The sequence below is a fragment of the Ixodes scapularis genome, unplaced genomic scaffold, assembly GCF_016920785.2.
Source record: "Ixodes scapularis isolate PalLabHiFi unplaced genomic scaffold, ASM1692078v2 PGA_scaffold0__279_contigs__length_252992795, whole genome shotgun sequence".
Classification (NCBI taxonomy): Eukaryota; Metazoa; Arthropoda; class Arachnida; order Ixodida; family Ixodidae; genus Ixodes; species Ixodes scapularis.
Genome location: NW_024609835.1, coordinates 108,308,186 through 108,380,274, shown reverse-complemented (window position 1 = coordinate 108,380,274; position 72,089 = coordinate 108,308,186). Strand labels below are relative to the sequence as shown.

Here is a 72,089-nt window from a genome sequence, read left to right as displayed (position 1 = left end):
CCAAACAGTGAAGTTTAAAGAGAATACCATTTTACCTCGAAGTGATAGTAAGCCGCACCCGCGGCGAAATGGGCTCTCTGACGACATATTGCTTCGTAAGCTTTGTTTCCAGGCGAGTGTAGAGTCTTTCAAAGGCGTTCCGCATTATCCGGTAATATCTTCGAAACTGCTTCGGGTCGCTGTGCAGCATAAAAAGGGTCTGCAGAGAAAAAGTATTCCAGAAACCTGCTCGCAGAAAAGCACAAGTCGACTTACCAATGAGTAAAACTCCGATTCTTTGGCTCTGTTTTGCCAGCACGGCCTGACCCGCCATCACCGCGGGCTGCCGTCTAGGAGCAGGAGTTTTTTTTCCGCAGAAGTAGGTATTCCTTTTTACAGAGCAGTCTGAACTCGTCGTCATCAGCGGCCATCATGCTCTATGAAAGTCAAGACGCGCTGCTACTTGCCATCTTTCAATATGGAACATCGTCCACGTGACGAAGCCACCGGGACAACTGTTCGCCTTGCGCGACATGCCAAGCAACGCAACAACTAGCTAGCTCAAGCAGTTATGAGCTGTGACTCTCCCGGTGTCCTTGTCGCGTTCGTCGTACTCGTTGTTTTCGTCGTTTTCGTTGATGCGAATGCAGTCGATGCAAACGTCTGAGTCGGCCCTAAATATAAGTATACAGCGTACTTTTTACCAGAAGCTAATAAATAAATCAGAAAATTTTATAATTTTGTTAAATAACGAAATTAGGATCGTCAAACGAATTCAAGGGTTCCAACCATGTGCTTCGCAAGTGCGAAAAATCGCATATGTTCTCAATCAATGTGAAAGGAAACGCGAAATTTCGCATGTGCGGTTCATCGCTTCACCGATTTCGCAGGAGAAAATCGCACCATGTGAATCAGGCTTAACGCGGCGTAGGGATGTAGGGACACCCGGGCGAGACGTCATCAGTGCAGCCGTTCAATCGGCTGGCACCACGGTGTTGCTCGCACGCGCTTCGATGGAGCCCGCTATGACTTTGTGTTTTACATTCTCGCTGGAATTTGAGCACCGAGAGAGCTTGAATGATTGACACCTCGCTCGGCTTGACGTCAGCGTCGCGAGAGTCCAATTAGCGCGTTCCGCAACTTTCGGACACAAAGTTGTGCTCGACGAGTTTAGCTACCCAGGCCAATCTTCTCGTCGGAACTCGCGAGAGTACATTCTGTGCTGTTCTCTGTAGTGATTGTTTGGAGCAGCGCCGTTTCCTGTGGTGCGAACACTTCCATCAAATGCTCTGTGAGACACTGGTCAAGCGCTTCCATTTCCAATCCTGTGCGCTCGTCTATGATGACTGCAGTTTGATCCCTGCCGTCCAGGGCTCCGAGGTATTTCCAAAACTTCCTGGGCGCATCTTTCCCACTTGACCGTATTTCCCTAATTTTATCTTGGTCTGCAGCAGCCAGCTTCTGTTGTACCAGTTGTTTGGTGGCGTTTTTTTGTTTTCCACTTTTCTGCGATCTCGTGGCTGGACCCCGTTTGGAGTGCAAAACGGTGCTGCCGATTCACCTCTTTTCGCAATTGGATTGCAGCTTCGACCTCTCCATCACACCATCGCTATCGTCGCCTCCGGCCACCATGACTCTTTGTTGAATGCTGTCTTATCAGTTGTTTTAGCGTATCTACGTATTCCACGTACCCTGTTACGTTCTTCCTCTGGTGCAGAAGTGCATAAGTGCGCGCTCTGTCGCACTATCTAAAAAAGATCAGTAATATCTAGACAAATTTTCTTAATCCTAGCGGGTAACTGAAAATTTGTTTCAATCAACTTTTTCTTCTTTTTTTGTTCTTCCTCTTTCTCCTTTTTGTTTTCTTTTTGGAGGGGTAAATTAAGTCGATCATCAGTGTAGATCGAAGTGTCTTTTTTTTATTTTTTCTGAGTTTCATCGCATTTGTCACTTTGTTTGCTTCTTTCACGACCATTAGTGTAGATTGACAGAGGCGATCGGACGCGTCTCATCGAGCTCTTTTCACTCTATCTTTTCGGTTTTTCTGGCGCTTCTTTTGGCGTCAAAAGTTTCTACGAAGGATTGGAAGCTTCAAGGATCTCGCTGATAATCGATTCGTCGAAATCGGGTGAGAGAACTGTCATTCATAGACCAATAATTACGACTACCAGTAATGGCGGCAGGCCATTCCAGCGGCCGCCAGTACTAGGCCTAACCGGAGGAGGCGAAGCATCGTCCACGGGGCCGGTACCTGACGACATCATGACCTCGAGTCAAGTCAACGGATCAATCGCGGCTTCCGTGAGCGGCGGCCCATCGCGCATTACAGCGGAAACTTCGAGAATGGAGATAGAAGCCGCGCATCCGCTAGGCAAAGCCAGCGGTGAAGAAACCCGAAGAATACGGGAATCGTCGGTGTCAAAGAAGCGTAAAGGGGAAGACTTGACAAAGGAAGACGCCATTATCGAGGCAAAAGAAGAGGACATGGAAAGAAGCGGCTGCAATGACGAATACGGCAGCAGCAACGAGGAGTGGCAAATTCCTAACTATCACAAGCAAAAGTTTCAGCGCGGAAGCCGGCCCAGCCGGCGCCAGCAACGACAGGACGGACCAAGGTACACTGTCATTATCAAGCCTACCGCGGCTGTGAATATCACCAATACGAACTCGTGGCTTCTGTGGAGCACTTTTCGAAAAATCCTATGTTCGCCGTGCGAAAACGATCAGATCGGATACGCTGTCAGCAACGGGAACAACTCCATCGCAGTTACCGTGCGAACGGAACAACACGCCCAGGACCTCATGGCGCTCAAGGAGCTACCCACTGAGGATCCCGACAAGAAGATCGAAGTGACGGTCTACAGATCCACAACCGGCAGCCAACCGAGAGGAGTGATACACGGCGTTTCACCCGGCGACGCGGCACGCGGCATTGTCGAGAACGCCATAGCGGACTACCACGACATCATCCACGCCATACTCATAGGCAAGAACGGAACGTACTTAATCACATTTGAAGGTCAAGGTATCCCAAGGAGCCTCAGACTTTTCGGAAGGTACCACAACGTGTTTCCCTACAAGCCTACAGCAGTCGTCTGCCTACAGTGCCATGGACTGGGACACAAGGCCACGGTCTGCACGCGCAAACAACGCTGCAAAACTTGCGGTGAAGTCCACCCCAACAACCAACCCTGCCAGGGCAAGTACTGCCCCAACTGCAAGAAAACTGGCCACACGGTTTTCGAAATGAAAGCGTGTCAAGCCAGGAACCGAGCGGACGACAAACTCCAGAAGAGAGCGGCGGACGGTAGACGCAACCATGGCGGCGGCCCGGTGTTTACTGCTGCAAAAAAAGGCGGGGCCTCCAACCGGGCTCCATATAACCCGGACGACTTCCCCTCCCTCACACCGCAGGAGCAGCAACAGGCCGAACAGCGAAAGCCGAAACCGACTTACAGACAAGCACTAAATTCGAAGGCAATGAACATGGACTCTGTCTCCCATTTAGGCACGCCCAGCGGCTGCAGCAGCAGACTGGCGACGGAACTAGCCCAACTTAGGGAGAGTAGCAGCAGAATACTGCAGAAGATTCAACAATTGGAGGTGGAGTACGAAAATCAACTCCGTCAGGAACAAGAGACCCGTCGAGCGCAAGCCAAGGCCACGGCCGAAGCTGACCGAAAACGTAAACGAGAAGCCGAGCAGCGACTCCGAATTGAGAAACAGAAGACCGACGAAGCACGTCGCCGGAGCCAACGCTGCCCCGTAACTTACGAACAAGTCCTGGAACAAAAGAAGAAAGAAGCCGAAGTAGCAACCACCAAGGCAAAATCAACAAACAGTGAAGCCGCTGTGGCCGCACCACAACAAGATCGACAACAATACCCGCCGCGGAACGTGCCGCCTACGCAACCTAACCCGCGAGACTCGGGCAGCCTTCCCGGCACGACCCCAAGCGGCGGTGATCTCCTACAACTCGTAGAGAACAGAATACAACAGTGGCAACAACAGCTCCAGCAGCAACTTCAGCAACAGCAACAAGTCATGATGCAGCAGATGCAGCAACAACTACAGATTATGTTTACCCAGCATGGGATAGGGATGGCGGCCCCGGCCCAATAAACCAATTATGAGCCAACACCAAAGACGTTACAAGAACGAGAAGACGTTTACCGCCCTTCAATGGAACTGCCGGGGGCTGCGCGGCAAAAAGTCCGAACTCAAGCTACGATTACACGAACGAAAGATTCCTGTAGACGCTATTATGCTTCAGGAAACCCACGAGGCAAACTGACGGGCTCCATCAAGTACGACCAACCGAGTGTGACGCTGACCGTTAAAGGCAAGACCAGAGTGCAACCGCAAGTCGCTATTTTGGTTCGCAAAGACCTACCCCAACAGCAAGTGGACACGCGGGAATGGTGCACTGACTCGCAAGAGGTAGTGGCCGTCCTGGTGGAGAGCGAGTGCGACGGCCCGATCCTGGTGGTGTCAGTGTACTACCGGCCTAGGACTTCGACGGCAAGGAAAACGAGAGCGGAGATCGACCACGGCTGGGTGGAGAAGCTGGTACGAGAGTACGGTAAGAAGAGAAAGCTCGCGATTCTCGTCGGAGGAGACTTTAATGCCGAACACGAAGAATGGGGCTACGCGAAATCGTCAGCATGAGGTGCCGAGCTGCTGCGCAGGGCCACCGATATGGGACTCGTCCTGATCAATGAACCGGGCACCAAGACGCGGACCGCGCCCAGTATCAACCAACAAGACACCACGCCTGATCTAACTTGGGCCGACCCTCATACTACAAGGAACATCGAATGGAGAGTCTTCGAGGACGCGTGGGGCAGCGACCACCACCCTATTGAGACGTGTATCGTCGGCAGGGCGAAGCGACACAAGAAGCATAGGACGGCAAAGACTACAGTGTGGGACGACTTTCGCACCATTCTAGAAGGATCCACGGGCACCAAGTTAGATGACCTGACAAAACTGATTAGGGACGCGGCCAAGGCCGCAACAGTCGAAACCCTAATCGAAAAAGAAGCGCCCATTCCGGATACCAGATTACTATCCCTATGGCGCAAAAGAACCAACCACCTGAGAAACTACCGTCGGACCCGCAAACGACGGGATATTCGCAAGGCCAACAGGTACGCGAAGGAGGCGCAGCGACACGCCAGCAGGCTGTGCAGGGACTACTGGATCAAATCTTGCGAAGAGTTCAACGAACGGACGTCACTCAGACGCATGTGGGCTGTCTGTAACGCGATGCTGGGCAAGAGCAAAGGCGGCAACACAGCACCAAACATGGCCCTCGCGCAAGGCAAGGAAATCACACAGATACTGGACGAGATCGGAGATGTCTTCTTCCCGCAGCCAGCCACGAGCCCGGACCCCAAAATTTATGAACCCGAAGAATCGAAAGCCGAAGAGTACGAAGCAGATTTTACTATGTGGGAAATGGAGGCAGCCATCGACAGGGGCAATGAGCGGAGTGCGGCGGGCCCTGACGGGATTACCAACTCCATGCTCAAAAACCTCCCGGAGGTGGTCAAACATAACTTGCTGAAATCGATCAACAACGCGTGGCACGAGGGAAACATACCGGAAAAGTGGAAACTGTCCTGGGTGTGCCCCATACCCAAACCAGGGAAGAAGCCGGACTGCGCGAGCAACGTGCGCCCAATTTCGCTTACATCTGTTCTCAGCAAACTGATGGAGCGTATGGTGCTCGCGCGCATCGATTGGATAATTGAGCATAAAAGAGAAGTGTTGCATCCCGCCCAGACGGGGTTCCGCAAGAACCTTGGCACACAGGACAGCTTAGTCCTCATTCGTGAATACTTAGTGAACCGGCCAACGCATTGCCACCCACAACTCCTGGTAGCAGTGGACATTAAAAAAGCTTTCGACACCCTACCTCACGCGACGGTTATTGACACGGCCCGAAAACTGGGCGTGCGGGGCAGACCCCTGAACTTCATCAATGCCTTCCTGAGCGGACGAAAGTACCTGGTCAAGACCGGCAAGCTCTGTAGCAGCGAACAGAAGACGAATGAAATAGGCGTGCCACAAGGAGCAGTGCTTTCACCGGTGCTCTTCAACCTGGCGAAGGCGCCGCTCCTATGGCGGCTCGCCGTCATTCCGGACTTGGAATTCACAGTCTACGCGGACGACATCACGGCGTGGACTATGGGAAGTGACAACGCGCCCCCTCCCTAGACAACAATCCAAAGGGCCCTTGACATGGTGAGCGACTTCCTGAAGGAGGTCGGTCTACACCCGTCACCTGAAAAGACAAGATACTTAGCCTTTGGCAAAGGCTGGGAAAAGATCGATGCGGACCTGCGCTTTGACGGTTAGAAGATCGACAAAGTGGCCGAGCACTCCATTCTAGGGGTGAACGTCCACTCGGGCGGCAACCCAAGCGCCTGGATCGAACGTATGCGAAGCACGTGGAAGAAAGGACTTTCGATCGTCCGACGCTTAGCTACACGGGCCGGGGGCCTGGGAGAAAGATTAGCGAAGACCGTGGTTTAAGCCGCCCTTATATCCAAGATCTCGTACGGCCTCCGTTTCTACAAATTCAACACCGCTCAGCGGGCCAAATTGGAAACATTGATTAACGACGCACGACGCTGCATCTCGGGCTTGCCGAAGTGCACACGCCTGGACCTCCTGCACGAGGCAGTCCCGATGCTCTCCCTTGAAGAGATCGAGCGGAATCAGGAGCGAACCTACGGTGCCAAACTGGCGCACACCCGACAGGGCAGGGCCCTATTAGAACTCATGCCTCCGTGGAGCTCTCTGTGCGCGCAAAGCGCTGAATCACTAATACCGGACCCCATCCCACCATGGCAGAAGACGATGGTCACCCCGGCCTGTCCAATCCCGAGAAGGATGAATTCAACGACTAACGCCGGTAGAAGATGCAAGTTTGCCCGGCGGCACGAAGAGAAGGGAGGCGACGGCGACGACGAACTTCGAGTATACGTCGATGCCGCGTTCAAGGATGGAGTGGCGACCACAGTGGCATGGCATTATAAACACGTGACGAAATGCAAGGAACTGCAGCACTGTGGATCCGCGCAGGAAGCCGAAGTAAATGCCGTACTCGAAGCCATCAAGGACACGGCAGTGTCATCAAGCGATGTATTTCACAAATTGCGCGTTTTCACGGACTCCCAGGCAACCGTGAGGGCACTTAGAACGCAGGTCAAGGCACACGCCGCAGTCGGAGAGATCTTCCGGCTAGCGCATGAACTGGAGCGACGCGACCCGAACCCACTCTCCATAAGCGTAGAGTGGATTCCTGGTCACGCGGGCATAGACGGTAACGAGAAGGCACACCGGGCGGCGATCGAAGAGCTTAATCGTATCGACCTTCGACGCCAAAACCCGGTTGCGGCCCCCTCTGTGCTACCGCCATCGTCCGCTTTCAACTTATACGACCCCGAGGGCACCATCCTCAACATTAAACTGGCGATGAAAAAAGAAGTAAAGATGAAGCTAAATGCCAAAGGCGAGCTCCCTGAAGCGAGCATTCCTTTGGGTTTCTTTCGACGGCATCAGACGGTCAAGCTGCGAAGACTCAGGGCCCACGCCGCCATCACGCCGGCCCGCACCCAGCGATGGGAGCGGGCGGCCCGCGAGATGAAGAAGAGAGTTGACGGCGCTTCGATTGCAATAGACCACGACTACAGCTTGTTATCAAGAACGCTGCGGCGAGAAGAGGAAGCCTGCTCAAAGGGCTGCATCTACTTCACAAATCGCGACGTAGAGTGCGACGAGCATCACCTCGTATGGGAGTGCCCAAACTTCCACGAGGAGAGAACGAAAGCCCTGGACGCGTTAGACCAACAACTCCGCCCCACCTCCTTCGAAGCCTGGTGTCGACCTGAGGGAGAAAGGGACAAGCGCGTCGCGGTCCTGTCCGGCCTGCTCAGTTACCTGAGCGAGACCGGGCTGGACATGCACATATAAGGGGGTCGTTCCCCCACGGCGGGACCACAGCTGTACCGGAGTTATGTAAATCGCCAATGTCCCGCCTAACCAACCATCCTTAAACTTGTCAATAAGTTGACTCCTCTATTCACCAGTGTCAATAAACGTCTTTTCACTCACTCATTAGTGTAGATTTTCATTGCATTTGTCACTTAATTTACCTCGTTCACGATACATACAGTAAATACCTAGTTGTGAGTAGCGTTCTTTCCTATGTCTATCTCCTTCCTGTGTTGTCTTTGCGCTACATTGTAATTATAAAGAGAATGACGACGGGACTACGACGGGGCACTCGGAGCTTGGGCTTGGGCAAGTATTGGGGGGGCTATGTTGCACGTTTTGAACTCCCAGAAGACTAGGAAGAAGGAAGTGACGTCAACAACGCTCTTTGGATGTTAATTGGTGGAGTCGCTGATGACGCGTTGCGCGGTGCCGCTACGACACGTTCATTCACACCTACGTCACTTCCTTCTCCCTAGTCTCCTGAGAGACCAAAACGTGCAACATAGCCCCCCTGGTGTTCTGACGATCTCTAAACCTTCTATTGTTATCATAACAATGCGTGACTGAAATTTCGGGTTTTCTAAGATGCGACGGTTGCGTCCATTGAGTTCGCGGCACGAAATTACGATATCTAAATTCATCTTAGTGCCTCTTTAAGCTGTACCCCACGACGGACCAAATTGCTGTTTTGGTGCGCGGGCCGCGCATCACGTGATCTTAGGTCACCGGTCTTCGAGGTCCGCCGGCGGTCCTAGGCCCGCGCTTCCGAGAAAAGCCAAGCGACTTTCCTCGCCCGGACCTTGGCGGCGGACCGCGGCGTTTTTAGTATATTTGAAGCACTAAGTCTGGCAACAAGCTGACTTTTGTTGTTTGGATTAGAATACAAACCCAAAGTCGTGAAGGTGAACATTTCGGCAGACGTCTGCCTGGTTGGGTTAAATGTTATAAATGAATAAAGGGCAAACGCCAACCAATCCCTAAAAAATCGTAGGGTCCCAACGTTTCGGTGCCGGCTCGGCACCTTCTTCAGGGGGGCTATTTAAAGGAGAACCAGCTTCTTTCTTTTCTTCTACGGTGAATGTAGCGCAGTATCTTCGTTTTTTTACGGTGGTTAGTTTTCAAACCAGTTGCGGTACCTTCGTTTTCTTCGAAGTTGGTTATTTACAAACGAGGATCAGCATCTTCGTTTTCCTCTATGGTAGGGGCCTGTTTCTTTGGTGTTTTCTCTAAGTGTCGTAGTCCACTGACGTATGCTGAGGGCAAGGTGCCGGAGGATCGATTAATATTTCCTGGTGTGGTCTGTATGCGCCATGACTCAATAAAGAGTCGTTGCCGCCAGTTGGTTTCTACATCCAGGATTCGGGTATTTTCAAAGTCGATGCGGTGGTCATTGTCCTCGCAGTGTTCCGCAACAGCGCTACGCTCTCGATCAAATTTCCGTACGTCATTCTTACGTTGGCGGACTCTTTCCTTGAGGTTTTTTGTTTCGACGACGTATGAAGCGGAACACTCAGAACAGGGAATCTGGTACACAATGCCTTGTGCTTTTTCTCTCGCTGGACGGTCTTTCGGACGAGGCATTAGGCGCCCAAGTGTCGAAACAGGTTTGTGAGCCACCTGAATACCTTCTTTGGCCAGCGTACGAGCCAGAGTTTCGCTAGTTCCCTTTATATAAGGATGAAATATGCTGCCTCCTTTAATTCTGCCTTCACAGCACCTACTTCAGCTTCCAAGGAGAGTTCTTCAGCGAGACCAACGGAACCGCAATGGGAGCTTCTATTTCGGTTACTACGGCAAACCTGACGATGGAAGCAATCGAACAAAGGGCGCTGCACTCATTTCCGGCTAGCCCCAAAGTGTTCCTACGGTACGTCGATGATTGCATTTTGTATCCTAAAAACATCAGAGGTGGACAACTTTTTAGCTCACCTCAACTCCATCGAGCCGGCCATCCAGTTTACATTAGAGCTTGAAAAAAACGGCACCTTGCCGTTTCTGGACGTGCTTGTCAAGCGAGTAGGTGAAGACATGGAGTTCACTGTATACAGGAAGCCGACCCACACTGGACGTTACCTTCGGTTTGACTCATACCACCCTTCGAGTCACAAGGCGTCGGTGGTTGCGACCCTGTTGTCCAGAGCTCGGAACATCTGCTCCTCAAAGAAAGATAAAGAAAGCGAAGAACAGGCTGTCATCGCCGACCTCAAAAAGAATGGCTACACCAACAGCTTCATCAGCCGTGTTGCCCGTCGTCTTGGTCGCAGTCTTGAGCACCCACAGAATAGCACGCAGTCCCGCCCTAACATCCGCGTCTGTGTACCTTATATAAAGGGAACTAGCGAAACTCTGGCTTGTACGCTGGCCAAAGAAGGTATTCAGGTGGCTCACAAACCTGTTTCGACACTTGGGCGCCTAATGCCTCGTCCGAAAGACCGTCCAGCGAGAGAAAAAGCACAAGGCATTGTGTACCAGATTCCCTGTTCTGAGTGTTCCGCTTCATACGTCGGCGAAACAAAAAACCTCAAGGAAAGAGTCCGCCAACATAAGAATGACGTATGGAAATTTGATCGAGAGCGTAGCGCTGTTGCGGAACACTGCGAGGACAATGACCACCGCATCGACTTTGAAAATACCCGAATCCTGGATGTAGAAACCAACTGGCGGCAACGACTCTTTATTGAGTCATGGCGCATACAGACCACACCAGGAAATATTAATCGATCCTCCGGCACCTTGCCCTCAGCATACGTCAGTGGACTACGACACTTAGAGAAAACACCAAAGAAACAGGCCCCTACCATAGAGGAAAACGAAGATGCTGATCCTCGTTTGTAAATAACCAACTTCGAAGAAAACGAAGGTACCGCACCTGGTTTGAAAACTAACCATGCACCGTAAAAAAACGAAGATACTGCGCTACATTCACCGCAGAAGAAAAGAAAGAAGCTGCTTCTCCTTTAAAGGGGTACGGAAACCAAATTCTGGAGCTAATTTCTTTGTTTCAACACGACGCAGGTAGCAGCACAACCACAGAAACATAAATATTGCGCTAGAAAACGCAATAAAACATATTTAAAGTGAATTAAACGATAATCAAAAACCACCTGGTAGTTGGTTATGAAGCTTCAATGGAATGTCGTGACGACAACATGCCTCTGAAAGCAGCGCCGCAGCGGTATGTCCGCTCACTGGTATAGATTGCCTAGGCCTGAACGCAATACCGAGGCGTCTTGGTGGAAAGAGCCAAAACGAAGTGAGCCACCTGGGTTTCAGCTCTCGCGCGACGTGCAAACGCGTGCTTCGGTTGTTCTCAGGTTTGGTGCGCGTGCTGGCCCCGCTATATCTACAGCCCTTGGGTACTGCGACAAAGCGAGATTGTAACGCGTTGACGCCTCCAAGTGGCAAAACTCGTCACTACGGTACGCTTGGTCGTCCGAGGCATGATGACGTCAAGACGTCTGCCGGATCTCCCGAGATGCATCGCGCTCCTCCATGGCTGATTTTGAAGCGCTCGCCAAAATCGCGGTATTTAGAGCATAAAATATAGCCATCTGCTCAAAATACGACCGTGCGATTATTCATTACAGGCTTAGCTGATCATATTGAACTCATTTCTTGATGTTTTCTCTATATTTCAAGTTTCGATTCCGTATCCCTTTAAATAGCCCCCCTGAAGAAGGTGCCGAGCCGGCACCGAAACGTTGGGACCCTACGATTTTTTAGGGATTGGTTGGCGTTTGCCCTTTATTCATTTATAACCCAAAGTCGTTTTCTTTTGGCGCCAACTGATGAAGACGAAAAACACGAACCTTTTGTTGTACGACGATGGCGGCATGGTGCGACGATGCAACTTTTTACCTCATCGCGCTCGTGGAGAAATTCCCCGCTCTGTGGGACAATATATAGATGCATGCCCTTTTCGGTTCACTCAAGTCCTCCGCGTCCTCAATTGTCAACGCTAGGGGCACCGCGGCCAAACGTCTCTTTCGTTCAAACTCCATCTTGGCTCCTCACAAATAGCCTCAAAGCAGCTCGCTGCATGCGTTTGGTGGAGCTGTGAGGTCGAGGGTTAGACAGGCCCGTTCGCTCTGTCGTCTGCTCTTTTAATCCGCCGTGCGGATGCTCATTGCAGTCGTGTGGCCCGCGGGCCGCGAATCACGTGATCAATCAGTCCGCGGCCCGGTCCGTCGTGTGGATGCACCTTTAAGGCGAGAGCGTAATGTCATTCATCATCCGCGTGCAGAAAAAAAGAAATAAAAAAAAATTGAATTTTGAGTATCAGATTTACCATCTCAGAATAATTTAAGTCAGCCTTTTTCATACCTTTGCGTCGACCGAGAGGTACGACATGCCCGCTGAACGCTCCTCTCTCCCAGTGTCTGGGGCATGAACGTCCGCCGACCCCAGACGCGTGTTAGGAAATGCTACAGGAGTAAGACAGTAGCCCGTTATCGGCACTCTAACTCGCGTAACACGCGTTTCTATTAAGGTCGGATCACCTCATTTACAGAGAGAGAGGGGTGAGGGAGGGGGGGGGGCGATGCTTAGGTAAGTACGCCTAAGTAATTCACGCGCGAGCGTTCAGCCGAGTCTCAAATTTGCTTGCCCAGTAAGCGCATGTAAATATGAGAACCGGCTAAAGGATAGCCCGTAATTCACTCACTAGCCTTGGCCAATTTCCTGATTTGCTAGCCCAGAAAGCGGAAGAAAATTTGGGAGCCGGCGAAAGGATAGCCAGTGATTCACGCGTTAGCCTTTTAGCCGTGTCTCAGATTTGCTTGCCCGGTAAGCGCAAGCAAATCTGGGAGCCAGCGAAAGGATAGCCCGTGATTCACGCGCTTGTTCTTAGACGTTTTTCATATTGGGTTGCCTGGTAAGCACAAGAAAATATGGGAGCCGGCTAAAGGATACCCCGTGATTCACGCACTATAGCCTTTCGCCGACTCCCAAACTTGCTTACCCGGTAAGCGCAAGAAAATCTGGGAGCCTGCTAAAGGGTAGCCCGTGATTCACGCGCTTGTTCTTAGACATTTCCCATTATGGCTTGCCTGGTAAGCACAAAAAAATATGGGAACTGGCTAAAGGATACTCCGTGATTTACGCACTAGCCTTCAGCAGACTCCCAGATTTTCTAGCGCGGTAAGTGCGAGAAAATCTGGGAGCCTGCTAAATGGTAACGCGTGATTCACGCGCTTCTCTTAACAGTCTCCGAAATTTACTTGCCGAGCAAGCGTAAGAAAATATAGGAGCTGGCTTAAGGATGGCCCGTTATTCACGTGCTAGCATTTAGCGGCTCCCAGATTTGCATACTCGGCGAGCGCAAAAAAAAAAAAACTGGAAGCAGTCTAAGGGTGGCCCGTGCGTGATTCACGCGCAAGCCCTTAGCCGACTCCCAGATTTGCTTGCCCGGTAGGCGCAAGAAAATCTGGGAGCCAGCTAAAGGGTAGCCCACTGTTGACGCGCGCTAGCCTTTAGCTGACTCCCAGATTTGCTTACCCTGCAAGCACACGGAAATCTAGGATTCGGCTAAATAATAGCCCGTGAATAATTGAGTCGCGTTTATCAACACCTCCTAGATAAAAAGGCTGAAATGTTAGCCTTCTTATCTTTGTCACAAGTGTTGCAGGTGGAATTGGTCACAAGTGTTGCGAGAGCGAGACTCGCCTTCGATCAGCGAGAACGCGAGTCACAGACAAACGCAGACGCAGTACTCTTGTCCCAACTGTTCCCAAGATTCGCCCCTTTGAGCGACGTTGAAAATTAAGGCTTGTTATATATACACGTATTCACCTCAAATTATCAAAATAAAAATAAGTCCGACTTCTCTGGAAACTTAATTTCTTCCCTTTGTGTGTTAAATTAAGATTTATGTAAGTGCCTCTCAAATTATCCTCGTTTTTTCTTTTCTTTTTTGTTCTTTTTTTTTGTGATGACTTATTAGTTTCAAACGCTCAAAGGCACCGTTTCTTCATCCAACAACAAAATCTTCTAAGAAATACTTTCTGCGGCGCATGACTAATACACAAAACTTTCCTCTTTCCTGGTGCGTCAACTATACTTCGTTTCAGCTTCGGTCCAGACGCAGCCAAAGCTACAAGCGCGAGCTTCGGGCTTTCAGCATCCCTGCCTAGCACGCGCGCTCGTGCAGTGCAAGCACTGTTCTGGGCCACATGCTCGCGCTCGTAGCATCGGCTGCGTCTGGAACGAAGCTGAAACGAAGTATAGTTTACATAGCTTGCAAGTGTCGCCATTGCTGAGTACTGACAGTTATTTCTACTTACTGGTCGCTTCGAACTACAACTTCTGTGGTGTAAAACGGAAACGGCAAACCGAACGATCGCGGCGCACAAAGTTCTGGCATGGCCGTGAATGACCTCACATGCAAGCTACCGTATTTGCTCGAGTAACAGCCGCACCTATTTATGAACAAGGCCCTTACGTCTGCTTTCCCGCAAAACACATATAGACTCAATCATCGCGTTGAGCATAAATACATAGCGAATAACTAGATCGAGAACACGATTCTCCGTACAAATGCGATCTTCACAAATGTTACCTTCGCGCGAAGACGTTAACTTTGTCCTGTAAACCGCTGGAATCAAGCTGCTGATCGCGGTGATTGGTAACCCGCATGCTCGGCGGAAAAGCAAACCCTCAGGTTTTCTTGGTAAACAGTTCGGCTATTACTCTAGTAAATACGGTATGTATAGACGGTGTCTAAGCCTCGCACCCCTCCTCCCTCTCCACGCAAACCAGACGCTGTGACGTCCATGAAAACGGGCCAATCAGAGTGCCGAAATTGACCTGCCTACTTATACCCCGCGAGATTTTCCGAATGCGCTCACCGGGCACCCCGAGCAGCAGAAGTTCAGTGTAGAATTTGTGAAGACGTTTCTTTCTTTTATTCCGTATACGTAAACCCAATTAACCGCCGCACAGGAATCTTCCACATAAACTACGTCACGAAGTAATGTCCACGCTACCAACATTGCGAGTCATTTAGCCTCTTGGAAATCGTATGGTGTGATAACTGTGGCTTAGCTTAAATGGAAACTGAAGCAGTTATTTGCTTGAGAGAAACACTTAAACGTGTTTATTTGTCCTCCAAGATCACAAATATCGAGATTACTTTTTTTTATTTTTCAATTTGGTGCACGGAGGCTGCAGAAAATGATTTTCAAAAAACCGCTAAAGCCCCTCCTTTCCGGAGCGTTACGTCATATAAGGAGTTTTCGAAATGTCCGCTCTCGCCCATCTTCAGCGCCTATCGAAGATATATGCACGCGCACACTCGCTATTTTCAGAAAGGTCAGAAAAGAACGTCGCGACTGGTGTAAGTGAGGGGGAATATACCTGGCAAGCTTGTATTTACACGCGCTGCCTACACGAGGGACACGCGCTTGGCGGCCGAAATATATTTTTATGACGTAACGTCTGGTTTTTCTGTGTGTTTTCTAGCGTATAGCTACATCTGGGCGGAGAAAACGAACGTGATAATCAGATTCACGGGAAAAGACTTCTCTAAAATTCACCTCTAACTCTTTTTCTTTTTTTTCAAGAACCACTTGAGATTCTTTTTGACTGCACTATACTGTACACGATTTACTAGGTTATTAAAGCACGCGTGAAGCATGGGGATATGTTAAAGATTTTACTCGTACAGTAGGCCTTGTTCCTGATATGCGAGTAATATCTTTAGCACACTTCCTGCTTAAGGCGTGCTTCGTGTCTTCATCAAAGTGACTGAGTTAGGAAGATTTCATTACGCTCAGTAAGTTCCTACTAGAAAGCCTTTTTCACTAATTGAGAAGTTACTTAACATATTTTAATACGTTATCTTGCTAATTAATATGACTTTTGCAACCCCTGACGCGTGCCAAGACTGCCAATGTGTTTCCGCAAATATTTCTTTCTCGGTCGCCCATTCCAAATAATTATCGAAAGCCGTCGCTTAAAGGGCCTCTGACACGCAAAAAAACAATTTTTGTTTTTCATGCTAGGCGTTAAAATGGCACATCAGGATATGAGGACGCGGTAAGCACGAGGAGGGATACAACTCACGTGACTTCCGGCGATGCCTCCCTTCTGACCGCCCCGACACCTTGCGGTATACTGTTACGCCACAGTGCGCTGGCGGGAACATTGGATTAGGCCTCGTATTTCTATTTTTTATTAAAGAAAAACTACGCAACTCTATAGCGAAACAATTTTTTTGTAATGTCCTGATATGCCGATTCAACGGCTAGCAAGAAAGAAAAATTTAGGGGGGAGGGGGCGTGTAAGAGGCCCTTTAAACACCAAGTATAGTGAACGGAATGTTAAATATAAAAATGGCTTAACGCTCACAGTAAGCGTGGAGCACTATTCGTAGAGTAAAAAAAACAGTCCGGGGAATTGCTATAAAATATTATTGTGCAAGGTATGATTCACGTAAACATACGCCTTCAATACGCCGCATGTGCTACACACTGCTTTATTGAACCCGCGCGGTCACGGAATACAGCGGTGGCTCTTCTTCTGTGCAAACCTTCACCAATATGCATTGACTTGCAACGACTTGGAAGGATGGCAGTCAAATTTCTCGGTGCTCTGCAGAGTAGGCCTGTCCGGTCGGATAAACGCGGCTCAAAGCCACCTTGCCCTGTAACAGAGGCATCGTTATCGAGGTCAGGCTAGCCTGGAAGGCAATTGCAAATACCGGACAAAACATTAAAGGGGTCATGAAACGATATCAGGCTGGTATGTTCATAAATTTACAGAGGTGCAGTGATCCTAGTCTGGCCCAAGTATACTAGAACGGACCAGCATGGATTCAAAAGCTTCTTGGTCACGGTGAAATTGCGAGGATAAAAGAGGACTATTTCTTTCAACCATTGCCTTCACGAAGCTCGATGACGTAATGGTGGGATCGAAATCACTCTCCGGACGACAGTCGAGCGCAGCTCATGGATTAGACACGAGAACTGCGTGAGCACTCGACTTCGGTTCGTAACAATCAATGCCTTGGCGGACACTCGAGTAGTGGCTCGTGGCCAACTACTGTGGTGATAAACCGAACTCTAACAATGCCTGGAGCTCCAGCACGCGTCTTCTACTTTTCCGACCACCGCGCGTGGCTATGATTAACTTTGGGGGCATAGGGTAGGCACTTGGCGTCGTGGCCGCTTGTTCGGGCTCCGAGTTGAGGGGATGAACGATGCTCATATTTCTCGAATTTTTTTTTTGCCGACTGCCATTGTTTAGAAAGGGAAACTAAGGCAAGTGTATTCGGTTATTAACGTTAGGGAGTGATTGTGAGTAGTATTTAGCGAAAGTAGAAAAATTGTTTCGTGGCCCCTTTAGTTTCATTACCTTACGTAACATTCGACCCTAATGTGCGAGTCAGATGAAACGGCAAGGACAATAAAGTGGTTTTATCCCGCCCAAACAGCTTCTTTTTAAAAGCGCCCAATCTACTGCCGCTCCAATTCCTCGAGTCCGCCATCACTTGATGACATGCTCAGCAGCGGATGGAGCCCACTTTAAATAAACCGCAAAAAATAAATTTTGTGTTCTAACATTGTAATTTAGCGCGAAGGTGCGGCTGGGTGGTGCATTTGTCTTTTGGAACTATCAAAAATCAAACTTTTTTCATCGAGAGTTACAATTATAAAACAAAAATGTTTTACGACTCAGTACGCATTTAGGCCTTCGTGGGGCCAATCTCAAAAGAAACATTGTTGTACAAGTTTCAGAGGTTTGTTTCGCCAAAGAAAGCAAAGAGAGTAAAGACAATAATACTGATCTAGGCCCGTTCCCTGTTTTGCCAAATAAAAAACAAGCTTCAGTGGCCCACAGGAGCGCCTTTTTTTTTTTTTCTTAGCAAAAATGCCTAAAGAACCGACGTACGCTTCTCGCTTTCCACTTTTGTCCGCCTCCACCTTTCCTATATCCTCTCCACTTTTTTTAGCTTGTCCCAACTTGGATTCCCTCGCAGCTTAGGAGAGAGTGAGCGCTGAGGCGATTATATTCCTTGCAGAAGACTGAGGTTGTACGTCTGCCTTTAACAGCATGATGAGTCATACGAAATTTTGTTTTTTAATTTTGTAGTAATTTTGGGTTGAGGCAACTATGCTCTTTAACATTTTCAAAACATATTGCACCACTCAGCCGTATTCTTCAATTCTATATATATATATATATATAATCGGGCCCAATTTGCTTTGTAGCTACAATGCAGGCCACTTCACCTATGTATTTAGCTGAAAAGTTTACTTTTAGTCGTCTCTTATCTGGCATTTGTTGTAGATACCATAAATATATAAAGCATTGAAAGACAACAAATAATTGGCGACCTTCCTCTTCATAGAGGAAGATCCCTAAAACACGTCAGGCCGTTACTTTTGTATTAAACCTTTCGAGCCACAAAGATCACGTCCATCAGAAACGTCTAAGTGGACACGAAGGAAAATGTGAGAAAAAGTTGAAGATAGGTTATGTCCTACGTAGGCTGACGAGCGTCTTGTTTGAGTTGAGGAGCACAGAAAGAATGAGCCAAAGGTAAAACGAGGTACAATTTCTTATAAAAAATTGTACATAGGTCGTCACTTGTCCCACCTATGTCTTCTTATTTGGTAATATTCAATTTAGGCATACTTCGACAGACCTTCCACTTAAAGCTGGCAAAGGTATTGAACCGGACATAGTGAGAGTCCGGCGATGTGCATCACCACACTGATTGGTCACGCACGCCAATAGATGCGGTAGCAATTTTCGCGCGCCGAAGACACGGCGTTTCGTTTTAGTTTACCGGCATGTTGCGCTGATCTGCGGTCATTCGTTTTGTTTTAGCGCTTGCAAGTGTCTTACTTTGTTCCGTCTACCACGAGTGGAGTCTACGCGGACACTCGGGGTCCCGGAGTGCTGTTGTCAACGGCTGGCACGCCATTTCGTAAACTGGGCCGCGTCTCGAGCTCGAACGACTTCGTCGAAAACCTTGGGTCAGGTTCCAGTGGTTCGTGATATTGGCTGGAGAGGCACCGGGCGCAACTGGAGTATATGCGCCGACGTGGACTCGGCATCGTTGGATTCTCCGCGAATCGGGTTCCCAGGACGCCCAAATGTGTCTGGCGCGCTTTTCGTTTGGTTTGAGGCTTCTGTCTACGCTCTGTGGAGAGAGTGTTTGCTGTTAAAGGGATACTACAACGAAATTTCGGCGCTCATTTTTTGGTCTATAGACGCTTTACACACGCGCCAGATTGAGCCGCCATAGCCGCCCTTTTCTTGTCTTACCGAGATGCCGAGCCACTGAAGCGGGCGTTGACGGGTCTTCACAAGGGCCTATGCTGGGCACAAGAACACAGTAGCATCTTAAATGGCAATAACCTGTCCTGCTGCGGTAATGATGAAGTGAAGCGAACGGAATAAGAGGAAACAAAAACTGAAGGTCAGTTATGGCGGCGCCCATGAACAGCTGCTGTAAAGCGTCTATATGTGTTCAAAAAAGCACCATCAAATCGAACATACCAATATCTTCTTAAAAAAGTCACGAAAAAGAATCTTAAAAAGAATTAAACGATTAGCAAAGAGCACTTGGTGGATGTCGCTAACGCCTCGCTTCTAATACCCATCTAGGAACCTTGGCAGCTAGTGACGGAGGTTGTCTCACCTCCGGCCACGACGAGAGAAGAGGGGCAGGAGGAACTCCCCTCTTCCCGAGAATGCCTTTTGTGTGTCACAGAAGTCTCTATTGTCCCCCTACAAGATTATAGAAGATTAACTCGTCACTCAAAATTCGTACAAAAGCAGCCGCTTCGGCGGCTGGAACGACAAGGCCATCCTCTCGACGTCAGCCTCGCCGTAGCTTTGCTCGTCTTGAGACGACGTACGTCACGATTGCGTTGGATGTCACGTGCTCTAAGCTGGGCCTTCTCCGAGCGCTTGCCAGAGTGGGCCGTTTATTACGAAAAATACAGCCACCAGACTCAAAATACAAACGTGCGATTGTCTTTTACGGATATTGTGGATCATATTCAACCTATTTTTGAACACGGCGGGAATATTTCAAATTTCGTTGAAGTATCCCTTTAAAGGCACGTTTAGACAATTCTCGCCGACACCGAGAATGAGTATATCTTCCCTGTAATATAAACATATCGGTGTTTAGATTCTCAACAGTACGGCTCGATCTTAATGCCCCCTCGGCGACGAAGCGATGATCTCTCGTTCGATTGGTCAAGAGTGCGTTGGTGTACCTAATCGGATTCGGACTAAACCTTCATTGAACAGGGCAGGTCCTGGCGCACTGTCTTAACCCCTGACCGAGCGTGTGAGCCTCGAGTTCGAACGAAATTGCGAGGCCCCACTGTTCTCCTCCCACGGTGCGCCGCGTTACCTGCCGAACGCGGCAGCCCTTGTTCGCCGGCTACTTAGCCACCGTCCTCACCGTGCGCGGTAGGACACTTGACCTTGTGTCTCAGAATCGTAAGCCTGTGAGGCCAGTTATTCCCAGTCGCTTCTTTGTATTGTGTAATCCGGGAAAGTCCAAGTAATTTTTTGTTATTTTAATCAAACACTAAACTTCTTGGTTGTCGCACTCCCAAATCCTCCCCCCTCCAGCAACCAGCATCGTCCCACGGTCCCCCGGTCCCCGACAGTAGACACCCCCAGGATTCCCTTCGAGGTCCGGGACAACAAATTTGTAACTATCCTCTTTAGACATTTTAGACAGACCTTCAACTAAAAGTTGGCAAAGTTTTTGAACCGGACATGGTGAGAGTCAGTGTTGCGGAGTCGCCACTCCGGAGTTGGAATGATTCCGGAATCATTCCAACTCCAGAACATGTGTGGCAGTTTGACATGTGTGGCAGCTTTCATATGTGTGGCAGTTTGAGACGCTCAAGTTTGTACTACCCAAAACAACTACTAAGGAGTCCTTTTTCGCAGCGTCCCCTGGGCAACGCAGGAGGCCGATATCCAGAAAAGCGACGGGCCGCCGCCATGTCTCTGCTCGTGCAGAAAAGCGCGTTCAAGTGCAAGCCTGCCAAACTATGTACACACGCAAGATGCACGTGCTTGCACGCATAGGGCATCACTCAGTCTCCATCTTGACGTCACGGAGCTGCGGCGGCGCTGCAATCGCGCAGGAGCCGGGTGCACGGTGTGGGCAGAAGGGCGCACGTTTTGCTTAGGAGGTGTCATAGCATTCCAGCATGCCGTAGAACTGTGTAGCCGTTAACTGCACCGGAAGGTACAGCAAAAGTATGGGAGTGAGTTCCCACAAGTTCCCGGCGGACTCTCAAAGGCGCAGAAGATCGACAATATCCGCGGATCGAAAAGAATGGTCGCCTCGCGCGGACGACCGTTTGTGCGGCAAGCACTTGCTGATGGCAAGTGTGGCTTCCATTTCAATATCCGTCCCGAGGCTTGCTGATGGCCAGGAAAACCATCGTCTGATCGAGACCACACAGATTTTGTTACCACGGTGTTGGCGCACAAAGCACCGACCAAGCGCTTGTCGGTGGTTTGCTACGCCCGTGCTACCAAGCGGAAGGAAATCGGCGGCCGAATGGACAAAGCATTAAGGATTGTCGTGCTTTGTGGTCATGAGGGCAAAAAAAAATATTATACCTTGACTCGAAGAACGCTGTATGTATTTAATCAATTAATAAATACACTTCAGCAGACCCACAGTTTGCTGATCCCGCCGGAAGCGCGGAAACCGTCTCGAAGTAATCGTAGGTCTCCAGAGACTTTTAAGCCTGCGCCGTGTCGGCTGTGAACTGGCTTGGTGAAAAAACTAAATAAACGACGACTTGAGCCATCGACGTCGGTGACAGCAACTTGACGTGGGAACTCCAGCAGGCCTTGTTTACGGCGCACAAATCGTCGAAGGCAACGCCCTCCACGCACAGTTTGTCTCAATACCGCTGCCGTTCAAGCTCGGGTAGCGAGCTCGAAGATTCGGGCATATCATACGACTTACGTTGGCAGGAAATACGACGCACAAATGAAGCTAGAAGCCTCTCTACAACGTCAACAGCTAGCGCACGCAACACAACGCAATGGCGAAAACACGGAGAGCCTGGGCGCTTCTGTCCACATGGCGTCTGCGCATCTGCAGCCTTCCGGCCGTGTTGGTAAACAGAGCCGCGCCGCGTGTCGGTCTTTATCTGCCAAGCAAATGGTGCACGGCACGCGCCGGACACCGGGCGCAGGTGATATAGAGTTTTGCAGCATAACTGCAAGATTTTCTTGCCGTCTGGAGAATGGGTCTGAATAAACCCACCTAAAATAATCGAAGCCTGCGCATTAGAATTTTGATGGCCGCACAGTGAGATCGAGCCCAGACACAGCTTGAACATTAGCGCAGCGTCGACGCTCGGATGGAAGTCGTGTCTAGTCAACGCGTCGGGCTCGGGCCCATTTGGTGAGTTGGCCCCAGGCGAGTATGGGGACATAATGTCGAAGAAGGTGAAATTGTTCACAGGCCTGACTAAGACGATGAGACGATGCGTGTATGACGTAGTGATGCCGTGACAACGCCCTATGCCTCAACGCCGCGTAGCTCCCTTTCACTTTCGATGAGACGACGTAGTAATGCCGTGACAACGCGCCATGCTCAACGCCGCGCGCCTCCCCTTCACTTTCGATGAAACGACGTAGTAATGCCGTGACAACGCGCCATGCCTCAATGCCGCGCGCCTCCCTTTCACTTTCAAAACCGATGCAGCGAGCAAGCGCAGCGAGCTATCCGAGCAGAGTGACCCAGTGTTCAAAACCAGATTGCTTTCCATGTCATTTAAGAAAAGTGAAGAGTGCACGTGTACAATTTCGAACCGCGCTCAAGCTGCGCGAGTGCACGGACGCAAAATCTTTGGCCACATATCTTTTAGTATTTAGATGATTGCAAGCAGGGCCGCCGCCATGCCTCTGCGCGTGTGGGCAAGCACAAGCGATAGCGAGCCTCTCAGGGCCATGTTCGCGTATCATGTGTCTATGTATCGTTGCACCTGTTCCCCAATATTGTTGTGGACGCCGCTATCTTGGAGCGTGTACAGAATAGACGCAACTGCCAATCGTCATGATTCAGAAGTGAGACTTCCTCAGCGTTAGATTCGGCGCTATAGGAAGCTGATATAATATTGCTTTTCTCTGTCGCGAACTGCTAAAACGTTTGTGGAAGACGGAAGAGCGTTTCTTGTAATTTCAGATAGCTGACTACCTTGATTTTAAGTCAAAAGATGCGTAAGCGTCGTTACTCTGAAGCGTAGCTTGTTTGGTAGCAGTAGGCAAAATTGGTGCCACTAAATATGCTACGCTTCTGAGTAACGGCACTTACCCATCTTGGTGCTTCAAATCATGGTTGCCAGTTATTTGAAGCTTTATTTGAAATCAAGTTAAACGCTTTTCCGCCCTCCTCAAATGTTTATGCAGTACCGATAGAACAAAGCTATATCACATGAGCTTCGTAACACCGAATCTAATTCTGAGAAAGTCGCACTTTGAATCATGACTATCGGCAGTTGCGTCTGCTCTGCGCAAGCACCAAGGTGGCGGCACCCCCAATAATATAAAAAAACAGAGTTCGGATAGCCTAAGCATAGCTCATTTATACCCTTGTTACACGGACACACTTAACTGCAGCAACGCTAAGCCTCAGTTAGCGCACAACCCTTGCCGACAACATTCTGCGGCTACGCCCCCAAAGCTATAGCGAACGTGCGCTTGAGCATTTTGATCATCCATCGAAGCAGTGCACGCGCGCTCTTCAGTTTTTATGGAATAGCTGTCCGAGAGTATAGTGCAGTATCTGTGGTGTCGCGTAACAGCAGTTAAGCTGAGTTAACCGCGGTTAAGTGTGCCCATGTAATACCCCTGTTACACGGGCACACTTAACCGAGGTTAACTCAGCTCAACTACTGTTGCGCGGCACCACAGATACCGCGCTATACTCTCGGACAGCTACTCCATAAAAACTGAAGAGCGCGCGTGCACTGCTTCGATAGATGCTCAACATGCTCAAGGGCACGTTCGCCCATAGCTTTGACTACATAGACGCAGAATGTTGTCGGCAAATATTGTGCGCTAACTGTGACTTAGCGTAACTGCAGTTAAGTGTGCCCGTGGAACAAGGCTATTACAGGGGTATTAGTGGCTCTATACACTGTTCCACCTTGTGTTGTACCGCAGGAAAGGCTACAAGCGCGAGCTCCTTGCTCTAGGACATATCTCGGCGGTACAAGCTCTCGTGCACCAAGGGCAGCTGCCAACGCTATGAGCTCGCGCTTCTAGCCTTCGCTGCGGTACAACATAAAGTGAAACGGAGTATAGGCAAAACCGACCTCGGCGGTGTCAAGGAAAGGACCCGTGCCACGAGTCACCGTTCGTGCAGGCTCGCGAAAACAGAAACAACAACAAATTCTCTGGTTTGGGCCATTTAGGGGCATTTGGTGCTTGTGTCGCCATCTTGTTGAACCCATTGAAAATAAACCTAGCGAAAACTTCCCCGTCAAATTTATTTTAAATACGCAAATACCAAGACATTGAGGCTTCCCATCAGTATCTTAAAGGGGCCCTCCGGAGCGTTCTGCGATGGTCTATTTATGGCGATAACTCAATATACAAGCCCTAAGGATCCTAAAATAAAAAAAATTATGGTCAGGCGAAGCGAATTTCCCTATTAAAATTGCTATCAAAGTCCCCGGCACGCCCCCCTTTCTGAGATGACTCCGGAAAACGGGAGGGGCATCTTTTTACGCGTCAGCCAATAGCAAGCGAAGGAATCCGGCGTCACTGCGTGTCACCAACGCGGCCGACCGCCGACCCGCGGAGGAATCTCTCCGGACTTTGTGCTCGGCAGTCGTCGTTCGTCGCAACGCACCGTCGTGCTGCTACTGCAATACGCAGTCGCATTCCACAGATGACAAGAAAAAGTTTGACTCGTTGACGTGGAAGGATCGCAAAGCTGGCTTCGGAGTCGGGATCCACGGGAAGAAGGAACACGTGTCCCACAAACGCACGCCTGCAGACGCCCCGGGAAGCAGACGAGCCGACGCGCCGACGTATCACCCCCTAGAACAAGCTTGCGGGGAGAAAACATAGTTCGCTGGTTTTGGAGCGATAATTGCGGACTATGTTTCCCGCACCACAATCAGTTAACGTTTTTCTCAAACTCTAATGTACAACAAGCTTAAAAAGTGTTGCAAGAATAACGCTCGCATTCACCGCGAGATGCAGCATTTCCATTGGTCAAGTTTTAGCGATGGGCAGGGAATGGGGGATTGTCTTCCAAGACAAAATAGTCCCGATATATTTCTTCTGCCATCTGCTTAATAAACGGTTTTGTGATGTAAAACTTTGCACATGTATTAACTTGCACCTACTACGCAATATAACAACATAAACAGACGATCGCAGAAAGCTCCGGAGGGCCCCTTTAAGATTAGGATAGGAGACACTGCTAGTATGTACTACCCTTTGTTTTCTCACATTTATCATCTAAGTAAATTTAATTTCAAAATTGCCTCACAATGCGCATTTGCCTCGCAATGCGCATTTGCCGTCACAATGCTACATTGCCCATTGAGTGACGAGCGGGTGAATCCACCTTAAAGGTGCCTTGAGAAGGTTTCTGAGATCGCTTAACATAGTGATAACTCACTTCGCGCTCTCTAAGCACCCAAAAAATTCATAAGTCATAATGATGCAAGCCCCATTTCTCTATTAAATAAAAAATTGAAGATATATCCCACCGAGGTCATCTCCAGCGATGGGAGGAGCATTGTTTCGGCAGTCAGAACGATGACCATTGAAAACGCGAATTTTGTTGAGATTGCAAACGCTGTTATTAAGAGATGCGTATGCTTTTGTAGATGATAAACGCAAAGAAGAATAGTCGAAAAATGTTATTTTTCGCGGAGAGGGGGCGTTATACTGACATAATCGTCTCAAAAGCAGCGCACTGTTGTTGTTGTTGTTGTGGCTTTTGTTGTGGTTGTTGTTGTTGTTGTTGTTGTTGTTGCGGTTGTTGTTGTTGTTGTTGTTGTTGTGGTTGTGATTGTGGTTGTTGTTGTGGTTGTGATTGCGGTTGTTGTGATTGTGGTTGTGATTGTTGTAGTGGTTGTGGTTGTTGTAGTTGGGGTTGTTGTGGTTGCGGCTGTTGTTGTTGTTACGATTGTTGTTGTTGTTGTTGTGGTTGTTGTTGTGGTTGTGATTGCGGTTGTGTTTGTGGTTGTTGTGGTTGTGGTTGTGTTTGTGTGGTTGTTGTTGTTGTGGTTGTTGTCGTCGTGGTTGTTGTTGTTGTGGTTGTCGTTGTGGTTGTTGTTGCGGTTGTTGTTGCTCTGGTTGTTGTTGTTGTATTTTCTGTCTTTCGTGGAAGTGATCTGTCCGGTCGTCAACTCTCGAAAGCTTGCTCGCTGGATTGAGTCGTAGTCTGGGCTACATGGGCAACGAGCCACGCGCATTAGAGATATCACTCTGCAGTCCCAGCGATTGGAGGTGGGAGGCTCCTTTGCTTCCTACTGGCTGACAGTGGTCCTGGTTTCGGAACGTGCTCCTCCCATCGCCGCAGATAACCTCCGTGTGTTGCGATCTTTGATTGCTTTCAATAGGGAAATCGGCCCCGTATCGTCATGATTTAAAAATTTTTAGGATGCTTAGGGCCAGCACAGTGAGTTATCGCCATATTTATGCGATCTAGAAAACCTTCTCAAGGCACCTTTAAAGGTTCATGTACGTGTGGTTTGTCAGATGGTAAAAAAGTCCTGAGGCCTTGATCTGGACACTTGGCGAGAAAGTCGGTGAGAAATCCGGTGGCTATGGTTGGCCGGCGCCAAGGTCAAGAGCTGCCTTGGCCAATCACAGCCCCGAAATTTCTTGCCGACTTTTTCGCCATGTGTCCAGATTAGGGCCCCTGGCGTCGCGGCGACATGGCGAAGACATCGCGGCGCTCAGCACAGCTTTTTCGGGAACTCGTTGGCAGATGATATCACTTACATTGATCATAAAGCGGTGGTAGGCGTTAGGCGGCAGCACGAGGATATCGCCTTCGTTGAACTGGATGCGAACCCACTTGTCCTGGTAGTCCCGGATGTCGAAAAACGCCGTGCCTTCGGACATGAAGCGGACCTCCTCCTCCGGGTGGCGGTGCTCCTTAATAGGCTTCCCGACCTGCCGGGGATTAGGACATGGCATAAAACGTAAGCGTAGCATTTATAGGGAAGGCTACTAGGGCTTTCCCTATAAATATGGTCGGTGGTGACTTCACGCTGCTGACGTCACGGTTGTCACGCGGCGTCGTCAGCGTTTTAAAAGGTTCGCCGTGACGCCATCACGTGAGCACCGTGATGACGTCACGGTGTTCACGTGACGTCATTAGCGTGATGTTCATCACGTGACATCATGAAATCACGTGACACTGGTTTCCTAATGTCAGGTGACACCAAATTGTGATGTGGCACTCGTGAGGTGAACAAATTCACCCCCTAGCGTCCGCAGTGTCTCCTTGATATAGTGTAGGGAACTTTGCGAGATCATAGTATATATTTGAATTGTACTATGCATCGCAGCAAGCTATGCATCCCTCTGGACGGTTATCATTTGAGCCCAATCTCGTTCCGACCTTCTCGTTTGGACTTTCTCAAAAGGACCATTCTCAAAACGTCCTTCCCGGTTGGGCCCGCCGCATTTGGTACGTACGTTCTCGTTACATCTTTAGCATTTCATTCTCCAAGAAAGAAGCAAATGGGTACACTTCGAGGGGCCGGCGTTATGGCTTGGTCTCTGCGTATCCCCGAAAAAGCTTTGTCAAGTCCGCCCACCCGCTTGCCAACTCGTCTACAAGCACGCGCTTACATACACACGCGCACGTACTTTGGTTTTGCGGTTTGGCTAATGGTTCCTGGAATAGGTCTGTTCTACTCTTAAAAGATGCAACGTAGGTCAGGGCAGCGAAGGCCGGAACCCGCTCGTTAGCTTGTCCGGAAGTCGTCTCATACGATGGGTCATAAGCAGGTCATAACACACCGTACGGCTCCTTTGTGTCAAAGAAGGGCTTGGTACTCCCCCTTTTCCCTCGCCGCGGGAAGGTGCACTCGAAGTAGTTCCCCTCCACTCCAGACTGAGAACGGACTGAGAACGAACGTAGGTCGTGCCATGCGCTCGCACTGCGAACAGGACCAAATGCGAAAAAGACGGCTTTTATGTTTCCAGAAGGTTCGAACGAGGAGGTCCAAACGAGAATGGGACGAAATGAGAAAGGGCGTAATGTGAATGGGACGTTTTGAGATACATTCACCCCAGCAATCCCAAACTCCGTGACAATTTTACGCTAGCGGTTGGGATAGAACGCGAACGTTTGAGAACATGACGTCACCTGGGTCAAAAAATAATGTAGAAAAACTTAATTTTTGATGAGCCGGCGACAATTTAAGCCTATAATGTTATGTGGCACCAAACTAAACAATTAGACACGTTTACAACTTTTTGTAACGCCGAATTAGACCGCAACTCTTGAGGAGGAGGAGGGGAGGGCCAGGAGGGGAGGGTATGCCCCTCTGCTTCCCCGCTAAATTTAGCGGGGGAAATTTGCCGTTAAATTTAGTGGGAATTTTGGCAATGTTAGATGCATGTGACATCACGTGACGCCATACGTCACGTGTTTCCTATAATGACGTCACACGTGACGTGACGTGACGTGACTTGTGACGTCAGGAGGGTAACTGCTCAGACTGCGCCCGCAAAACACAGCGTTTTTGTAGGCAACAGCGGAAGCTCTGACGCAACATCATGCAAAGAAAGCCACTAAGAGCCACGACGTCAACACTTGACTGCTGTTTCAGTAAAATAACTTCGTTCTAAGAAAGACAAGATTCGCGGCGTTGGGGGAAGCTCAATTCCTCAATGATGATCTGCGTTGTATAGTTTGTAAGCACCAACAGCCATGTTGATCAAAACGGGGAATAAGTCAATGTCCGCGACTCTGACGTTACCATGCCAATTATGTGACGTGACAATGCGACCAGCCACGAGTACCTGCGAAATTCGGAAATTCGTTTATAATTGATTTCACAAATATTGGGGCGCCTTTTCATAAAATGAACACTGCGTCTTTCGATATTTAGGCCCTCTCTACATGACCAGAGCGAAAACTTGGTAACTTCTGGAAACCACCGGACAATCTTTTTAAAGCTCTTTAGGTTGGGCACTGCCATCTGGTGTGTGCACGTCGTCTGATAGTCCAGATTTGCTAAGGTGGGCAGACAAGTGTCATATTTCTGCAACAAAGCCTTTTCCCGCCATGGTAGGTGTAGTGCCACTAAATAAGCTACGCTTCAGAGTAACGACACTTGGCCATATTGTGGCTTAATATCATGGTTGTAAGTTATCTTAGGGTTTATCTAAAATCACAGGAAACGTTTTTCCGTCCTCAACAAATTATTATACAGTTCGCGATAGAGAAAAGCAATATTGCGTGAGCTTCCAACAGCGAATCTAATGCTGAAGAAGTCGCACTTTTGAATCGTGACGATCAACAGCTCCGTCTGCTCTGCGCAAGCACCAAAATGGCGGCGCCCACAACAATGTCGGGGAACAGGGTGCCGATACTCTAAGCGCAGCTCATTTAGTGACTCTAGGTAGGGGGATCGGTGGCCGAATGGGCTAGCGCAGACAAGCTCGGAGCACGTGGAGCGAAAACTCGGGCTGCAGAACCCAGGGAGCCTGGGTGTAATCTTTACCTGAAAAAGACGCGAGGAGTTGGTGGCGAGCGGACGTGTCTGTGAAGCGCTCTTCCATTCACCCTGCCCGCATTTATTTTTTTCTCTTCGAATACTTCGTCTTGCCCAAGCTAAGCGACGTACAGAACACCAAGGTTGTGCGGCTCGCAAGTTAGCGGGGCCGACCTTCTACAACTTCGGACCGGGGACAGCAGAGAACGCCAGCTACGCAGACGATGGCTACGCCAATTAAGTACAGCACAAGCACGATCCAGGCAGCAGAATACAAGGTCACGGCACCGGACGGCAACCCAGCCATGGCACTAGGATCGCCACACAACGAACCCGCTGCTAGCGACGAGAGATCTATTGGCACCGTGCCAGCAACGTAAGTAGTGCAGTCGCAAGAAAATCAAGGGATGTCTACAGCTTCGGCGAATGACATTCCTGCTCAAACCCAGACTTGTACGTAATCCGTTACAAGTAACGAAATTACTTATAATCCCTTACATTTATCAGTGATTTTGTAACGGAATAATTACATATTTTCTTGAGTATTTTTAAAGTAAATCCCTTACATTTTTGACGTAACGGATTCCTTCTAATCCGTTACATTTTTTTGTCAGAACCAACCCTCCCCCCCGCCCCCAATCTAAACAAAAGTTTTTTTCTTTTTATTTTTTTTTAAATTTTTTTAAAGTCGAGCGCAGTGACACTGTCACGCCAATTGACCAGCGCAAAGGGACGCTTGGCACTCTTCCGTTCCGCAAAACCTTTTTTTGCAACACCAAGCCCCTGAATCTATTATGTTTTTAGACCCTAACATGTCAATGTTAGGGTCAATTACCAAAAATAATTCACAAAAAAAGGGGGGGGGGGGGGGCAAGTTACTTGCGCTTTTTTTTTTAGTCCCTTTGTTTTTTCTTTGCGACCGAAGACGAGGAGAGGTGGATACCAAGTGATTGTGCGCCTCTTTGAGAAGCTCGAGGCGGTAAGTGCTTTGAAAAGAATTAACGATGTCCTTCTCGGATATCGTGACTACGACCATTTTCATAACGTCACAACAGGAGACAACGCTCAGTCTACCCTACCCTTTTTGTGAGTCAGCTTTTTGCAAGCATTTAGAAAATGGTAATAGTCTTCCTTTTTTCTCCTTCCTGTTTTGCCCCAGCAGCACGCATCTTATCTCAAGCAGATATTTTTACAATTAAAACGTAATGGTGGCTGACGTAGGCTTGATATTCTGGGCTTGAGGAAAGAGTGAAATTCGTGAGTGGGGCCATGGCGCGGCTTACTTAGTACTCCACACTTTGCTGCCCGTGGCATCAGTGGACGTCTATCTGGAGAACACCGAAGTAAACTGCAGTCGCTTCGTGCTCTGTGCGTTTTTGAACGGCACCAAGAAAGGTACACACGGCGAACGTGCGTTTACATTTCCCTGTTTTAACCGATGTTCTGATTAATTATTGTTATGAGTGTCCTTCTTTTTCTTTTATTACTTATATTTATATACTGGAAACATTTTTTTATTCACCAACCTCTCAGGTGAGGCTCGAGCTGTTCAGAACCAAAGAAAGAAGAGTGTCGAGCCAAACCTTATTTATTATTTAATTATCACCTTACTGTTACAACTGTGTTTTGCTATTGATGACTTCTACAGCTTCGTGATTTAGAGAATGAAGAATTTTAGTAGATCGGACCGATGACTCCGATAACAATATCCGATACTTCGCCGCCGTCTTATCGTATGCATGATATCGTTATCGGGTACCGTTATCGCGGGTATCGGAGGTATCGGAAGGATCTGCTAAAACTCTCGAATAGCAGGCAACGGCTGCAACGACGAAGCTTTGCCCTTCATTCGACGTAAATAGTACTTCCCCATGCTTCGCTGAAAAAGCTCAATACAGAGCATGAAGCATTCGTGAGGAACAATATGGCACTCCTATCCAGTGCCTCAGCTCAAATGGTGTTCAGCGTAGCAGTCGACATATGAGTAAGATATAATGCAAAATGTCTGACGAGACATTCGAGAGCCAGCTGTTGCTCAAAATACTCAAGGTCATTAAATGGAACAGGTGGCAATTAAGAATAAGAACTTGAATGACCCTCTTCCCTTTGTTTCTTACTTGAGGACAATAATGTTAAAAGTAAAGCCACGAAAGTAGCGGATTACTTTTTGGGGTAACGGTCAGTTACTTTCATGGGAGGGTAATTGTAATAGTAATAAATTACAATTTAGCCTTGCGTAATTGTAAATGTTATTCCTTACTATTTTTCAGTAACGTGTACAAGTCTGCTCAAACCTGCCTGGAGCAAATCAACACCTGCAGCAACGTCGTTGTATATAAAGTAAGTAACATTTATTTGAAAATTTGCCTCGAGAACAAGGGCGCCATCTCGAACTTCATCACAATGAAAGAACATTTCGATTACTTTATTCGAAACAAAGAACTTCAGTGTATGATGAAACGATTCCGGGAAACAGATTCGGAATCCTTCGAAGCTTTCACAGTAGAACAGAACCGTAAGAAAAAGCAACCTTGCGGAGTCAGCGCGATGAGAGAAGCGGAAAACGAGCCCGTAGCCACCTCTTCAGAGGAAATCGAGATGGTAGAGAACCACCACACCGCAGATGGTTTGGCAGATTTCAAAATGGTGACATACAAAAAAACCGAAGGCTAAACAACCAAGGACTGCCACCAAAGTACTAGCACAAAAGAACTCAACTAACAAATGTTCTAATAAAAAAAAGGCAAGTCAACTACTTCTGCCACCGTCAAGAAAATGTCGGTGCAAGAATCCCAGGAAGTGCACAAGCATTCAACAGAAAGAGGAGCAGCGGTGCCCGCAGCCGGTGGCAAGCCAAAGATTCAGGCAGTTGTTTTCAGCCCAACTTGCAAAAGAAACGTGATGGAATTCACCCCTAGGCGAATCAAGTCCGCCGCTGCAGAAGCGGGAATTATAACATCTGGAAACTTTTTCGCTCAAGTACAACCGAAAAGCGAACGCGATCACTGCAATTACAAAAGACCCAACCACCGCAGACAAGTTCATTTAATTCAAGGAAATTTCCGCCTCTGACGGAGCTATGGGATTCCAGGCTGTGAGAGGAACAAAATTCCAACCAATGCAAGGGCATTGTATACTTCAAGAACATCCAGGGGAAAACAGACGAGGAGGTGTCCTGCCGAACACACAAGATTATTCAAGCCCATGTCTTTGGCCCGAAGATATTCACTGTGTTGTTTACGTTTGAGGGAACGACGAGGCCCCGCTGCGTGCGCTTTTGCAATTTTACATACAAGGTGCACAAATACAGGCCCAAACCACTTGTGTGCTTCAATTGCCATCGATCGGGACACCGTGCAGAAACTTGCCCCACCGAAAACAGCTGTTGCGGCAAATGCGGCCAAGTAGACGACGAAAGCAATATGCAGGAATTTCGGAGGCAAACATAAAGCTACAGATAGGAACTGTCGCAAGCGAACCATCCCACCCTCTTCAGACAAGAACGCTCCACCAAACACAACAAAAAAGCAGCCCCCGGCTAGGGACAACATAGGAGCGTGGCCGGAGCTTCCCCAGAAGCAAGAGATGAATGGCCAACAAACAACAAGAGAGACTCGCTCTTGGGCCGACATGGCAGGGGGTAACAACCAAGAAAGCTTCATCTTGGAGCATCTGGTCGCTGTAGGTCTTTATGTGGCAATGGAACCACGAGTTCGAGCGCAAGATATGCCCCTGGGCAAACTCGAAGCCATAAAAGAAAGACTCTGCGAAACTGTCAACACTCTAGTCCGCGCCCATAATAAAGGACATTGAACAGAGACAATACACGCAGAAGACGGCTCAAGACCCCCATGGATCTTACAATGGAACTGCAGCGGATTGCGAAACAAGATGACAGAACTAGAACTGAAACTCGAACGCATGCTAGGGAACACCCCAATAGTCATCATCTTACAAAAAGTGGACATGATTCAACCCAAGATCACCGGTTATAAAACATATCAACTCCCCACTATCATATACAAGAAGAAAAGGTTTGACCTCGGTCAACCATGTGGAGCGACAGCCACTTTTGTCAGAGAGAACGTGGCTCAGACTTCAATTTACATTACGCACATCTGCAATGAACTTCGGTAAGTCATTGTGGTGAGAATTCGAATCAAGAAGATGCCATGCATTGTAACAAACGCTTATAAAAGACCTCGTAAGAAAGACGCCGACGACATGAGCTGGATCACTGATCTGGTCTGTGAAAAGAGGAAAAAGGAGCAGCTCATTGTTGCAGGCGACTTCAAGGCATGGGCAGAAACCTTACGCTACTGTAAAAACGGTCAGAGGGGAGACAGCCTAAAAGAACACTTTAAAAGAGCCCAACTCCGCCAACTGAACAAAAAAAAAGAACAAAATTCACGACCAGGTTCGAAAACAATGGACGGGAAACTTCACTTGACTTGACTTTTGCTTATACAATACAAGGATCCAATGGCAGACCCTACCAGATGCGATGGGAAGCGACCCTTTCCCAATAAAGATTACCCTCACTGCTGAAAGGCCAGTGACAAGAGAGACAAAATTTATGAAGTGGAACTGCTTCAGCGTGACCTTCGAAAAAGTAGACCAAGAACAGAGCAGTCAAAGCAGGATCTGCGCAGCCTTCTGAGCTTCAACCAAACTTTACAACGTCAAGAAAGAGGCCCCAGATCCGGACATTCGCCTCCTCAACCTATGGGCCAGCAGGCTACAAGCGCAACAACGATATCTTAAGAACAGGAAGAACAAAGTCCTGCAAGCTAAGTTCAATGCAGCCTCTGCAAAGGCCAAAAGGTACACGATTCAGCTAAAAAGACGAATCTGGCAGACACTGCCACAGTTTTAACAAGAAGTCCAGATCAAAAAGAATGTGAAGAAATTTAAGGGTTTCAACAATAAGAAAAAAGCAAAGAAGACAGGAGAGAGCATTGCCCTCGGGCAGGAATGGGCAGTATTGCAAATACAAGTATTTGAAATACGTATTTCAAATACTTTGTGTATTTTGCATTTTTATTTAATTACAAATTTGGTAAGGTATTTGACGTGTGTATTTAAATACTAAAATGTGGGTATTTCAAATACAATTGTAATTAAATACAATTTTTTGAGCGAAAATACATCCCTCAAATTGATTGTCACTGTCCAGAGCAGGAAGAAAGCTACGTTCTGCACCGAATGCAGTGTCTCTCAATCAAGCACAAGCGTTTAGTGACTTTGTGATTAAGGTGCTAGTCCAGGGCACGAATAGTGACGAAACCGACGTTCACAGGCAGACTGACTAAATAAGTGCCTGTGACAACTTGTGATGCTTTTCAGCCTGATTTCCATCCATATTTTTGCCTGGAACATTCTAAATGCGCGGGTCGTCCAGATTCTCGTAACTGGTGCGAGTTGCAACAATAAAATATTATCTAGCTAGTGCTGCGCGTCTTGGTCGTCTCGGTTCTTTGTTGGTCTATAATAAAATGTAATCGACAAAAAAAAGCTGCGTGAAGCTCTGTACTTTTTTCACCTATTACGTCCAAGCTGATTGCATTTTTTTAAAATTATATTTCTATTACATTACTAGAGCTTCGCACACTACCTCCCGAGTGCGCGATGCAAAATTATCATGAGATTCCCAGAAACCAGGTGCCCTAAAGTCGCTGACGCAAATTTTGAGGAATGTATTTGGAAAAGTATTTGGAGGAGACCAAATACATTTGGTTGTATTTGTAACTTGTACTTAAATGCTTTTTTTTTGGAAATGTAATTAGATTTCTAATTAAATACATTTTTGACGAAGTATTTTGTATTTGTATCTTGGTACATATTTGCCTTTATTTTGCCCATCCCTGCCCTCAGGCTGGGGATATCGGAGCAAGAACTGGCGGACACCGCTGGCTTCCATTTCTTCCCCTCTGACAACAACAAACGGACCCTAGAGGGCAGACCAGAGTATCCTGAAACGACACCCATGGACGTTCCCCTTTACATGGGGGAGCTAGTCCAGGCACTAGCGAAGGCAAGGAACACGAAAACCAGGCCCAGATCGGATTACCATGGCCGCCTTACGTAATCTTCTACAGAAGAGGAGAGAACAGCTGCTCGAAGTCTGCAATAAGGTCTGGGAAAGCGGAGATATCCCGGAAGAGTGAAAACACTCAACAGTGATTCCCATCCCGAAGCCAGGAAAACAGCTCGATTCTCTGAAAGACTCAAGACCAATATCCCTTACTTCAAATATGTGCAAGATTATGGAGAGGATGGTGCTAGCTAGGATAACCTGGATGTTGGAGGACAAGCTAGGGCAAGAACGAATCTCTCGCCTACTCTCAATTTCAGACCGGTTTCAGACCTAGCCTTAGCACCCATGGACAGCATATCCCTCATTCACAAAGACGTGCTGTCCAAGCAACCTTATAACAGGCAAAAGACAGTGGTGGCAATTGATGTAAAAAGTGAAAGCCGTTTACGACTCCCTGTAACACCGAATTAGAGCGCAGCTCTTGAGGAGGAGGAGGGAAGGGTACTGGGGGGGTCACGTGACGATGCCGATGATGTCATCAGTGACGTCACTGATGACGTCATCAGTGACGATGACGATGCGAACTCCGATGACGTCATCAGCGATGATGACGATGACGATGCGGATGTCGGTGACGTCAGCAGTGACGTCACTGATGACGTCATCAGTGGTGATGACGATGACGATGCCGGTGAGGACATCAGTGACGTCACTGATGACGTCATCAGTGACGATGACGATGCGGATGCCGGTGACGTCATCAGTGACGATGACGTCATCGGGGAGGTCACATGACATCGGCGGGGGGTCACGTGACCCTGGGGGTGGTCACGTGACCTCGGGGGGGGTGTCACGTGACCGGGGGGTCACGTGACCTTGGGGTGACCTTGGTTACGCCGACGCCTCTCAAGCCGGGAACGGGCCCCTAAGAGCTGCGCTTTAAAAAGGCCTTCGACTCGGTACCTCACTGGGCAGTGATTCGAGAAGCCATCACCAGAGGCCTCAGGGTAAAAGTTCTACAGCTCATCGGCTCCTTCTTAACTGAGCGAACATTTTCTGTGCAAGTCGGCAGAACAGAATGGAAGACGGCTGTTCTTACCGGAAGCGTACCACAATGCGCAGTAATATCCCTCCCCCCCCCCCCCCCCCCCCCCCGCCGCCGCTTTTTAACATTGTGATGGCGAACCTTGCATTCGAACTAGACAAGCATGAATGCTTAAATTATACCATGAACGCCGAGGACTTCACGTTGTGGTCAGTTGCCAAACCATCTTACTGCAGCAACACTACCTGAACGGCGGTTTTGTCGCAATAGCCTGCGTTCTGATGAACATTAATATAAAAATGTCTGCCCCAAAGACACAGTATGTCATAGTAGCCAACAAAACAGACAGAGAAAGATGCGGCTAAATGTGGTTGGAGGTAAACGGAACGACCATTCAAAGTGCCCCGGATGTCAAGATTCTTGGCGTGGTTATCCAAAACGACGGCCGAACGACCAAATGGTACGATAATATCAGAAGGACATGGAAGAGCACCATTGAAACAACCAGCAAGGTCACAAGCAAATCATGGAGGGCACAAGAGCATACCCTCCGAAGGCTTGTACGTGTCCTGCTGGTCTCAAAAACAATTTACAGGTGGAATTACTTTCGCCTCTCTAGGGTTCAGAAGGACGCAGTAGAGCGTTTGACAGCAACGCCAGAAGGCTCATCACTGGGCTCCCCAAGTGCACCAAACTTGAAGATCTGAATGAAATCGCCGATATTAACAGGCTGAACGAAATTGTGGCAGAGGACATACTAAGCCAAGTATTGAAACTACAGAAGACACCGGCGGGGAGAAAGATCGTTAAAAAAAACTAGGATATCAGTACGCCACCCACCTATACGAAACTGCATTCCCGCCATGGAAAGATACCTTCATTACAGAGACAAAGCCCATCCCTCAAGATATGGGAAAAGAACAACAAAAAATAGAAAATGTATAGGCAATGGGCCATCTCAAACAAGAGCAGGCCGAAGTAGAATCAGAAAATATTGTTTATTCCTCGGATGTGGCCGTCTCCAAGGACGCCGTAGCTTTGGCGACAGTTAACAGCAAAGTGGCATGGCCCTCTTGAAGTTAAACGAGTCCATTGCTTCTCCAGAAGCCGAACTCGAGGCTATTCTTATGGCACTGGACGGCTCGGACCTTCAACACAAGTGCTTCGACTACACGGACTCTATGGCCGCGTACAAAGAATGCAGGAACCCATCCACTTTCAACAAGACTGCAAAGGCCATCAAACCACGCGCCATGGACAAACAGCTAAGCTTAGTGTTAGGTGGATCCCAGGCCACCAGAACAATCCTGGAAACGAGGAAGCACATGCCGCAGCACGGGTCATGCTCTCTTCTCCTTCCTCTGACCCCGGCAATGGTCGCTTCACGTGCTCCTCGGAAAGACAAGACGCTACAGCCCTCAAAGACGATGAGCGGACAGAACGCCGAGATAGGCTCCATGCGCTCAGAAAAGCGGACTCACCCTTTGCCGGATGGACCCTACTCCCGATGAGACAGGGTCTGTTTCAGGTGACTGTGCACCGGAGCCGCCGTGGTACCTAAACCTACTGAAATGTACGCTTGGAACAAGCAACGACTGGAAAGTTACAAAGAAGACGCAGACCCCGCAGACAACATGTATGAAAGTTTTTGCGGACGCTGCAAGGTCGTGGCCTCAGGGAGTCACGTTTACTGGGACTGCATGAACATTTCTGAGAAGAAAGATGAAAATTTACAAACCATTCACGAGGATCAATGACCTAAAAGCTTGGCGGAATGAACCAGACCATCCGGCTCACCCAGGCATTGAAAGTAATTATTCGACTCCCTCCTTCGCTTTATTAAGGAGGCTCACCTGATCGACTCACTCTCTTTAATCCCCATCTCCCACCTCAGGACAGCACCTTGACGGCTTTAGCCCCGCTGACCTGGCTCTGGTGTTTCTTTCATCTGTTGTTATTATCATTAAAGACATTTTCAATTAATCTTCAACCCTGCCCGTATTGATCTGGATAAGCATCGTATAGGCGTGCGGTCATGTATCACTATTGCGTGATGCACAATAAAGAACCAACGCTAGCGTTGGTACCGCACTCGCTAAATTTCTCATCTACAGCTGAGAGTCAAGTCGCCCGTTGAGGCAGACTAAGTTCAGGTTGTATAAATATACCTATACCCCAATTCCAACCACGGTAGAGAGACTGAAGCCCAATTCACATGGTGCAATTTTGCTTGCGATTTCGCAGCTGCGGCGTTGAGCATCGCAGCTTCCACCACACTTTTTCTGCAGCCGCGAAATCGCACCATGTGAATCGGGCATAACTTTTGAAGCGTGTCAGCTTTAAAACGGGCATATGGAAGGAACGGCGGTATGATATTTTAGCCCCGCGTTCCAGAGGAAAAAACAGCCGCCTCGCCAAAAAAGCATACTCTTCGTATAAGGATCGTCAAAATGTTAGGTGCTGGAGAAAATGAGCTAAAAGCGTTAAGTTTTTATTTTGACTTTTTTCGTCACGCTCCGCCCGTTGAAAAGCATGGCGAAAGAGTTGAAGAACACGCGCACCTGATCTCGCCACACCACTGTCTTCTTCCACATTATAAAATGCGTCCATTGTCCCCGAATGTCAATAGATACACAAGCGAACGCACCATCTGAAGCCCGTTACAGTAGTGCCATCTTCCGAATGTCGTCCACTATCAACGCGGCACCGCTAGCTTGCGCTCCAATCTAGGCTCCCAAACAGACAGCACCTCGCTCCGATTCGCTCCTGGAAAGGTGATTATAATCTCAAGCCCGAGCGTGCATCAAGCCTTGTCGGAACCACGAAGGGTTAGCCAGGAAAACGCTTCCCGCTCTCAGCGTCGATCTCGACAAGGGCGCGTCCGAATTTGGCTATGCGGAGCGCAAGTTCGTCTTGCTTCTTTTGCAGCGGTTGTGGTGACGTCAGAACGCCGAGATCTGATTGGTTCTGAATGAAGGATAGTGGGTAGACCACAAGGCAGCTTGCTTTGAGGTGCACCCAGTACCTTTCAATCAGATCCAATCAGAGCTTGGCGTCTTTCTGACGTCACCGCAATTCCTGCGCAAGAACCAGACGACTTGCTCTCCGCATAGTGTTGTGACGTTCATTGTAGCAGATGGCATTCAAAAGACGTCGTCTGCAGTTGCTGGCTTCATACCATAGAGTTAGGAAAAAGAGGAAGCGACATACCGTTTCAAGCCAGCCGAACCAGAAAATCCCGAGAAGCCGGAAGTAACGGGCGCGGCCGGTTGAAACGCCACGGGTGACCAGAAGAGCTGTTGGTGCCAAATCATCGGTCCTTTCGGTCCAATAGTGTCCCTTGGTTTAGTTCGTTTCTGGTCATCGTTGGGGGCGAGTCTCCCCAAACCGGAAGTCTCTCCCGGCTTCACGTCTCGTCGTGTCATGTCGCTTCCAGAAGCTTCGTATCACGCTTCCGACGCTACGTTCGGGCGTTCGTTCATAAAGACGATTGGTTGTCATGGAGACGACTTTTCCGCGCGGAAGGAGACGGCCAGGTGGGGAGATAATGTGCATACTTGAAATTTTCGCCGTGCTTTCAAATGGCCATTCCGCCCATTGAAATCGGGGCGCAAGAGTTCAAGTTAAAGACTCAACGCAGGTGACTTCTTTTCTCGGGAGCCTAATATTACATAGAAGCTGTTAAGGGCTAGTTTCCCCAGTTTCGTGTCCGTGAACAAATAAATCTCGACACAACGCTCTGGACAGCTACCGCCATCTATGAGCGCCGCGGTAACCATACAACCGACTTGCCGGTTGTCTGGTTGCTGCTGTAGCTCATAGATGGCAACTGGTAGTACAACTCCGCTGCTCTTCCTTCTTCACCAGAGCTGAAAGGCTGAAAGTGTCTTTTCACGAGCCTTACACAAAAAGTGTTTTTTTTAGCTCGCAATATAAACATCTTTTTTTTTTTCAGCTAGGGGCTGAATTATTGATGTGCCGAAAGAACTATCTGACAGCAACTGAAATCAGGAAGCAGATGCCGGCTACGCAGTTGCAAGAGGCATCGGTGTTTGTTTTCTCAACAATGTCTGCTAGAGACAACCGCATCCTACTTCTGACATATGCAACGCCAGGAAGACTCACTGGAATTGCATACGACGCAAGAGCTCCTGCGTCTGTGTCATGGAACGTGGGCGTGTGTTCTACTGCGTTTGCAGCAGTAAAGCAAACGTTCGGTCAAATGAAGTGCATTTACAGGCCACAGAAACGCAGTGATCCTTCACTCATGAAGAACGCTGCTTCCCAGAGAAGCTTAACACACATGTTAAGTTGCGCGTCTGAGTTTTGGATAACAATGATCATAGTATAACATTCATTACAAATGTCGGCTGTAAAAATAAAATCAGCGAGCGCTTTGGTCTGTGCTCTCTTTCGGTAGTAAATAAAATATTAGTAGCTGTTTCTCATCTCAGCTAAGTTAGAATTAACACACAAAAACGACGACTTGATCTCACCAAAAAAAACAGTAAGCAAGTCTCGCTGATAAAAAAAGAAGAAAAAACGGCATCGTGGCGTTGCTCACCACTATTGGGCTGTCGGGCTTGAAAGGGTCCATCGGGGTGATGTCGATCTCATGACAGCCTTTCTCTTTCATGACGGCTGCCAGGCGAGCCTCTCCGTCCGCTCTAGACGTGGCCTTTTTATGAAAAAGAAAGCGAACAAAATATGTGCTCTCCTGTCGCATCACGAGGAGTAAATTTCACAAATGAACGGAAGTCAACTGCCACGGAGTAATGCGGAGCGCCAGTTCGTCTCCTTCTTTTGAATGGGTTACGGTGACGTCAAAACGACGACCAATCAGAACTCGGCGTCGTTCTGACGTCACCGCCACCCCTGCAAAAGAAGCAGACGACTTGTTCTCCACATAGCCTCCCGCTTTTACGCCGTGACTATGCTGTCTGGAACGCATCTCCGATGGGTCTGCTCGCCGCTTCCTGAGAAGCGGTCCACAAATTTCGGCTTGTAACGTCACAAAGGTGTCCTATTGTCGCCGGCCGCAATCCTGGCGATATCAGAACAGCGGCAGTGGATGTGGCGGACGCCTGTTCTGCTGCAGGGCGCTCTCCAACTTGAGACAGTCCGCGGAAGTTTCAGGAACCAGGAATTTTGTCGCTGCGACGACAGCGACACGTTCGTTCGTCTATACTTTTTGTGGGGTTTCTGAATTCAATAACCAGGATTGTGACATCCGACAACATGACGCGCCGACTTGTGTAACGTCATTTGTTGCCACTTCGGGCCCACTTCTCATATACGGGCGGGATATGACGCTAAACACCTCGGTCAAAAACTCATTCTAGACATCGTAGTTGTGGGGATTCTTGATTCCTGACCCATTGGGAAGGTCATAGCTATTTATTTTTATTTATTTATTTATTCATACTGTTAGCCTATTGGCCGTTACAGGAGTGGGTTATTAGTAAAACAAAACATTTAAAGCACACTTCCACGAATGATAAGCACATGAAGGATTCAGACACAGATGCATTTAAACGTATATAAATATAAGCGAGCTAAAGAACACAGAAAAGAAAATTAAAGAAAAATACATTATATGTGTTGGGCGAGGCCTCTCAGGCTGGCTTCAAAACCTTCAATGGTGTCACATGCAAAAGCATCTTGCGGGAGGTTGTTCCATTCAGCTATGGTCCTCGGATAAAAAGAATATTTAAAAATGTCGATCCGGGCTTTCATCGGCATCAACATCTCGGTATGACCGCCCCGAAGTCCTCTAGTAGGGCGAGACTTTAAATATCGCAGCGAATCTTTGTTTAACCTTTTGTTTTCAATCAAATACAGCAGTTTTAATCTGGCTACTCTCCTTCGTTCTTCCAATGGCGTCAAGTTTAGTTGGGTGAGCATCGCACTGACAGACTCAGTCCTTCGGTATCTGGATGTGATAAATCTGGCAGCTCTCCTTTGCACCTTTTCTAATTTTTCAATCTGTTTTTTTCTGTAAGGGTCCCCCCCACACGGTGCTCGCATATATAGTTGAAGATTCCGGCTGCGCCATTAAAAGAGTATAACGTTCACCCACGCTCTCGCGCATAAAAAGAGTTCTTTACTCCGCACCAACACACGTGATCGTTCCGTTTCTCATGCATGCTTTAATTGGCGGATGGTTATTACGTTTAAGGACATATATCTTGGCCTTTCCAAACGCTTTTGTATCGCATATAAGTACGGCTGATTTATTTTATGTATTTAAGGCGCTTGTCCTCCAGAAAACGTCAGACAAGTTATAACAAAGGCCACTCGGCTTTCGTACTGTGACTGGCATTTCATAGCATTTCAAAGTAATCTGATGTGGCACAAATATTCATACCTGCAAGCCTCCCCCCACCCTCTTACCCACCTTTTCACAAAAAAAAAAAAGAAAAAAGAAGGCAGTATACGTGTAAAGCGAGTCAAAACCTCCGAGATAACAATGAACTTTTTACTTTCTTTCTACGCTACCTACCGGCTACCATGGGAAAGGGAGGGGGAGGGGGGGGAGGGGGGCATGTTGGTCTTCTGTGCTACGTCAGCATTCGGCCATACTCCGTTCTGCCATAAGCTGAGACTGAGGTAGGAGCTACGTGCCCGCCGGAACAATTAGCCGCCTTCTTTTTATCACCTGGCCCGACTCTGCTCGTCGGTATAGGCGAGAGCGAGATCACGTGGCGAAAAAGAGAAGTATGACTGGTCCAACGAAGGACGTGGCTTCCACTGCAGTTTTAGCTTAGGCTAGGTGGCGCAAGCTAGCGCCCGTTATGAAAGGTACATCAATTGGCATCCATTCATCCATCCATCCATCTCACTGACTGAGCACGAATTCCAGCCGGAGGTTGAAGAAGCGTTCCTGGTCAATCCAAGCCCCGCTCTGACCTTTCGTGGGGAACGTAGGGAATTCACCGGAGGTCATATATACACCTTTCCAGCGGCAGTCTCGAACGAAGCGATTTACAGCGCGCGTCCCTGGTTTTGAGAATGTAGGTCAGTGTAGCCCGACTGCGCTGAGCTGTGGAGTTTCTCGTCAGTGGGCTGTGGCAGCCTGCGTAGGCGCACTTCCGGACGCTGGTGGAGGCTAAATTGCCGTGTTCTATTTTTCTTTTGTGTTCTATGGCGAATAGAATTTCTCGGCGTTTATTTAAGAATGCATTGTACTATTTTTGGGAACAAAAAAGTCAAAGCTGTTTACAACTCCCTGTAACACCGAATTAGAGCGCAGCTCTTGAGGAGGAGGAGGGAAGGGTATTGGGGGGGGGGGGGTCAAGTGACCTGGGGGGGGTCACGTGACGATGCCGATGATGCCATCAGTGACGTCACTGATGACGTCATCAGTGACGATGACGATGCGGGTTCCAATAACGTCATCAGTGACGTCACAGATGACGTCATCGGCGATGATGACGATCACGATGCGGATGTCAGTGACGTCATCAGTGACGTCACTGATGACGTCATCCGTGATTATGACGATGCGGGTGCCGGTGACGTCATCAGTGACGCCACTGATGACGTCATTAGTGATGATGGCGATGACAATGCGGATGCCGCGGACGTCATCAGTGACGTCACTGATGACGTCATCAGTGATGATGACGATGCGGATGCTGGTGACGTCATCAGTGACGTCACTGGTGACGTCATCAGTGATGATGATGATGACGATGCGGATGCCGGTGACGTCATCAGTGACGAGGACGTCATCGCGGAGGTCACGTGACCTTGGCGGGGGGTCACGTGACCCTGGGGGAATCACGCGACCTCCCCCGAAGTCACGTGATACCCCCCGAGGTCACGTGAACCTGGGGGTCACGTGACCTCGGGGGGGGGGGGGGGGGGCTCACGTGACTTCGGAGTGGGGGGGTCACGTGACCTCGGGGGGTCACGTGACCTTGGGGTGACCTTGGGATGACCTTGGGGGGTCACGTGACCTTCGGGTAACCTTCGTTACGCCGACGGCGACGCCGACGCCGCTCCAGCCGGGAACGGGCCCCTAAGAGCTGCGCTCGCTCTAAAACAAAGCAATAAAAGCTGTTTTGGTGAGTCCGTGAGCGACAGAAAAAATGCAACTGGAAACTTCGTTCTATTTTATGTTGATCTCTTTACGGCACCATACACTCAGCCGTGTCAATCTACAAAGGTTTTAACCGTCGGAAATATTTGACCACACACGATATTCCAACTGCATGCATATCCCCCACCCTCAACATAAAAATCAACGAGTCTCATCAATCGAAGAACATATATTGTACGTACCCCACGGTGCCGCGTTATCCGAACAGGACTTGAGAAAGGTCTCAAATAACACAGCATATCCAATAAAGTGTCGACGATAGTAACTTCACGACGATCAGACGGAATCCGGCGTGTTTTGGGCACATGTAGAAAGGAGCTGCTTTTTGCACAGCTTCAAAGCAAATGAACGAATGTTTCTCTTCCGTCCCCACACCCCGGACCCGACCCTCTCAGCTATTTGTCGCCAAGACCCGGAACACAAGCCGGGAAGGCTTTTTGGAGATTATCTCAACGAAAATAATCCTCGAAGAACGTCGAACTGCCCGCGTCGCAGGCTGCTTGACGTTCGCTCTCTTTGTTCGTTTCATGCGAAGGCCGAGCAGGCTACGAGCCCTGGTAGTCCCTGGTTCTCACACTGGAAGACAACACACAGAGGGTAAGCATCCCAAGCAGGCAAATAAAGTAAAAATTTCCAAGAAAAGCCGGCGAACTCCGAATGCACAATGCAGCTGCGGAGTCACGCTGACCGGTTTCCACAGCTCAGGCAGGTGGCAGAAATTTCTGGCTGATAGGGGTCGCTCGGTTCGCAAAATGGCGGCGGCCGGAGAGCTTTTTCTGGAAAGGTCTATTGGTGCCTGGAACGTGTCTGCGACTGGTCTGTTTAGCGTCCTGTGCGTCCCATGGATCGAAAAGATGGTTCCGATGTGGCAACAAATGACTTCACAGAAGCCATTTGTCACACTGTCGGATGTCGCGATCCTAGTGGTTGACCGTAGAAGTTCCAGCCAAAATAACGAGTGAAAGCGAATGTCACTGTCGTCACGGAGTCAAAACTCCTGTCTGCCGAAGCCTCCGTGGACTTTCAGGCTGGAGAGCGACGTGAAGCGAGCGGGCGTCTGCCACGTCCACAACCGCTGCTGTGACACCGCCAGGATCGCGGCCGGCGACAGCATGTTGCTTGTATGACGTCATCAGGCAGAAATCGAGGGATCACTTTTTGGGTGTGGTAAACACACCAGTTAGAGTGGGTCCTGACTGCTGGCACTATACCACTACCGCCTTGGTGCACGTTCATCGAATTCGTCCCACCCGTTGTATTTTTTTTTTTTGTTTTGTGTGGGATATATGCGCGTATTCAAGTAATGTTTTGCGTATGTAACCCTCCCCCCCCCCCCCCCCTGTAATGCCGGGAGGCGCTACGGGTAGTGGATAAATAGATAAATAAACGCAAATATATAATCAAACATGTTTTATATAAAACACTTTTTTTTCTATATTCCAGTTTACACGTCGGGAAAACTAAGTTTGGTTCCTCTACTTTGATACATAAAAACAAATTTTAGGTCCTCACAAAAAAACACACAAAAAAAAACGTTAGTTTTACGGTTCCTACTTTGAAATCAGCGTGAATCGTTGCAATAAGGTCTAAAGATTTGTATTCTTTATGTGTTAAAAACATCTCATCTTATCCAATGGCTACAAAGACCAATAAAAAGTGTTACTTTATACTTTTGGTTTCAATAAATCCACTAATCCAAAGCAGAGTGGCAAAGCGCCTCCCGAACCAGAGTGCAACGCTTACTTTTCACCTCGAAACGTCACCTTCCCCACTGAGTGGACTGCTAGAAGTTGTGAGGTTAGCACTTGCGCAGTAAAATGATATACGGTATACAAAGTCGTATCGGCAATGTTGAGCGTTTTTTTTTTGTTTTTTCTTATTTAGTTAGGATTTTTTCTTTTTTTTTTTTTTTGCGTTTCATGTTTTTTTCAAAACAGAAAACAAACCTGCCGAAATGGCACTATTCTGGTGGCGAAAATAACCAGAAATAACCTAGTAAATTTAAGACTGAAGCAGCGCAAGGGCCATCGACGTGGCCAAAGAGGAAATATGTGAATGCAGCATCCTTACGCGACATCAATCATTCACCGATCCGATACCGGTGGCTTCTGAGTTTAAACTGAAGAAAATTCTTCGGTGCCGGTCATGCAGTCGTGTGTGCTCTCCGCATTTCTTGGACAAACAACCGGCGAACTGCCGAGAATTTAGGGTTGACACTCAAGCTAAACATATTAGTGGAAATGTAAGCAAAGCTCGGATTACCTTCAAGACGAAGGATGCATGGTACCTGAACTACAAGTTTAATGAGTACACGTCCCTTCACAATGTAATATACCCTTTTTAAAACTCCATCGACAAACACTGCTGGCCGCCATATTTAAAACATCGACAGCGGCAGTACGCTGCACTGAGACTAAACGCCTCATCTCGCTATTTAAATTACGGAGCAGACTTCTATCAGACTTCATCGCTCTGACACACCGTCATCGCGCCCTAGGTCATCTACTCGTGCCTGTGACCGAGAGCGGAAGGTCTGCATCCACCTTTCGGGCGATGCAGGCCTACGCCGCACCCTTATGCCCGAGGGCTTGGTTACCTGTGCCCTGCAGAGAAGAGTCCGACGCCACACTATGCTTTGGGGGTCGCCATGCAGCGACGGGTAACTCAAGAACTGGCCGACGCAAGTGTTCAAAAGACTCCTGTGTCGCTGATGTGTGAGGCGCTGCGTCTTGCTGGGGTGTCCCTTCAGCAACATGCACGAAGTTCGTAGGCGCTGTGGGAGGAGGCGTCAAATGCCGGTTGCGGTAGCTGACACCGAATGGAAGTACGGGCGTTTTACTTACAAAGAACAGGTTGGCTTAATGGGGTATGGCCGCGAAAGCCATCTACCTTAATCTGTATCTCTGAAAAAAAGAAATCGTGTTTTTGTCTTTTGTGCTGCCGCGCGTTCTTTTTTTGGGGGGGGGTTTTGGTCTCGCTATCCTTCAGCGTGCGTCTTCACGCGCAGCGGCGTACGCGCAACCACTTCACGAGACTTTTGGTGGACCTGATCCGGCAAATATATAAAGTATCGGAATAAAAAAACTTGTATTACACCGGCGTCACACGGCCCTTTTTCCTATGCTTAGAACGCCGCGAGAGAGTGCTGCAGACCCCCTTGTAAATGAACTCTGAACTAAAGGCGAGCAGGAGCTCATCCGACGGTGGCTCTCCCAGTTCATTATTGTGAGGGACAATAGACTCTCGTTACGTTCCCCAACCTTGTTGTTGCTGTTGTTTCAGATAATGAAAGTGCAAAAGTGCTTAGCTGCTGCCTGTGTGCCACGACACTAATGTCTAAATGAATGAATATGTACTCCGTTCACTCCTAAAGGAACACCGACAGGGTATTTATGCACGCCAAGGTTTTTATTTGTACATGGCATATAAGAGCCCAAATACCGAGAAAACAATTCGCGGCTCGAAATTCGTTTTCTTTCCTCCCGAAAACCGCCGATCGAGAACTGGCCGGTTTGAATCACGCTCACTCTCTTCTCCGTGGTCACCAGCCATTTTCTATGGTTTAGACCAGACTTGTGCCTATCTCAAATACTCTACTCAGGATACTGTGTTTGAAATATTTTTGAAGTATCTATCTTGCAAATACAATTAATCGAGAGTATTTGATACTTTATTTTAATTACATTTCTGAATATCCTTGTACTCAATATCTCAAATACAATTTTGACATTCCGCCATTTTCCGAGTTTTTCGGTATGAAGTAGCTTGGGCGTGGCACGAGCAAGCGTGAACATTCTTTCGAGCAACCAAATCATGTTGCTAGCTCCAATTAGCTACGGTGACTTTGTCTGAGCCCGTGAAAACATTGCTTTTTTGCCGATTGTGACTCATATTTCAGCCCAAAGTTCGTACAATGAAGGTTTTCCCCTCGCCTTGCCAAAGGCGCCTTTTTTTTCCTAGAGTTTCCTTCAAAAAATTCCAAAACAAAAGGGTGGTTTTACGGAAGTAAAGATTGCCACCTTGAGGCGCAACGCCGACCGGAAAACGACCTACAACAACAATGCAGACTTCGGTGAAAAAAAAAAATAACAAATAAAAAGAAGTGGACACACGAAAAACGAATTGTTTTCTTTTTTGTATATTTTATTCCGCTACGGCAAAACGTCAAGGTTTTCTTTTGCTTCTTTTCTTTGGGTCGACAGTCCGTCACCTATTGCTCTCGAGTACACTGTCTGTAAGCGAACAATGATAAGCAGAAAACAGGACAAGAAACGAACTACGATCTTTTCCTGTCTTGTTCTCTGCCAACAAAGTGCCTCCCAACGTTGAGTTTCTTTCTGAACGCAACCTGCTTGAAGAGGGTGCGACCACTGCCGTAGCTATTATGTGGGTCCTCTTTGTCATCCAGTCACTTATATCAGTATCCCAAGTTCGTTTATGGCGAACTCTCCCTATAGGGAATATGGATTGTAGTTAAACGATGCGTCTAAGGTGCGCCGCAGGACGTGATATTCAGCTATGTCACTATTGGCAAGGCGCTCTGACCCATTTGTTGCCCACAGGGTGTCGAACCGAAATGTTTTTATTTCCGGTTTTTGTTCCGGTTCAGCGAAAATGGTTCAGCTCCAGTTCAGCTCCGGAGTGAAAAAATAAAGGTTCAAACCGGTTTGAACCGGTTTGTACTTTTATGCTACAAAAACAATTGATGGCAGCAAAAGATAAAATACTATGCATATTTTATAAAAGTGTTACATATAAAAAGCAAAGGCTCACATTACTGTGTGAAACGAACGAGCTAGTGCCGAGGCACCTCGGGACGTGGGTGAAGGCACAGTTCAATGATAGGCAGCTGACCGAAAAAGCAGGTCGTCGTCGAGCATATCTGGGGATAGACAGCACCTCTGAGACGATAAAATGAACTTCAGTGCATAAAGGGCTCGCTCCACGCTCACCTAGGTCGCAGGCACTCCCAGGGCTACTTGCGCCAATGCGTAGTTCTGGATAGCGGTCCCTTCTCTCCGCCCAAGACTGCAACACGTTAGCGTCCTTTGAAAGCCGCGGCCCCATGTCGAGCATTTCCATGAGGCATGCTATATCAAGTGGGTTACTGGTACCTCGAACGTGCGCGCCAGCCTCAACCTCTCTTTCCTTGAGGAGCCCTTCCAGGCCGTCTTTCAAATCATCTGGAGCCGTCGCAAGTTCAGAAGGGTAGAAACTTGCTCGCATTGCAGAGCTGTGGTTCGCATCCAAGTCTTTGTCAAATGCAATGTGGCCCGGTACTTTTGCTCAGGGATGAAAAGAAGGTGGTAGCGGGGATCCATGTACACTGCTGCACAGAAGACATCCGTGTCAAGTTGTCGCTCCCTCTTTTTAATTGGCTGGACCAAGGCCTATGGTAACGGCGGCAATATCTTGGAAGTGTCCATGGAACATCTCAGCCATGCTCCGTAGAAATCTCCTACAGTGAGCTGTTTCTTCTGCAATGTTTTCGTCACCACTTCTGCCGGGCGAAGCGATACTGCGAGCAATTCGACTTCCGCCCTTACGCCTTCAGTCAACCTGGAGCTTTCTTATTTTTAGAGGAACCCTTCAGCGAAGCCTCTTAGTTTAAGTAGCCTGGTGAGCATATCATGTAGCGTTGACATCCACCGCGTTGGACAATCAAGCACTGGTTTCTTCAGCCCTAGCTTCAACCCGAACCGGCCGAACCGCCAAGCTGAGGGCCTCGCAGAAAAGCAAGAATGAAAGAACACTGGTACAGAGTTTCACGCTAAGGTGGACTGCAGCGGACGCCAGCAGCTCGCCTATAGCATATTCAGTCCTGAGAGCCTATATTACATGTTGAGCAGCGACGCGTGGAGCGTGAAGTCTCTTTGTACGATCATAGCGCTGAATTTTGAGGACGGCTCGTAGGATTGGCCGCGGTCCGTCATAGGTTGAAGCTCAGCATTAGCAACGAAAGTCGTCGTGTCTCTGAACGCGCCTGAGAATCTGGACAGAGTAGCGGCGACTCGCAAAGCGCGTCGGCCGCCAGCCGTTGGTTAAAAAAAGAACAGAAAAAAAAAAAAAAAAAAACACGAGAACGGATTTTGAGGGTGGAAAGGAAGATGTTCAGAAGAGCTTTGCGTAGTGAAGTTTATGTTTCCGAGGAGAAAACGTTTTGGCCCTTGCTGTTTCTCCTACCGGAGATCGAAGCTGTTTTGCTGTTTTCTGTAGTTGTAACTGTTAATTGAGTCCCCCCTTCCCTTCCTGGTGCTAGACTTTAATTTCGGTCAGATTATAAAATTTGCTGAGCTATTTTAAAAGCAGATTAGGTGCGCCACAGTATGTCAACCAATACAGGTTCTATATTATCCACCGGCCTTTGTATCGCTTTATTGTCCGATCAGTTCTACAATGAAATCAAGGCGTTTAAAGTAAATTGCACACAACTCTACAAAATTAAAGGCAAAAACACCAAAAAGATCTCGGACTAAACGCAAGAAAACAGGGACAAAGACAGGTATACACTCCGTGCGGGAACTATAGGGGGCGCTTTGAAAAACGCGCGCAGCGCCGCTAGCGGAGGAGCTGGCGTTCGACAGTGAGGCGCGCTCAGCAGCCTGCGGCGCCTTTTCGCATGCCAAGCTGTGGCGGCGGAAGCGCGCACGGACGAAACTTTTGCTTCTTGAGCCGATACGTTGATGGTGGCGTTGCATGAGTGCTGGGGCAAACCTAAGAAGGGCATCTAGCTGTTCTCCACTTCTTATATATTGAGTTTGGGTCGTTCTTAGGGGTAATTTCTCTACTTGCGGCCGAAAAAGGAGTTAGAGCAATTTTCCGAAAAGCAGGACGGCCGCCACTATAATTGCTCTGAGTAGCAAATTTATTTTGCTCGTCGCTGTAAACGTAGGACTGCTGGAACAATAATATTTGGAGTTGAGTGAGATGTTCACTAAGTTTGTGCACGAAATGTGCCAAGTTTCATTAAGACAGTTGGTGTGAAAGTTAGGTTTCTAACGAATAAAGAAATAAAGCTGTACGGGATATCCAATATTGGACCCAAATTGTTGTGTTATAGCAGGCTGTGCAAAGTGCAGATTTGGGCACGCAGGTGCTTCGACTTGACAGTAACGTGACACAGCACTTATTGTACAAAAAAAGGGGGCATAGGGAAACCAGGCGAAAATTTGGTTTGGGCGGCGTAACTCAATGGGAACCGGTTTTGACCATGAAAAGGCTGTCAAGAGAATACCACTGGTCGTGGGAGGTGGAGACTTTAGAGGTAGGAAGGGACTAGTAGACTGTATTTCCAATTGAAACCACTCTACGAAAGGTGGTTACAAAGCCGAGAAAACAAAGTTGTCAGCCAACACACGGTTTGGCCGTCAAGGGCTTTTGCGGTCAGCTGTTGTGTAATAACCCGCTGTGCGAGGTGCTGATCTTCGGCGCACAGGTACTTTGACATGACTGTCACTTGACACAACACTTACTGTACCAAAAAGAGTTGGCATAGCGAAACCAGGTGGAAATTTAGTTTGGGCGGCGTAACTAAATGGGAACTGGCTTTGATCGTCAAAGGCTGTCAAGATAATACCACTCATCGTGGGAGGTGCACACTTTACAAGTAGGAAGGGACCAGCGGACGGTACTTCCAGTTCGAACCACATTGCAATAGGTGGCTCTAAAGCCGAGAAAAAAAAAATGTTGTCGACAGAACTCGGGCAGCGTTTCCACATCCAAAAGGAGGCTGATCAATAAAGAAAGCTCACCACATAAACTTCCATACTCAAACATCGATTCTTTAGTGATTTCGAATTTCATTGTTGTTTTCTTTAGATTTATATTTGTCACTTTTTTACCGTTCGAATCTTTCTTCATGATGTAGAGATTGCGTGCCATACTTGTCCGAAAATATCGACACGTACGGTGGGGACGAAACTTCTTTGGAAAGCATTCCTCCAACGAAATTGGCACTGCATAACCGCGAGTGTGGGATGGCCTTTCAGTTCGTTCCATAGGCGCTGACACACGTAGGCGTTACTGGTACGAAAACAAACGCAGAGCGCAAAGCGGCAGTGTAGAATATGTCAGCCGTGCCGACACAGTGGCAGACATGATCGGGAGACCAAATTTCTCGCGTCGTACGGCACGGCTCCATCGTTGTCGCTGTCCCACAAAACATCGGCGAGGTGAAAAACTGTGAAACTTTGTCCGCACGAGATACGACGCATAACTATTGAAACACTTAATGGCGCAGCACAGGCAGCACTTCATACTGTGAACCCAGCGCAACCGCACCGCTCCGACTTCAATGCGTACCAACCAACGCGGCGTGGTTTCGGTTTCGTTTTCTCTGGGGTTCTCACTGCCTACTTTCAGTACCGGCCGCGCGGCGGCGCGCCAGTCGCGTCGCACGGAGTGTATAGACAAGACTAAGCGTGTTGTCTATACCTCTCTTTGTTCTTTTTTTTTACTTATTTTTTTTTTTTTATTGACGTGCAGTTTAAGATGAAAAACCAACCAGCCCGAACTTACCGTTCTGCCACCCAACAGGCTCATTAAAGGGCAACTCCGCTTAATTTCAAAAATTTTGAGATAGTGGCCGATTTTGCTTTTTGAAGCACTCAAAAGCAATCCCCAATCTTTTGTTTCGCGAAAAATAAAATATTTTTCGTGTAATTTTACTCCAGCCATGAGCACAAACTGAAACCGAAACGGTGGCAAAGCCGTCAACATTGTATATTCGGCATCACTAAGCATGTACACCCACGTGATATACAAGGGGAAGAAGGAGCTCCCCTCTTATCAGGATCCTCCTTTGTGCCTCCTGGATTAGCTCAGGCGTCGCTATTCTCCTCCCAGAAGATTATAGAAGATTAACCTGTCACTCAAAATTCTTACAAAAGCAGGTTCCCTCTCCTCCTTTTACTTGGTGTTCAAAAGTATGCGATGTAACACAAGCCGCGCTCAACGAGGCGATCGGCTTATCAGTACTATCAATAGTCGAGCGCCGGGCCGGCCGAGCGCGTCACTCACGTCTTTCACGGCGCTGGCGCCACCCGTGCTCTCCCCGGGAAAAAAAGAAAAAGCTGTACATGTTTGGTGACGTCGCGGACGTGCCGGGAGAAGGAATTTGGAGGAAGCGGAAATGCAGCCGGGCAGTGTTGTCTGGCCCGCACGTCTCATCCAAAACCAGCGGATTCGTGCTTGTCAAACTTTGACAGCGATTTTAATGAACTTCTAGGCGGAATTCCGTCGTAATATTTGCCATGGGGGTTTTGTAGATGATAACAAAGAGAACTGTATAGTTTTGCACTACTGGAAAAGAAGCGGAGTTGCCCTTTAATCGGTAAATTTTGCTGTCGTACGAATTGTTTACGCTCTAGTGTTAAATTATGTTCTAGTGTTAAATTTTCTTTGATGAGCCATTTCCGGTCCCCAAGGAAAGGTTGGGACGGATGTGGGCATTTGTTAAAGAAAAACGTAAGACTAGAAATCTCGGAGAATTTATAGGTAGTGTGCTCATGTCGTTTGAGTTCTTGAGACAAACTTTAGAGATTATGAAGACGACAGTTATATAAAAACCTGATCATGGAAAGTTACAGAGCTTTCCGCTACCTATATTTGTTTTTCTTTTTGAATTCCCACATGAACGAAACACCGCAAAAATAATTTATCAGTTTTGCCCAGGTACGAAAAAATAATTACTTGTATCCGGTTCAACCCCGGGTTGCGCGAAAATATGTTTTTTTGTTGTTTTTGCTTTTTTTTCTGCTTATTTTTTAGGTCGCTGTGTTTTTCGCCGCGCATTTTTGACGTGACCTGTCTTCGCGTATGAACCGAAAACTACATGGAAAATATAGCGGTTCCACTCCGGAGCGAAAAAAACATTATGTCGTCCTGGTTCAACTCCGGTTCGCTCAAAAATAACGTTATTTTTTTTCCGGTTTTCAGTTCACGGTTCGGGTTCGGTTCAATACCCTGGTTGCCCACACACCTCGATGTTTACCCAACACAAGGCCTGTGCACATGCCCAGATGCCTTGCGGGCATGTTCATGTCATCTTTTTTTACCAGAGCGCAGGGCACAGTGTAATGTAAAAATACTAACAATTAGCGAAGTGACGTTAAGTGCCGGATCTCTCCTGAAAGCACTCGTCAAAGGATGCGAGCTTGACCTACTTAGGCTTTTGTGCTGAGCTGGGCACCATGCATGCTGCATTGTTCATGCAGGCCGGAGCGGAAGCAAAAGAGCCCCTCTTCACCTTACCGGAGAACACGAACTCCAGCAGAATGCTGAGGCCGCGTTCGGTTAAGTCAGCCGAGCGCTGAGTCATTGCATTTGTTGTCCCCATCCATGTAGTTCTAAAGTTAACCGCTCTGGGCGCCACGGTCTGAAGTCCTCATCAATAGCTAAAGTGATCTCTTTCTTGTTGTCCCAGAAATGTTTTGTAACAAGTATACCGATATTGCCACGCGCGTTGCCGAGCGAGCGCGTGGACGAAAGGTTGCCGCTCTTGGCTCTCGTGCGAAGGCTCCGGGTTCGATAACAGGGAGCGGACTCCTTTTTTATTTGTTTTTTCAGCTTGACATTCACGTAAGTTCGAGAACCTTGTCGTCTGATTGAGTTACGAATGTTCTACGCGCCGAACGGTCTACGCCGAAAGTTCCAGAAACCCACGTTAGTCTTTATCTATTTTTTTAGGACAAGTTCGCCCCATTAAACGTTTAGTTTCTTCAGTTATTCGCCGCCTCATCATTTGTCATTCGTGACAATATCCTGCTCCTTATAGTTGGACTGCATAAAATATCCCTAAGATACTTCTTTTTTTTCCGTTTTGTGTTGTTGCGTGCTAAAAAACCGTTCTGGTCCCCCAGATTTTCGCAGCTGTATAATTGTCGTTGTCACTGACATCGATACAAATTACGCAATGCGGAAACATCTTCAAAAGTAATTGAATTACATTTCTAAGTATTTGTACTCTACTCAAGATACTTTACAGTGAAAGTAACTTGAGTAGTATTTTAAATACTTTATAAAGCAGGTATTTATTAACTTAAATTATTTTGTCGAGAATTTTGTCCAACACTGGTTTAGACACCACCACCAAAGATAATCAAAGTCGCTGGTCATCGAAGACACACACACTACATTAAGAATAGAAAAGAAATATGGTACCCATTTTTTGTGGCTTCTAAAAAGCTGCAAATACGTTGATTGGAGAGAAAAAAGCTGCACAGCCAGGTCACTTCCGCCAACTGTCTCCTCCTCTACATTTCTTCTTTCTCCCCAGTCCGGTTTTGGTTTCGGCTTCGAGCATTTGCGTTCTTTTACTTTATTAAAAATATATGTAACGCTGTAGCAAAATAATGACTGGGTAGTCTTCTGACATCATAATGAATCGCCTGGCGAAAAGTAAAAAATAAATGTTGGGGGATGTCAGTGTCCATTGAAGCTGAAACTGCAGCCACAGCTACAAGCTCGAGCCAGCCCGCGCTCCTGGCTTTTAGACATTTTTAGAGCGAGCGCTTGTTCTGCGCAAGAACATTTTAAAGCAGTGACCTGAAGCTCTCGAGCTTGTGGCATTGCCTTCCCTCTCAGCTTTGCCATTTGATTTTGTAAACATTGGAAAAGTCTATATGTTTAAAGGAGCGATGCAACGATTTTTGTACTTTGCGCAAATACCGCTTAGAACGGATCCCTCACGTTAATGACCTTTGAAATACACGTTCGTTTTTCACCACACGCAATCGAAGTCGCCGAAAAAAAAAATAAAGAAAAACGAGCAGAGTTCACCCCCTCAACTCGCAGCCAGAACAAGCGGCCACGTGATCTGGAGCCGATTATATGCCGCCAATGTTGATCATAGCCATGCTCTGGGGTTGGCAAGGCACAGGATACGCGCTGCGTTCCAGACATTGTTATGGTTCGGCTCTTGTCGTCATTGCAGCAATTGGACACAGGACCCCACACGAATGCTTCTCGAGCTATAGATTATCACGAGCTCAAATCGAGTGCCCACGCAATGCTCGGGTCCAATCTATGAGCCGCGTTCAAATATCGTCACTGGGCGGTATCGCTACCGCCGAGCTACGTCATCAGGTTTTTCGAAGGAGAGATTGAATGAAAACGCTCGGTTTTGTCCTCGAAATATCAGCGCAACAAAAAGAGTTTCTTGGCCAGCGGCGTTGCCTGCGAGTATCGTTGAGTCCCACTAGTGCCAGTAAGCGCGTGTAAAGTGAAAAACATTCCGATTGAATATCGTTGCACCGCCCCTTTAATGGAAACGTGTAAACAAAATTTTCTGTCCCGATCACTCAATCGCCAAGCAAAGTTTCCTTTTCTTTTTTTTTTTTTTTTTTGAACGAGCTATTAGTCCTTTACGGGACCAAACTAGGGGTGGGGTGCAAGGATTCACTCAATGGTTATAAGGGCCCAACAATCACAGTATGTGCTGTCCTGGTTGTATGTATGGATCTGTTTGTGTCCAGATAGCACGCAGGGTAAGCAATGGCGTGACGTTTTCAGGATGCAGTCCCATTAAATACCTTTATAAGATAAAATGATTACGCTTGCCGAGGTAAATGTACGAAGTACATCGGAGGTCAATGCATTTCCACGTGACACTTCAATAATGAGCCGGCGCATACTCGGAGCAGGATATCCGAAACCTGCTGGGGACGCTTTCCTCATGGTGACGTTATTGTCAGGATTTCAAGTATTATTTTTGTTGCGTGTATGTTGAGCCAGCGGGAAGTTAGTGAGCCCCGAGTGCCGTCTGCTCTGTAGATAGTCCTGTACACGCTACTTAAAAAAAAAATATATATATATATAATCGATTACAATTACAGTAACTCCTGAATACAAAGTATTCAAGAGTAATTGTCAGTCAGCGCTGCGTGAATGTTTTTTTTTTGTGTGTGTGAATGTGATTTGATGGCTGTCCCTTGTGCGTTGCGAAGTATTAGCACGATTCACCGACTCGCCCAAGCTGAAGTATTGACAAAGTATTGAACTAGATTACTCGAATATTTCAGAATAAAAGTACTTGGCTCATAACTCAAAAAGTAACCATTACTTTTTCAATTACTTCCGCTTTTCAAAGCGATATATATTTTCCTGTTATTTTGAAAACTGTTTTTTTATACTGTCAATTACTGAGTAAGAATCGGCGAATTATTTGCTTGTTATCTTCTTAATGCAGAAATTTAGGTTAACTGTTCTTCCCTTGAAGGCTTGGTTCGATGATTCATTGATAGTAGAAAAAAAAAAGGGCGCCATTAAAAAGGGGAGGGGAAAACGGCGAAGGTTACGAGTAATTTCAGCACTTCCAAAAGTGGTCAGATTACTCTCGTGATTACTTTTCTATTAATTTTATCGAATGATTACGAAAGTATTTGAAAAAGTAGTCGATGACAAGTAATTTGATAACTTGTAATCAGTACCATACAAGTCTGGCTGTAGATGAGAAATTTATGCGCAACTCCCTTGGTTGATTTGCTCCATGCCACCTCTAGTGCCGTAGATGCGAGCGAGCGCTTACACGCCCAAGAAGATACCAACAAAAAATTTAGAGCAATTCTAGCTGCGTGAAGCCACTACAGTAACTTCAACAGCTGCGAGACGTGAAGGTGAAGCCGTTCGGTGTCGGTGTCGTGTTCACGCACCTGGGCCGGCCCTACACCATCATGCGCCCGGCCTTGCCCCCGCCCCCCTCCCCTTTTTTTAATTTTATACGCTGAAATCTACTAGATACACGTTGTTAGTAAACATGTGAGTAGTGGCCCCACACGAGCGTTTTCTCAGCCGAGAACTGCATTCCGAAAACGAACGGCACTCGGGCATACTTGAGGGCGATGTTTAGAGCGCGTGCATAGCGAGCTCGCATCGCTAGGCTGCTAAGACCGGTAACCTTAATGGTGCGGAATGCACGTCGCAAAGAAACGGCGGAAGCTCGCCTTCAGCACGCGCTCAGCAGTCGCGCACGGAGCTATGGCCGCCAGCGAATTGTCCCTATAGGGAGTATTCACTGGACGCCATATTTGTGAGTGCTGTCTAGAGCGCATGCTCAGAACGAGCCCATATTAATATGATGCTAAGACCGGCAATCTTGATGGTGGGGAATGCACGTTGCAAAAGAACCGTGAAAGCGCGCCATTTGCACGCGCTCAGCAGTCGCGCACACAGCTATGGCCGCCAGTGAATACTTCCTATAGCGCCGGGGCAGTGAATCGGAGGCGCCTCGGTCGACTGCTCGGCTGGTGGCCAAAAGGGATAAGTTCGGGAATGCCTAGCCACCAAGCGATTGAACGCGAGCACCGCGTCACAGTTCGGAAAGGAGCTCCGACATTCGAGCTCGAAATCGGGCCCCATTTATTACGGCCGCGAGCCATCTCAGAGTTGCAAAAATTCCCCATAAAGCGTCACCACCTGTCAAAGCAAACTTCAAAAAAAAATTTGCCGATGCATTCTTGTGTTAACCGCCTAGGTCACCCACCCATGAAGCTGGTATACTGTCACGCACCACGGGGTCGTGACGTTGTAGTGTGTGATGGGCGGTGCGAGCGTAGAGTTTTAGTCACCGCGCACGAAAAATCCACGGAACCCTGGCCATAAACAGCGTTGCTGTAAAAACGCCGGAGTACCACTTTATTGGGACACTAACAGGGCATTTATGCTCGCCAATGTTTTTATTTAAAGAAGACCCATAGGAGCTAGCCCAACTGCCCAGAATATAATACGAGGTTCCAAATTTGTTTTCTTTCTGCTCAAAACCAGCCGGTCGAGGATTGGCCGATTCCAGTCGCGACCACTCCCTTTTCCATGCTCACGTAGCGTTCAAACTATGTGTGCCAAATATAGGGTGTTTGAAATACCCAGGCTCGATCTGAAATGGGCCGTAAAATTTGGCACCTGCACGTAGCAATCTAAACTATCAGTCTAAGGTGTATTTCACAGGTCGGTTTTATCATGCAAAATGGAAAAGCTTAGCTCCCTTTCTGGAAAATAAAATGCAGCCAGATGTCTTGCAAGGGTTAACGGCCGATGGCGACGCACACTACCGAGTCGAGCGACCGGGCGCGTTTGGCGCACCTATTAATAAATGGCGTCGGGAACAGCGTCGGAAGGCGTAGCCGACCAGCGAAAGAAAGCAGACGACACGCAGACGAAATCCGTCGGCAGCAAGAGCGCCGTTGGCGCCATCGTTATGCAACCGCATTTTTTTCTTTTTGTTACTTCAGCTTCAATTATTGTTCGCGTTTATTTTTAAACCAAAGGTACATTGCAAGAAGCATATGTCCATTTTAATAGACCACGGTCGTCGCGAGCAGTCTCGATAAGGAGGTACTCCATCCATCAATACGTGCGGCGCCCCGCTACTTGACTCGATCGTCAGCGTCGCCGTCCGCTGTTGACCCTGGCAAGTGTTTTGGCCCTATTTTTTACGGAAGAGAAGCTACATTTAGTAATTTTACAAGATAAAACTGGCCTACGAAATACACCTTTGACGAAAACTTTACATTGCTATGTGCAGGCTCTGATTTTTACGGTCCACTTTAGATCGAGCCTAGGTATTTCAGATACCCTCTGTATAGAGTTGTGGGTCATCTAATAAAATAACATTCAACATAAAAAAAAAATAATATGAACCACTTTTTTTGCCGTCCAAAAAACTGCAAGTACGTTGATCGAAAAAATGAAAACGTTACACAGATCAGAGGAAGACTTGAAGTACATGTACACGTCATTCTGAACGCGGCGACGTACCACGGGCTGGACGACGCGATGGCGGTGCACCACGGATCAACATTGCGACGGACATGGTGTCGCTACTTCAAAACTGTCGTCGTTCGTGGCATCGGCCAACCGATCTTCAAGCGCACGACATTGAGCGGAAGGGATATAAGTTCAAAAAAATCCCATGACAAACGGGGCACGCAACTCCGTCGACTGCTTCACACGCCGGAGAAGCGGAAAACAAAATGCAGTTCGGTGTAGGCACGTGACTTCCGGCCATTAGCTTCTGTGCTCGTGTTTCGGTTTAGGTTTCGAACTGTCGTGTTTTTTTGTTTTTTTATGGCTTTATTAAAGATATACGTGACTGCAGCACAAAATTGATTGAGTAGTCTCCTTGCACCATATTTGATCACCAGGCAAAAAAAAAAAAAAAGAAGAAATTGGGTGGTGTCAGTGTCCCTTTAAGCTCCAGCGCGCCTGCCGTCTGGGACTGCTCCTGGATCTACTAACGATGACCTAATACGTAGGCCTTGTCTTCTAGGCGGAATTAAATGGGTGGCTACGACTGAACCCTTTTAATCGGACAGCGACTTGCGCCACCGAGCCAAAGTTTTTTTTTTTTTTAGTTTGAATTATTAAATTTAGCAATAATAAACAATTTTATCGTGACGTCACAGCAACTTTGGCCACTTAGTGTGAACGAGACCCATACCCACGTGTGTGCTTATCGAATGGCGCTAAAGCGATTGCCAAGGCTACGGCCCGTGGTAACGCACCTGCTCCACACGCAGCGTTCCCAAGGTCGAATCCCGGGAACACCGCGGCGGCAGGCGATATATTTCAATCACTGCTCTCTATTGTAGTAGGCTGGATCGCAGACCGCGGCCTCGGCAGCGGGGGCCGAGTGTCGCACCGGCGGCCATTGATTGATACCACCAAATGCGTGGGACTCTATGGGAAAAACAAGAAAAAGTGCCTTTCCCCCCGTTTCTAAGCTGTTGTCGGCACTGAAACATTTTGGCTGCTTTTCGGAAAGCCTGTCAAATAGCATGTGTACAAACATTAAAACTGACAGCCCTCACAGTTCTCATAAATAAATGTATTGTGGTCGAGAGTGACTCCGCAGGGCGAGAAATGTAATGCAGCTAAATGAGACCAGAGTTACCTAGAGTTGCTGCGAAGTCGGTGGCGGTTTCGACAAGTTGGGTTTAGCAGACGACAAGCTTAGGGGCTTCGCTGCACGGAATTCGCTCACCCCCGTAAGGCCGCTGTCAACATGGAACCTTTCCGACATTGATCAACTTTTGGGCTTCCCCGAGGACGTTCTTATTGACGGCGAGTTCCTTTGTTTACTTCACTGCGGGAGCACCTTTGTCAGCTCAGCCGTAGGTGCTACGATACGTTTAATTTTTTAATCGGCGTTCGAACGTTTAACAAATACCGATTCGATCTCCAAGCACCCAAATTAAGAATCGCAGCACACCATAAAATACTTGCCTCCGAGCACAGCGCACAGGCTTCAATATTCTTACTTTTGTGTGTTTCTCTTATAGACTCGCGTGTAGAGATCAGCGATTTCAATCATTTGGCGATATCGACGCCCTAGGCTCACCTACGACAAATACGACTAAAACATCAACTGCAACGGACGGAATTTTCAATGTGGGAAGAGCCCAAAACAGCTATCGCTATAAGAGCACCCCAAAACCGCTCTAAATACACAAAGGGAATTAGCTCCCCATTAGACAGTGCAGTATATATGTATAGTATATTATCCACGGATAGAAAGACGCTTCTGCGTTCAGCATAACTCGTGCCACTACCGCTCGTTTGCGCCCTTCATTTGTATACTTCGTTTCACCATAAGTACAGACGCAGCCAGCGGTATACGAGCTGATAGGAGCCAGACAGGGTCAAAAGCACACCATCAGGTGTTCGTCATGGATCTGTAAGTGTCCTATCGTCGCTGAACCAATGATACGCAGAAAAGGCCTCGTGACTTGCGCTACTTGTTTGGTCCCATTACCAGCGTCGGCTGCGTCTATATTTGAAAGGGGCCGTGCAACGCTATTGGGTAGGAATGCTCCTCACTTTGAACCAGCTTACTACCACTATAGCAGACATGTACAGGCTACACCCAAAGAAGTAACTAAATACCCTTGCTCGTTACTCGTTCGAAAAGTAACTAAATACGTTACCGATTCTCATAAGTAACACGTGACTTCACGTAAAATGTGACGAGTTACTTCCCTCGTTACTTGGACGAGCAAATAGGCGACTGATTTTGTTTCATGCTTTATTGTTTTGTTTTCAGTAGTCCTGCATTTAAGCAGCAGCTGTTTCTCCGAAGTTATCATCACTTATATTTCTCCGCTTCCTTGAGTATATATCTCCGGCGTAGCTGATGAGTCGTTCAAATGACGCGCTCGAAGGAACGGCAATAATGTGCTGTAGGACAAGCTGTTGAATCTGCGATGCCACTCTCTTTTGTTCTTTTTGTTTCTAAAGTTTCGAGTGGACAACGAGATCTGTGCCATCCCGTGTTGACAACCTTCGAGTTTACATTTGGTCTGTAGACGATTCTAGAAGGTTGAACCAACGGACCTTATTGTGTTCGCTAGGTGAAAGACATTCCCCGCTGTAGAGTTCGACTGACGTTTTCAGCGATCAACGTTGCAATACTGTCGAAACCGGTCATAACAAAGTCAACGGGAATCGGGATTCGCTTCGCTATATCCGCTTCATCGTTATATATCTACTCATAGAAATAACATGAAAAAAAGAAATAAGACGAAATGTCAAGGGCGCATGTTTATCGAGCCTGCAGAAAGCGCTCGAGGTTTCCCTGCACGCGGCCTGTGCTAGGTCGGATCCGCTTCTCGCCAACCGCGGGAAGCTCCGATCGAAACAAACATCCTGCTACGTACGGAGCGAGTCGACAGCTGCGACGGCCCCGCGAAGGACGCCGGAGGTGGACGGAATTCTTTATGTTTATGTTTTTTTGCGCATTCGTCGAGGATGACACGCTTTTGATTCAAGGAGACTGCCTTCGTCTTCCCCGCTGAGCTGCCGGCGGTGCCGGGACATCTCCATTGTTGAGTGGCGATGATTCGCCGAATCGGTGCTTGGACGAAGTAGACTTCCGCGCAAGAGCGACCTCACCGATCAGACGCCGACACGGAGTCACGAAGCAAACAAAGAAGCGCGCACGGCACCAAGTTCGCGCTCAAGCTTGTCTGTCGGTATTCACACGAGGGAGAAATCCCGGGGATTTCTCCCCGGCACCCGCGCATCACGAGATGAAAACGCGAGGCTTTTGCACATCGCAGAGCCTGACGTTTTCGTCGTGGGATGCGCGTGCCGGGGAGAAATCCCCGGGATTTCTCCCTCGTGTGAATACCCCTTAAAGAGAGCCTAGATTTAAGAGATGGGGCAACTGCTCGATCGGGATCACGAGGTTTGTGGGCCGCGTTTTCAAAACGAGCTACAGCATGCAAGGAGTCAAAACTGAAAATCGTTCACCTTCTGCAAACGTGTCCGCCTCTCCGCCCAATTTCTTCCCCACACTGGCCACACGACAATTAAATGCAGGCGTACTTACTGCTCCCTCTTTTAAATCTAGGTTCTCTCCGTCATCTCCGCCGGTACGTTGTCACCAACGTTACTGAACCACTCAGTTGGGAAACTGCCATGGAGACTGCTCTGGAAAAGTGGCCCCGATCTGTCCTTGCGAATCGAGCTAATGGCGAACGCAACGCCGCCATTTCTCCCGCAGCGGCCACTCGAGGAACCGAACGTTCCTTCTATTTTTGGCTTTCATCGGCCATTTCGGCGCCGAAACAGAGAGAGTGGAAGGGGTGACAGGGGTGCCACCCCCGTCTCCCCAGCGGACGCGCCGCGTCGTTCTAGCCAAGTTAAAATGCACCTAGTTCTGGACGCGCTACCTGAAAGCACCGCTGAGGCATGGTCGTATAAAACAATATTAATTGTGCCGCAAAACCTTGCAAACTAAACATATTAAAAACATCACGCGCCCTTCATTTTGTACTAAACTCCAATAAATTTCATGCAAAAAAAGTATTTTCCTTCTAAAAGCTCAAGGTGACAACAGTACAGAAAAATGATAAAGAGTGGCGCTGTTGTCGTATTTAGCTCGGTCCCGGTGGACGCCAGCGGCCCAGGTTTCGACGGCGAGTTTCCCAACTGAGTGTTCTAGTAACGTTGGTTGTCAGTATAGTCGGTTACAAGTCAGGGAGGTAGTAGAAACTCCTCCCCACAAGCGTGACGTGCCCGCTTCAAACGCCTCTGCAGTTGAGAAAATAGTTCGCTGAAAACGCCCCTTCGGCTCCGATGAATAGACATTAGCTACAGACAGACTTTGAAGCGGGCGGCAGCATGCGCCACCTAGCCGAGGCGAATTATGTATTTTAAACTTCTACATTATTTGCTCCGGAAGGTCGAAATAAAAAGAAAGCTTTAGTGGCAACGAAAATTGTTCGTTACTAAAGAAATAAAAAAAGTCTCTGTCTATTACATACTTGAGTTGGAGCAGTAGTGCAATTATATGAAATAAGAGGCGAAAAGAAAGCGTCCTTTGCTCTGCAAATAAATATAAATTGTAACTTTTATAAGTAATGACTATATGGTTGTTGGTTTTAGCTTCGTAATGTTCATACACAAATTGGGCACATTCCGTGCATTCGCTGCGTTTGTTAAACACGGAAAGCGGAGTAAACAAAAAAAACCTTGCGTTTCGGGTATTGAAATTCCCCTGCGATTCGGGTTTTGACAAATCAGAAGACGTCCTTTGTTTTCCGTTATTAATCCCAACATAGAGACAGCCGGAAATTCCTCCGATTCTTCTTCGTCAAGTCTGGTGCAGCCTCGCCGTCTACGCCAAGGCGCCTCTACAGGAAGCATAAGAGCGGCGATGTCCTCAACCGAGTTGCACGGTAGCTGATAATGAACGCGTACGTTCAGGTGCGACACGCACCGCCCGCCAAGCCCGGCCAGCCCGGCCTCACTGTGGAGGAGTCCTGCATTGAAGTCAGCAAACTGCTTGGCGTTGGTGTACGCACCGTCCTTGAGATTAGGAAGTAGGCGAAAGAAACCGAGAGTCAAGTCGTGGGACGCCTTCTCGGAAGCGCCCAGCAAGTAAAGGCAAGAGGCGGCGCAAAGTTAGGTACGGTGACTCACGTTGTGTGCGCTGAGATCGTGCGTCTACCGTTTCTTTCGACGGAAACGGAACGAGGTCCCCACGGTCAAAAAAGATAACGGCCGAATTCTGCACGAGCACTGAACTTCCCTCGTTGAAGGCTTGGACTGTGCGTCGCCTTATCCACGACATCGTATTCGAGCATGACAGGAGGGACCTTAACTCGCGGCTGATTGAACGAGAGGACATCGTCGTCTGGCAGCAGAAGTACCTGCATGAGAGCGCACGTCACCGACAAGATGGTCGTAAGATCTTCAACCTGGACGAGACGTGGGTGACGGCAGGGCACACTGTCTCAAGGGCGTGGGTAGACACGACCGTGACCTCGTCTCACGACGCCTTCATGAAGTGAAAGACCGCGGTAAAGAAAAGAATAATTGCTGCAAGATACTGCAGTCGTAGAAAATCTGTCCGGCAGCCATGTTGAAAATATTCGTTTGCAAGAACAAGGTTGGTTCGCGCAGGTCGTGACGTCACGGAAGCAGCGGGACGCGATTGGTGGCGGAGCAATACAAGATTCCCTTTGAGGGGCATCTGCCGCTACCCTTTTTACTTGTCTCAGCAGCGTGCGGTGCGGTAGAGCCGCTTTCCAGATAAGGAGCGAGGAGCAGACGGCATTGCAGAGACTGTCGCCGGCGGCCTTTCCAGCATCTTCTGCAGCCTGTTGTGGGTGACTTCTTGGCCAATGCAGCAAAGTGCGGCGGTGCGAAACTTAATAAACTTTGCGATTTTTTTTTAATTACAATTCTTCTTTTATTTTCGGGAGCCGTTCAATTTTCTTTGCTAAAAACAGACACAAATGCATTGAGAAAGTGCGAACGGGAATGGTAAATCGTGATCGCTTCGCTGTAGCCGCTATTTCCTTATAATCGACTTCGTTATAACCGGTCTCGTTGTAACGGGCACTACCATACTGTTTAGTAATTGTTTGTTGGTTTTTTTTTCGGGAAATCTGCTTTTGTAGCAATAGAAGTAGGCTCAGGTTAGCAGTAAAGCGAGGCTGCTTAAGCGGTGTTGTCGACGACGATGTTACTCCTCAAAAGTAACCAAATACCGTTACTTGTTACGTGACCTTAAAAGCGACTAAGTATGTTACTCGTTCCTTTCTAAAAAAAGTAACTGAATACTTACTCGTCACCGAAAAAAGTAACTCGTTACTGGCAACGCGTTACGTATAGCCTTTTTCAAAAGTTTAGAGCCCACCTCGCGCATGGCTGGAGGAGCGGGCTCGCTCCCGTGCAGCGGCGCTCTTATCGTCGGCGCTCCCTGGCTGATTTTTAGAGCAAGGGGGAACTTGGCTCTCGCGTCGCGCTCGCCTTGATAACAAAGTGGCGCGAAATAGCGAGAGCGAAGTACCGCCTCGCTCTCAAAAATCTCACAGCCAGGGAGCGCCAGCGATAAGAGCGCCGCTGCACGGGAGCGAGCTCGCTCAACACCACCTAGACAGAAGGCCTCCGCATGGTTTCCTCTTCCCCTATGAAACGTCATCACAGTCGGATCGCGCTCGGTCGGCTATTGGACCCGAGCCCGACCTTCGACGCGCTGATTGGCCACGAGCCGCAGCCGAACACTGACGCAGCACTCGTGCCCAATCTCTCGCCTCGATCGATCTGACTATGATGACGCGTGTGGAGGCCTTCTGTCTAGGTGGTGTTGGCTCGCTCCGGCCATGCGCGAGGTACGGCTCTAAACTTTTGAAAAAGACTGTACATGTCTGCACTATATATAGTGGGGCCCAAGAAAACTCAAACCCAACGCCTGACCAAGAAGTGTCTTCGTTGCGGCGAAATCAATTTTTTTTTTTTTTTTTTTTTTCGTAGGGCACATGCCGTAATGTTTGACGCTTCTGGGTTCGAGATGGAGTGCTACCACAACAACTTCGCCATCTTGTATGTTGTTGTGCACAAGCTTCGTTTACCAAGCCCTTTTCACGGGGAAGAGCTTTTTCCGCTTTGCTTGAGACGGTTTGTTTTAAACCAAACCGTTCAGCCTCCTCAAATGTTAGCAGAGGAGGCTGACCGGGGAAAGAAGGGGGGGCGCCTTTGCTTGGGCATAGTTTTGCGCATTCTGCGTACATCGCGCGAGTAGTTTTTGCACGATTTGGTTGTGGGAGGAAGAAATGCTTTTGGCGTTTGAAATGTGCACCTCTTGGTTAGGTACGTACACAAGGTGATCCCCAAAGAAATTTCCTGGGTTTCCTTGTTTTCTTTTACCGCTAAACTATTTTATGCATCATCGAACGCTCATTTTCCGCCCAAATGTAGCCCTAGCGGTCCCAACCAGATGCCGAAATTTTGGAACTTACCGTTGTCTCATTGAAAGGGTCTAAGTAATTTCCTGAAATTTTCAATGGTCGAATGGGGCCCATTTTTGCCCGTTTTCGGTAACTGGCGCAATAGAACTCCGTGTGTTATAACTTATAAGGAATTCATCGGCCACCATTTTCCCATTAAAAATATCAGGAAATCGCTTATAACTTTTTTAATAAGATAACGGTTGGTGCTGAAACTTTGGCACCTGGTTCCGACCTCTAGCGCTACCTTTGGGCGGAGAATAAGGGTTCGGTGATCCGAGAAGTGTTGCGTAGTCGGGGACTCGAACCAGGTGGCGTGCCAGGAGTGGAGTCAGAGCATCTTCTGTCGCAGGTCCTTACGTAGGGATTTCTTGAGTCATATTGTTTGCTGGCATCCAACGCCCGCTGCTAACCGTCTCTCTCGCCTTAGCGTACATAGCACACCCAGCCGGCAAAGCTGAGTCACATTCCGTTGCAGCACGAGCCTGGCGGTGGTTGATTTGAAATAGTAGGAGGACTTAAGGGCCGCCCACACTAGCGAGAAAACGCGCCCGGCGCGCCGATAAATCGGTTAAGCGGGAAGATAAAGGGCGTGTCTCTGCACGCGCTCGTGGCGCTGACTGTGCTTCGGTGACATTTTGTTACTTGCCGCGATCGGCGTGCCACGCGCGTTTTCTCGCTAGTGTGGGCGGCCCTTCACGCTGTGAAGTTCAACACATATTCGAATGCATCTGCGGCTGCGCCCGTAACATTGTGCGGCTCAAGGGTCAGCCGACGTGTACGTGACCCGCTGCTCTGGTGATCGGAAACCCAGAAGGAGGCCAGAAGTGGCCTCGCTGTGCCATCCGAGACTACGTACTCCCGCGACTCGTCTCAAACGCGCTGTTTCTCGGACAGCTGGCACCTGTGCCGGCAATATCAGCTCGCAATCCACGAGGTCTCTGTTTGGATAATGCTAGGCAAAACTTGAGGACTGCAATCCGTGCGTCGGTGGCGGAGGGTCGGTAGTAAGTACCTTCAGAACAGGGATGCTACCTTATCATTTTTTCAACCGTAACAGAAGATAAGACTTGCATTCCAAGATGCTTCAAGTGGTCCACTATTCTCAAAAATTCCAAATGACAGCATGCACGATCTTCAACTAGGTAACCTACAACGAAAGTACGTATTGTCCTTTCATACAGCAGCGTGGTAAAGTTTCATGTTCAAGGCCACACCTACAGATAAAGAATACTAGTTCATTCCACCGTTACATCATGTGATCAATGTTGACAGAATTCCCTCGTCAGATAGACAGGATGTCATGGAAGGGACCGCGGTCAGCCCTTGATGGAACGCTTTTTGGGTCCATTGAAGACTCCTTGTCGTCCGAAACCACCGCTTTCAAGGCAGAGTGCCAAGCCTAGAGGAAAGTAATTTCGGGATCGAAAACATCCACTTCAAACTTGAAGCTTCATCTCAGTTGGCGTCTTAAAAAATTTGAAAAATGTATTGCACTATCTGTATTTCTGTATTTGTATTTCTGCCCTCCCTAAAATGTATTCCTGTATTTGTATTTCCAAATATTTTTCGCCTCTTTTTAAGATGTATTTCCGATACGTATCGCGATACATTTTTACAGATGTATCTTAGTATCAGTATTTTAGCTACTATTTTAATGTATCCCAGTATTTGTATTTCCAAATACATTTTTGAGTATTTCTGCCCAACCCTGGATACAAAGCCTCCATACTAATGACACAGACCACGGGCAAGGGTACAGAGCCCGAGCTCTTAGCAGTTCATTCCAGTGCGCGAACCCTGCATTGGCGCCTCCCATTGCTTTGGCCTCGCGTGCGTAGCATTCGTTTTGCTCCAAGGAAGTGTAAAACAAAGCGTAGTTCTGCTTTTCACCACATGAGCCGTGTCGATCGAATCTCGAGGCGAATAGTCCTTGCACGCGCTAAACGAGCGAGCTCTGCGTTTTCAGCGTTCGCAACAAGGGAGCGCTTTTTTTTTTTTTTTTTTTTTACCTTTTTTCTTTTTTGGTATATCTGGTTTTCAGAGTTATGGCCCCGGAGTCACTACGGCGCCAGAAACAGCGCCGCTGCGGTCCCGTCTAGCTAAACGCTGCTTCGCGTGCTGTGCTACGCTCTAAACAAACGAAAGCCGTTTACAACTCCCTGTAACGCCGAATTAGAGCAGACCTCTTGAGGAGGAGGAGGAAAGGGTACTGAGGGTTGCGTGTTCTGGGGGGGGGGGGGGGGGGGTCACGTGGCTTTGGGGGGTCGCGTGACCTTGAGGGTCACGTGACCTGGGGAGGGGTCACGTGACCTCACGGTTTAGCCGACGCCGCTCAAGCCGGGAACGGGCGCCTAACAGCTGCTCTCTAAAATGGCTGCGCGTCTACTTACCCGCAAAACACTCAAAAATCCAATCTCTGCGATCCACGAAATCAGCTCAGTGAATGATAAGGCGGAGCTTCTATTTTGACTTTAAAATTTAGTCTGCGCTGTGGCATTACGCAATGCAAGCATGACGCTTTGCATTGCGTAATGCCGCAGCGCAGACTTCTTTTTTAGGTCTAAACAGACGGTCCGCCTCATCATTCGCTGAGCTGATTTCGTAGATCGCAGAGATTGGATCTTTGAGTGTTTTGCGAGTAAGTAGACGCGCAGGAATTCCTTGGAGTGTACCACTACCTTTGTCACAATAATAAAAAAGGACGGTATTTTTTCTTTCTTTTTTTTAATGGGAAGCATTAACTGTTTTATGGAAAGAAGTCGGCGTTGTCTGTAGCAGCAAAACGAGCCCTTAATTGGCCAAAAGCACAACGCAGATGCTTCGTCAAGGAAGCCGACGGGGCCGATCAAGGTCAAAGAGGACGCGCCTCAGAAATAAAACACAAAGAAAAGCACAGTAACGCAAATGCATCGTCAGGGAAGTCGTGGAGCCGGCGGCGGCCGCCGCGCCTGCGCAGTGAGGGAGCCTGATGTCATCGCCGGAGCGCCGTGTGAGAAAGGAAGACGTGGCGCTGCTTGTAGGAATGCAATGCGTGTAGGAATGCCTTCGCATTCCTACACGCAAGCAATCTTAATTGTCTTTCCGAGCTTCTTCTTTAGTTCATGAAAGCGAATAAAAGCCGTGGGGACCTTTCGCGCCTTCTGTGTAATGTCGAAATATTCGTGTCGTGATTCGCTAGCACAGACCAAATAAAATGTCGACATGAACCTTCCCGCGCACATGCGGCCCGTTAATATGGCAAGACTCACGCGATAATAGCTGACTCCCAACTGGTCGCGCAGTTCCTCCACGGTGAGCATCTTCTCCGCTTCGTCGAGGTACCAGGCTCGCACGGCGGACCCTTTTTCATTGGCTGTCTCCATTTCAGGCCAGAGCTGCGACCTGACGCTTCGTTCGAACGCTGCGCTTCCTTGGGTGATGAGCAGAGGACTAAAAACCAGCTGCAGCTAACCCACTCGCGTGCAGGGCACGAAATGTGCGGGGGGGGGGGGGGGGGGGGGGGATGTCAGGATGTTGAGAGCTATGAACATTTTCTACTTATTCACTTTCGCGTGTGCAAGTGCGCATCTGGATTGTGGTATTTGAGCGGGCCCTCTTGTATCGGCGGAAATCGCTTTTCGATTTGGTATAATTGGTTTTTAGATGATTCGTATTTTAAATTTGGGTTTTTGTCGCGCGTACCTGCTGGTTTAATTAACAGCGTTCTTTGCTGCTCTTAATTGGAGTTAACGAACAGAGCCAAACCCATGATGTGGCATAGCTCTGCTCGATTTGGCCTTTTTTTTCCCCAGTAGGTTATGTAGTTATATAAAAATAAAGGGTAAAAAATTTAGATTTTCAAAGCTTCAGATTCAGCGTCTACTGAATTTAAAAAAAAACATTACTCAATTAAAGTATGTTTGCGTAAATAAAATCTCATAAAAATAACCATGTACAGATTATAATGCTTATCTTCGTAATACATGCCCTCCCCCGTCCC

General features: G+C 48.2%; 1 protein-coding gene across 1 annotated transcript; it reads right to left on the bottom strand.

Annotated features, from left to right (window-relative positions):
- Window positions 1-16,558: 16,558 nt before the first annotated feature.
- On the bottom strand, window positions 16,559-71,472 carry LOC8041079 (1,2-dihydroxy-3-keto-5-methylthiopentene dioxygenase-like). The gene is made up of 4 exons (XM_040218287.3): window positions 71,359-71,472; window positions 41,340-41,453; window positions 26,962-27,135; window positions 16,559-16,627 (listed from the first exon to the last, which is right to left on the bottom strand). Exons 1-4 carry the CDS (start codon window positions 71,470-71,472, stop codon window positions 16,559-16,561), a joined length of 471 nt encoding a protein of 156 aa, XP_040074221.1.
- Window positions 71,473-72,089: the final 617 nt, after the last annotated feature.

Coding starts and splice junctions, on each gene's coding strand:
- LOC8041079 (XM_040218287.3), bottom strand. CDS start 71,472: ATGGAGACAGCCAATGAAAAAGGGTCCGCCGTGCGAGCCTGGTACCTC. Junction 41,454..71,358: donor TGGGAGTCAGCTATTATCGC/GTGAGTCTTGCC, acceptor TTTCATAAAAAG/GCCACGTCTAGAGCGGACGG. Junction 27,136..41,339: donor AGCCCGACAGCCCAATAGTG/GTGAGCAACGCC, acceptor AATCCCCGGCAG/GTCGGGAAGCCTATTAAGGA.